This window comes from Lutra lutra, chromosome 6, assembly GCF_902655055.1.
Source record: "Lutra lutra chromosome 6, mLutLut1.2, whole genome shotgun sequence".
NCBI classification, from domain to species: domain Eukaryota; kingdom Metazoa; phylum Chordata; class Mammalia; order Carnivora; family Mustelidae; genus Lutra; species Lutra lutra.
The window spans coordinates 19,361,487-19,433,575 of NC_062283.1; positions in this window are offsets into that span (position 1 = coordinate 19,361,487).

The following is a 72,089-nucleotide window of genomic DNA, read 5'->3' on the forward strand; positions in this document are numbered from 1 at the left end:
GAATAAAAACACGAGCGTGTGCACACGTGTGTGTTGGGAGAAGAGTAACTAATTATAAACTCAAGGTGAATGATTTGGAATCTAGAATTTAAAGGAAGATAGCCGGGGTTGCCGGTTTCTTTCACTCTGGGCCACGTCTGAGTTCCCGTTGATCCCACCTGATTTCCACCGTGGCCGCAAGACAGACGCCCTGACTCATATAAATAGCAATGAGATAGCCAGCAGGCGGGTCACGTGTCTGGAGACTGAGGCTGTCAGATAACTCTAATGATTTCTTTGGCCCTTCAGGGTGAAATATTTACTTCATACTTTTTTTGGTCTATTATTTGCCATTTCCCTTTCCCTGAAGATAACTGTCATTTTTAGATACGTCTGCTGACTTTTCCAAGTTGTCAGCCTCGAAAAAATGTGGGTGCCCCATTCCCCTGGGTCAGAAGGCAGACAGGGGCCAAGCCCAGTGGGGGAGATGGTCTCACTTCCTTCTCGGTGGCCTCGGTGGCTCTTGTGTACCCGAACCTCTCGGATTCACAGCCCCTGCTTTTTGTCTTGGTTGTTCCTTCCAGAAAATCACAGGTCAGGAGGCAGAAGTGAGAAAAACAAGCTTTCTCCTGAGTGACTTCCCTCAATCAAGGACAACTGCAGTCGGCCTATTCGGAACAAGCGTGGACAGTGGTCCAGATGCTGTCTGGAAAGGGCTTGGCTTGGACAAAAGGACAAAATGGGGAGTAAGACTTTAGAAACTTCCAGCACCATCAAAAGAGCTGATTTTATGCCGTTTGTGGATCTGATAAAAAAATATTTGAACTGCCGCTTTGTGGGTCCTTGTCGAATAAACTTTTAAAAATAGATTGTATCGTACAAATTATGGGTCCACAATAAGTTGGGGGGAAAAAAAGTAAACTGGTCCTCAGGAAGTCGTGTCCTAAATTTGATGTCCTTATGCTCAACCTGAAATGTTGTGGTGAAACTGCGACAAGTCAAACCTCTGGGCAGAGTTCTTTCCATTGGCAGACAGGAGCCCAGTAGGACCCTGTTGACCAAAATCTGTTTCCTTTTGCATGATGCTTGCAATCTGTTACTTTGAGCTAAGCATTCCTTATTGGAGTATCTAAGGGGCCAGTGTAGACTCACTGATACCCATATGGAGTCAGAGTTAAACTGATCTTCACTGAGTAGACTAGGCAGACTTTCAAGCTCTGGTGTAAGAAGAAAGAGGTGGGGGGTTTTTTGTTTGTTTGTTTGTTTGTTTTTTAATGTGTTGAGACAGAGTCTTAGTAGAGAATCCAAGAATCTTGGTTCTGAAACAGCTTTCCATGGATCTGACCTCCACATCTCTGCCATGGGGTGCCTCTCTTCATGGTCCTCCCCCACCCCACACTCAACAGGGAGTGATTCTGACCTGCTCTAAAATTTCTTATTCTGATCCAGCTGATGAGAAACTCAGACGACAGCTGAGTTTGCCTCAGTGGGATTACTGGTTCTCAAATCCATTCTTCACTTTCTCCTGTTCAGTGTCACAGGGATGGTTGTTTCCAGAATCCCTTGTCCTCTTGGCTCTCCTTAGGTTTGTTCAATGCAAGGCAAGGGGGAGATGCTGGCAGAAGAATGCAGCTTACTTCTAGATGCTACTCCCAGTGTGGAGACTACACATTCTGAACAGTTCTCAGAAGAACCACAGACAACACCTCCGGGGGACAGCTCATCATTACCCAGTCAAAAGAGCCCAGGGAACAACCATGGTTGGCATTTGTCAACCCAACTCCAAGAACCACAGAAAGAGGCAGGTGTGCAGCCTGGAAAGGGAGCTAATGATATTTCTAAAGAGTCGAATGACAAGAAGAAGATATCATAAACATAAGGGGGCCTGCTCTCATCTCATCAAAGCGAGAGGCTCCCACCAGACTCATGAGCAGCACCAGAGGGCAGACCATGAACCTGAAGATGGCCTTGTGAGGAGACCCTTGAAGAGACACAAAGAGAACTGAGGCTTCTAGAGAGCCACCCACAGCCAAAGGGTCTTTCAATAATAAAGAGCAAATGTTAAAAAATAAAATTCTAAAAGGATTAGGCAAGTCATATGTGACTTTTCTTTGAATTATTCTTAAAAGGGGCTACTTCCTCCAACCCTTACTTAAAGCCACATCTAACATTTGGATTACTATGATAGCTCCTTCACAGTGTCCCTACATCTGCTGTCCTTGTCCCAGCACCTTCCACTCGATGGAGTTAAAGCCTACTTTCCAACATGATACCCAAGAGGGATACCAAGGATTTCCTTCCTTCTTGCTCTACTTCCACAGGCATCTCTAGAAGCAGCTGCATCTGTCCAGGATCCCAGCTCCAACCAGGAGCTCTCCACTATGGTTGTAGAACCAACCAAAAGAGCCAGATTCTGGAGTCTGATAACACCACCTTTCCCCAAGTCCCTCCAGCCCTTCCTCCTGTTGGTAACCTCTGAGTGCCCCCACTGACTTGTCCTTCTCCTTGGTTCTTCTAGGCCTCCTGTAGCCAAACTCCTATGTTAAATTCCCTTTATTTGATATGCCCAAAGGGATAGTTATTCTCTTGACATACATGCTTGACTTGACACACGCGCTTGATTATAGGTAAGTCTGTATAGGCGACTATGTAACTACTATCCAGGCGTAGCTTGGTCCATCAAGATGTCTGATGGAGAGGCGCCTCAGTGGCTCAGAGGGTTAAAGCCTCTGCCTTTAGCTCAGGTCATGATCCCAGGGTCCCGGGATCAAGCCCAGCATCGGGCTCTCTGCTCAGCAGGGAGCCTGCTTCCCCCTCTGTCTCTCTGCCTGCCTCTCTGCCTACTTGTGATCGCTGTCTGTCAAATAAATAAATAATTAAATCTTAAAAAAAAAAAAAGGATGTCTGATGGAGAATAGAGCACACACAGGTTAATAATGACTATAAGCCTCTCACTAGACTAGAAGCTATTGGGGCATCAAGATCTTCTCTTGTTCATTCACTGTATCCCCAGGATCTAATACAGTGCCAACACCTGATTCTCACACAATGACTATCGCTTGACTATATTTAGATGAAGGGTAAGGAACATTTTACCTAAATACATTTTTAAAAGCAGAAAGAATTAACACTTTCATTTTATACTAATGCAAAATTAAGATTGGAGGGCTTCATTTCATGTCGAAACCACAGGATCCTGGTCACACTGGTTCATCTACTGATAATTGGCTCATCCTTTCAGTGATGCAATGAGCCCAAAGGAACTTAATCTTCCAATTAAAAGTAAGTCAATCAGTTTTGCCTTCAAAAAGTAAGAGAAATTGCCGCAGCAGAATTCCTTTCTGAAACCCAAATTTTGCTAGCTAAATTTTACCTGGCAAAGTGTGCTTACTTGTAGGAGGTAAATTATCACATCATAAAACTGTCTGGTAGGATTCTAGCTGTTTGAGGTGTTAAATACCTATGTCGCCTTCAAAGAAAACTACTTTTGACATTTACTTCTTAGAAGAAAGGCAAGAACTAACAGAGGCAGGGCTGGCCTGAGGCAAAATTGGGAAATCTTAGAGATTGTTCTTGGTTGACCTGCCCCCCTTCCTAACCTCACAGATTCCCACACCTCTCTCCAGCCCTCCCTCCTGCTGCCTCCCCATCTCCAAGGGCAGGGTGTGTGCATTTAAAATTGTCACTTCACTAAGCTACAAGAAACTGATAAGAGCTTACAGATCCGTCCCCCTCTGGAATATGTGTATTTTTACAGTAATCAATGAGATTAGTGTTTCTGAAATTCTGGCAACTATCAACATCACTAGGGAAACTATTGCAAAACGGGTTTCTTGGTGTTAACTGAGATCCTCATCAGGGAGTCATGGATGGAACCCTGGGCACAGGCATCTTTAGCAAGTTCCTGAGTGATGCTGAGGCTGCTGTACGGGGGTCACTCTGAGAACTACCAAATTAGTGAAAGATGCCCACTTGTTGCCTGAGGCAGGTTCAGATCCTTATGAGTGCATGAGGCCTACCCATTTCCACATTTCTCAAACACATCTGAGCATCAAAATTTAATAAATACCCAAATGTGTTTTAAAATACAAATTCCCTTGAATTTACCCTCAAGACTCTAACTTAGTAGGGCGTTGGTGGTACTTCGAAATGTATACTAAAAAAAAAGAACTAAGGATTGCGGTTGGGGGTGGAGGTTGGGTAGGGATAAGGTGGCTGAGTTTTGGACATCGGGTAGGGTATGGGCTATGGTGAGTGCTGTGAAGTGTGTAAACCTGGCGATTCACAGACCTGTACCCCTAGGGCAACTAATACATTATATGTTAATTTAAAAAAAAAAAAGGCTCTTCATTTGGCCCTGAGGTTCAGGCCTTTGGGAATCCTTCTCTTGGGAAGTCAGTGTTACAGGAAAAGATGAAAAGCAGATCTGAGTTCAACCTGTCTCACCAGTGGAACTATTGATATATTATTGAATCTCTACAAGCTTCAGCGTTTAATCCATAAAATGGAATCTTTGGCAGCCTTAAATTTGCCCCTTGTCCATCCCCTGCCCTGTCTACTTGAGAAGCAATGCCTAATCCCGGATGCTGTGAGAACAAAAGAAAGAAGGAAAGATAATGCACCTGTTAATGAAAAAATTTTTAATTTGGAGCCCCTGGTCAAACTTTCAGGAATGAGATAGGAGGGAATATACCCATGTTACTCCTTCTTATTAAAAAAAAAAAAAAGCCACTTTGCCAACCAATGGACAATGGCCTCCTTAAAAAGTGTTGTCCACCTGAGTAATCAGCACACACCTTCATGTGGGTTCTTTAACTAGAGCAAAGGTTATGTCCATTGATGACTTCTAACAAGGGGCTTTACTCATGTAATTATCGCCCCCAATTCCTGGCTATTTTTTTTAATTGGGGGAAAACCTATCATCAAAAAACTTAGAAAAAGGAATTGGAGTCATCCTTGTAAACTTGTCAGACTGATTAATAGAGTTTACCTTTTGCCACAAAAAAAATGACATATGACTTATAAATTCACTTAGTTTGTTCAATAGTTTCCAGAGTGCTAGGCACAAGGGCCATGAAGATGAACAAGACCAAGCCCTTCAAAACATTCATGGCCAATGAGAGTTAACAGTCGGGTCAGCCAAGCCCTCACATAAAATGTTGCAGGTGCCTGGACAGAAGCACAAAGAGGGTTCAATGCCTTCCTCTATGTGAGCAGTTAAATCCTATAGGACACAAGGCTAGGTGTGTTTCAGAAATCACTGGCAAGTTTGGGGCACCTGGGTGGCTCAGTCCATTAAGCGTCTGCCTTTGGCTCAGGTCATGATCCAATGTCCTGGAATTGAGCCCAGCGTTGGTCTCCCTGCTCAGTGGAGAGCCTACTTCTCCCTCTCCTGCTGCCTGCTACTCTGCCTACCTGTGCTCTCTCTATCTCTCTGTCAAATAAATAAATAAAATCTTTAAAAACAAAGAAGTCACTAGCAGGTTTACTAAAGGATAAATTAAATAATGTATGCTAGTTGTAGAAACCAGTGAAGACAGTGCCCTCTGATGGGGTGCCTGGATGGCTTAGTTGGTTAATCGTCTGTGTTCAGCTCAGGTCATGATCTCTGGTCTTGGGATGGAGTCAGGCATCTGGCTCCCCACACATCAGGAAGTCTGCCTCTCCCTCCCTCCCACCCACTGTGCTTGTACTCTCTCTCTCTCTCTCTCAGATAAATAAAATCATAAAAAATAATTAAAAAAAATAAAAGATAGTGCTCTCTGAACTTCAGCATGCCTGCAGATCACCTAGAAAGCTTGATTAAAACCGTGTTGCTGAGGGGCGCCTGGGTGGCTCAGTGGGTTAAGCCGCTGCCTTCGGCTCAGGTCATGATCTCAGGGTCCTGGGATCGAGCCCCGCATCGGGCTCTCTGCTCAGCAGGGAGCCTGCTTCCTCCTCTCTCTCTGCCTGCCTCTCTGCCTGCTTATGATCTCTGTCTGTCAAATAAATAAATAAAATAAAATTAAAAAAAAAAACAAAAAAAAAAAACCGTGTTGCTGAGTCCCAGCCCAGACTGCCAACATCCAGGGAAGGCCCAGAGAACGTGTTTCCCTAGAGAGTTCCCAGGTGATGCCCATACTTCCTTGGGAGAATGTTGGCAAAGGGCCAGCCAAATGCACTTAAATGGTTTGCAATACTGCAGTCAGAGCCCAGCAGACAGAACTACCTGGTTGGAGAATGGATGACTTGCAGGGCAAGCATCCAGCGGATCAAAGGCTGAAACACTAGGTGCTGAAGACAACAGGAAAACTGGAGGTTGAGCGCCTAACAGAGAAATGTGCGCTTTCACACTCTCGGCCCCGAGTTCAGAGTGCAGCTCTGCTGCAGCCTGGCGGGATGAGCTGAAGCAGGTTATCCAGGCTCCCAGAGAAAAGCAGCACAAAGCCAAACTCCCAGAGTTTTTATAAAACTAAAAGAGGCAATGCACACAGGGAACTTGGCTCTGGGGCCAGCCCTCGGTTGGCTGGAAATGGCAGCAGGAAGTGGCCCCAGGGCCGCTCTCTCACTGCACAAGGTCTCCCTCAAGGTCAAGACTGATATTAACAAAATTTCGTGCAAGGATGATTACAGTAAATGCTATGGGTGTGGTTGAAAAATAAAATTCGGTGGAGGAACAGATTATTCCTAATGACCACCTCACAAGGATCCTTCAGGATTAAATGACATAAAGCATCAAAAAACCCCAACACGTCCTTCTTATTTATATTAATAGGGACTCGGCGAATTGTTCATTTCTTTCTCCCTCCCTTCTCTTGATTCTAACGGAGGGGATTTCTGGGAGATTCTCATGAAGTGGATGGGGCTTAAACAAAACTTAAATTCTCTTAAATTATGTGCTTGTGTGCTTTTCCCCATGTTTTGAAAAGATGGTATCCTCCAGATGGCCAGACCACCCAGATACCATCCCACTTGCTTCCAGACCCAGTGGATTTCAACTTCCCAGATTGCAAAGCATTGCTATTTCCCTGCTAATAATTCCACTACCACGAAATCACGAAATCACTCCCGTGTCTATGTGATGGAGGGTAAGAGGGAAACCCACCGAAGTGTGACATTGGGGATCAGAAACTTAAAAACTTTTTTTTTTTAAATTCTATCAGAAAGATCATGAGAACTGCTTTGGTCAAATTCACCGCACATGTAAAGGCCTTTTTGAACTTTTTACCTTTTGGTGATGCTTTTGATCTGCAATGCACACGATCTCATTAAAAGCATATTATTTAGCTTAAACTTTGAACACTTGCCATTTTTCCCCAGTAGCCCGGGGCTCAGGGCAATGAAATGTGGTTCATGCAAGCTTTATGTCAAGGGCAGCAAGTCACAAAGTATCTGCCAGGATATTGTTGCAAAGGTATGAGAGACAAAGGGGTGGATTCTGGCTCACATGCTTTGGAGAGCTTTGCAAAGTGAGGTCAGTACCCACCTGCCAGTGAAGTGACTCCTAATTACTCAGGAATGCTCAGCCTGGCCCGGCTGACACACAGGGCAATAAATCTTAGTGGAATCACCAGACACCTGGTCTTCGGATCAGGATGACTTCCTAGGTCCAGTTGCATGAATTATCTTGCTTCTCAATCCTCATACCATCTTTGGAGAGAACTACCCAAATTATAAAACCCGCCATCGATTTGCGGTGTAGTTTTCCTTAGCAAACTGAAGGTGATGGGAGCTTTACTGACCAAAGCCAGCAACTGTCACCGTGAATAGAATGCATATAAAGAACCAGCCCCAGGGCACCTGGGTGGCTCAGTGGGTTAAGACTCTGCCTTCGGCTCAGGTCATGATCTTGGGGTCCTGGGATCAAGCCCCGCATTGGCCTCTCTGCTCGGCGGGGAGCCTGCTTTCCCCTTTCTCTGTCTGCTTGTGATCTCTCTCTATGTCAAATAAATAAGAAAAAAAAAAGAACCATTCCCATTATTTATAATTATATCTAATGGAGTTTACCGCACACGATTCTTTATGTACTCCCATGTTGTGTGTAGAACATAAGTAGAAGACAAAGTCTGCAGGGCACAGAGCTGCATGACTCCCAAGAAACACTTTTAGTCAAGGAAACCGAAAACATCAGATAATCGTTCATTTCCGGGGGTGCTATTTTCCCAGGTAATCTCGCCTTCTATCTGGATGCAAGTCAGCCCTTTTCTGCTTCAATAATGGGATTAACTGCAGGAGTATTTAAAATAATTCCTCTTAATGACACAGCCCAAAGTCAAGAATGGAGGGGACCTGATATAGCCAAATGTTCAGGGGTCTGAGGTTTGGAGTACTTTGTGGACCAGCAAAGTGAAAGACACGGACTCCTTCAATCCTTCCTCCCTGTCATCCCGCTGACTTCACACCTCATGTGGCTTCATCAGATTCCAGTTAGAGGCAGTGACACGTAGGGGAGGCAAAACAGGAAGGGCTGGCATCTGCCGCTGATGTCCGCTTTCTTCAGGAGCCCCCTTCTTGTCTCATTGACCAGAATCAGGACACATGGCACCTGACAGCTGCCACAGAAGCCTGGAAATAGGAGGGCAAGATGATTCTAATTGCTTGGACCATCACGATCCATCCCCAGGAAGTAGACACATTGAAGCCCACAAGAAATCAGGATTCCATTAGCAAGAAAGAAAGGGGAGACTGGTGTTAGGTAATGAGCAGAGTGGGCCCACAGTCCCCATTTTGGGTCAATTAACACTTTTTTATAAAATCAGACATCAGACGTGACGAACTGACTCACTGGGGATATGCAGAATCTTCTAGAACTCTTTATCTTAAGGATTAGGGTTTATTGGGTTTGTGAATGATTCAAGATGTGAGCTTACTATCAGTCACGCCAACAATCCCTCTGGAACCCTCACAAAGGAGACCAAGGCCAGGCTTCTTCCCTGAGCCCCAGCGCAAGGTGCTGTTGGGAAGCGGGTGCTCTGCCAAGCTCCCCGTAAAAGCAAAGGGGCCCTCGTAGCTTTTCATCAGGACTATTTTCTTTCCCTTCCCTTTGTTCTTGACCATCACATTCCCTTCATCCCAACTTCCCAAAAAGTCCCAGTATGAAATGCCCATTGGCTCTCATGAAGAAAACTCTAGAACCAGCTTTGAGGAATAGTGACCTTTGGTCAGAACTACTGGCAATCTTAGCAACTCCTGGGCTTTTATAAACTGGGAAGCAAAATTATTTACATGTCTAAGAACCCATGTGGAAGGAAGGTGCAAAACCCCTGGGCCAAGCCCAGGGCACTCCCTCTAATAAGTTACCTAAAATAAATCCTGGATACCTTCACTATTAAGGCTTGTGTGATAGTCCACGAATAAAGACTCTGAGCTCAACGCCTTGCCCAGTGTAGCACCATTGCTCAGAGCAACAGGAGCCCTGAAAAAGCTTCACAGTATATTAAGTACAATTAGCAGAACAAATATCAACCCTCCCAGCCCAGCAAAGAAGTAATCACTCAGCCTTCATTCCAGCACCCATTAGGACTTGAACCATTTCTCAAACCAGTGATCTTTGTAAGTGATCATTATCATGAACGCCCTCCTAAATTAGGGAATCCTCATTAAGGGGTACCATAATGATATTAAACTTCAGCCTTTGCTGAGAAGTGGAGGTAATAAAGCTTCCCGAGAAGCTAGTCTATTTTTGATCCAAACCATAAAAGTAGCTAAGCGCTTCCTAATGCTTTGATAAGCAAGACTTTTTTAAAGACGCCTTTAAGAAGCATTTCCTAGAATGACAGGCAACTTGGAGCTGGAAGGGACCTTTGAAAGCATATAGTTCCGCTCCCTCATCTAGCAAATGAGAAGACTGAGGCTCAGACACAGCAATTGATTTGTGAAATGGCTTACAGCTAGTTAGTTGCGGACGGGAGCCTAACATATGTAAATGTAGTCAGAAATAAACCGCATTGAGACAGAAGCCTGAAAGCATGCGCACTTCTCCAGCCTCCTCTGCAAGCCACCGGGAGAATCCGCTCAGTTCCAGAGAATGAACTTGACCGTGACAAAGGTACTCTAGAAAGGCTCATTGGATTTAGCACATGAAAACGAGGGCAACCACGCAAACTTGCCTTTCAAAGAACAAGGAGTAACTTTTTAGGGTCAGAGTGTCTTGTGCAATATGGAGATACCCTAAAAAGAAGAGTTGCTTTTGCCCGAAATTGACTTTGAACTGAACATCTTCTCTATATTATCAGACAAGCCCTCTTCAAGCCAAGAAGAAGTAATGAAAAGGGCTAATCCTCTGAAATCCTATTGGGATGTATTAGGCTGCCATAACAAAGTACCACAGGCTGGGCAGCTTTAAGCAACAGATATTTTTTGTCTCCCATTTCTGGAAGCTGGAAGTCTGAGCCCAGGGTGTTGGCAGGGCTGGCTCCTTCTATGGGCTCTGTTCCAGGCTTCTCCCCTGGATTCTGGGGGTTTTCTGGTAATCTTTGGCATTTCTTGGCTTGTAGATACAGCATCCCAGTTTCTGCCTTCATGTTCCTGTGGTGTTTTTCCTCCATGCACGTCTGTACCCAAATTTTCCCTCTCTATAAGGACACCAGTCATGACAGACCAAGCCCACCCTAACCATCTCATCTTAACTTTAATCCTATCTGTACTGACCCTGTCTCCAAACAAGGTCACATTCTGAAATTGTGGGCATAAAGACTTCACCGTGTTCATTCAGGGAGACACTATCCAACCCATACTATATCTTAATGAGAACTACACACGGCCTGTAACACAGTTTTAAGTACAGTAATCTACTTAGGGTTCTCAAGACAGTTCTGGTGTTCTGACAGGACATCACCGTGTCCTCCCCGCTCAGCGCAAGGGAAAGCTCTTCTTCACCTGATTTGACGGGAAATATTTCAAAACTCACCTACGTGCCCTTCTCACTCTTTTTTGTTGTCTGCATGGACCCTTCTTGCTACTCATTAGCAAGCAGGGAACTGCCCTTGACTTTGTGTTTAGGCACTGTCCTTGGGGGTCAGGACTCCACTTGATTTTTAATTCCCTCCAAAGGCTGTTGTTTGCTTTACTTACCAAGAAAGATAAATTCAGAAGGCTGCTACCTTCTGTTTCCCCCTATCTAAGCCTTCATCCTGTACCTGTGTGCCCTTCAGTAGCCTTGTGCCGTCAGACCCCATCAGCCTGGTGAAGAGGAGGACAGAGCGAGGGGCCCATGAATGCCTTGTGTTCGAGATGACTCACCACCTGCTTAAAGTCTGAGCCACAGGTAGACCACAGAATCTGGTACTGGTAATTACTGTTCAATTACTTTATGTCCCAAGTTATTTTATGCTACATATGAGGCCCAGATATGTCGAATGATTTGTTCAATGTCTTACAGGTAGTTACTTGCAGAACTCGATCAATATATAGGAAATCCTGTCAGAAATAAAGCTCTTCTGGGCACCTGGGTGGCTCAGCTGGTTAAGCATCTGCCTTCAGCTCAGGTCATGATCCTGGAGGCCCAGAAGAGAGCCCTGCATAGGGCTCTCTGCTCAGCGGGGAGTCTGCTTCTCCCTCTGCCCCTCCCCCTGCTCATGCTCTCTCTCTCTCTATCTCTCTCTTTCTCAATTAAATTCTTAAAAATCTAAAAATAAATAAATAAATAAAAATTTAAAAAGAAATAAAAGTCTTCTGGAAGAGCAGGGCTCTAAGCTAAATGTTCTTTCTTCTCCACCATGCTGCCTACTACTATTTCCTGAAAAGTCAAGAAAAAAATGCAGGACTTCTGTGACTATGACCTACCACCCAGTGAAGAATGTTCTCTCATCAGTAAGGACTTTGGGCAGTGACTTCTATATCCTTGAATGGATTGCAACATTTCCTTCAAAGATTGCACCAAAAACTGGGGGATGCCACTCACTAGCAGTGTTTCATCATCTGGCTGTATACAAAAAAAAAAAAAAAAGATGAAAGGAAGGACTTATTATGATATAATGTGACATTGTGCCCTTGATATGACATTTCACTAATGCCATTATGTTAGAAATGGAGACAGATTCACAAGATATTGTCTCTTTGACTGAAGATGATTGAGTGACCTCAGAATAAAGGACATCGAAGTTGCAAAATCAGCATGAATCATATTTTCTCTTTCATGTTCTTCCACAAAAGAGAATCATTATTCACAATATTTTTAAGCAATCAGATTAATGCAGTTTTCTCTTTACCTACCAATGTCTTCTTGCTTCATCTTCTACTGAAATAGAATGTAAATGCATGCTGTAACTTCTTGAATTATAACCTATTTAAAAGTCTCCATAACTTGAAGGATCATAAGTGTTAGGACAGGTTAAATAAGAGTGTTATTGTTTTTAGCTAAAGGCTTGTAAAGATACAGTGTGGGGGAAAAAAAAGAGATAAAATTTAGCCTTCAGAAAAAAGTCTAAAAGTTCTGAACGGAACAAAATTTGGATTTTCTCGGCAGTAAGAAAATGTGTAATTTCAAGTTCAATTTCATAAGGCGAACCTTAGAACACTCCATCATGAGGCTGATTTAGCTACGCTGTCTAAAATTCTTTGGGCTCTGATTTTAAAGGCTGTCTTTGAAAAAAGACAAAAGACCGAAAGATATATCCAGGCCTATGATAGTAAATAAATTACCATCTCTGAAATTTTTCTTCAGTGATCCTGATTAGAATTTCCCTGAACACTCATCTAATGAAACTTGACCCAGGGTTTCAGTATACGAAACATAATACAAAGTAGGATAAAATCTTAAAATCCAATACCTAACTCAAATAGATCTGGGGAGCTTGAGTTGTGTAATGGATCAGCTATATACATGTAATGCCCATAACCATAGTCTAGAATATAAAAGTGTATCAGAATCAAGAAAGGTAAGGTTAACTACGGGGAGTAAGATTTTATGATTATCGTTGACTATACTCTACCAAAACAGACAAGATGTACACTGAAAAGGTTGAGTATTAAGCATCTGGTAACACATCAAGCAACAGAAATCAATGCTTATTTGAAAAGTGAACTGGTAGTCCACAGAGATGAAATAATTACTAATATCTTAATACACGATTCCTTATCATTATGTAGCTGGGGATGGCATACTATTTATATACAGTCCTTAGTGATCTCTAAATTTAATTTAATTTAAGTAAATACCTTTATCGGTAGAACTCAAATGGCAAATGGCCATAGGCAGGCATAATTTGAAAAGCACAGTCGAGGCAATTACTTATTTTAATTTTAAAACTTATTTCTTTAAGCAGAATAATAGTATTTTATAAGTACTCTTTAGAGTAAATAAATAAATAAATAAATAAACGTGCCTGAGGAGGAAAGAATTAGTAGTTAAGGAAATGCTGGTATGCTTTGAGTAAGTTAAAATGGAAGTCAAAAAAAAACAAAAACAAAAACAAAAAAACCCTACATGGGAGTCTATCATGCCAATCCATATTCAACCAGCAGGTGACACACTAGTGCCTTCTTTCTTTCCACCATTCAACGGCAGAAAGAAAATACCATTAGAAGAACGCTTTAGTTTTTGTTTGCTGTTTTCTAACCTGAATAACCACCAAAACCAACCTAGCATCATAAAAATATGAATCTACATTGCTTTGCTTTCCCATTAAGCTTGGAGCCAATAGGACATAAACACACTGATGAGCAGAAATACCAATAAAAATAAGTCCACTGATGACTCTAGCCAGAAACAGAAACAACTGGAGAAATAAATTTACTTTTCAGGAGGCTCGCGCAAGGATCGCTGGTAGTTAATATTCTGAACTTGCTCTTCATAATTGCAAAGCCTATGACTAGATTTATAAGCACTACTCGTAAGAGTGAGTATGATCAAGTAAAAGAAATAGATTCCATCTCGTTAGAATTATGAACACTGTAAGGATTTCAGTAGATTTTTCCAACATTTTTTAAATGACTTTATTGCCAAAACAATTAATCGAGATCATCCCAACTTTTTTTTTTTAAAGATTTTATTTATTTATTTGACAGAGAGAGATCACAAGTAGACGGAGAGGCAGGCAGAGAGAGAGAGAGAGAGGGAAGCAGGCTTCTCGCCGAGCAGAGAGCCTGATGCGGGACTCGATCCCAGGACTCTGGGATCATGACCTGAGCCGAAGGCAGCGGCTTAACCAACTGAGCCACCCAGGGGTCCCAAGATCATCCCAACTTTTAAAGTAATTCAAGATAATCCCCCATTGATACTAATTCGGATTCATGGATCATCATAATGCCTTTGAAATAGTCTTTCCTGCCTAAAAGTAACTGTGTCTTCCACTTTAATTTGCTGAAAAAGATGCCCTCCCCCCCCCCTTTTTCTTACTGTGGTAGATCAAACACAATTTGGACTTACCCCAGTCGACTAAGCACTAGGAAGCGGTAAGTTACGTAGCGCTATACCCAGCACTTTTAATGGCCACTGACCAAACAGGCTGCACAAATGGGAATTTTGCTTCCTTCAGTTCTAAAACGATCACGAGGGGCGCCTGGGTGGCTCAGTGGGTTAAGCCGCTGCCTTCGGCTCAGGTCATGGTCTCAGGGTCCTGGGATCGAGTCCCGCATCGGGCTCTCTGCTCAGCAAGAAGCCTGCTTCCCTCTCTCTCTCTCTCTCTGCCTTCCTCTCCGTCTACTTGTGATCTCTCTCTGTCAAATAAATAAATAAAATCTTTAAAACGATCACGATAGAATGAGATGCCACTAACCAGCTGTGTCTCCTTGAGCAAATTATTTAAAGTCTTTCTACCTTCTTTTCTTCAAAAGAAAAATTAAAAGAAGTAGAACATTTCTAAAGCTCCATTTTCCGTTTCACTTACAAAACTACGATTTTAACGATATTCGAATCTAATTACAAACCATAAGAAAGCATTGCAAAGTAATTGAGAAAAACAGGAGAAGCTTGGAAAAACTCGTCATACAATAACCAGCCCTGACAAAGACAAGAGTGTGAAGACGGCCTCCCAGCTTCTGCTTCTCCCATGAGTGCATTCAGGAGCCCTACATATACAAAGGATGAAGAAATGCTTTGGTTTACAATTTGTTTACTTACTCTGGCCACCTGAGAATGGATTCGTTAGGCTCTTGCTCAAGCTGTCTTGCACAGAATTTTCAGTTCTGCATATTTGCTTAACACAAGCCAACTCCTGGAACCCACAATTTAAGCATCCGACAAGAAAGACCCATGGCTTTAGATATATGGGTTATGCCCATTTTAGGTGATTCTGAAGGCATTAAACCCCTTTTCTTCTAACATGTTCCTAAATTACTCCCATAACTTAGAGGTGCATTATATCTTTATATTTAGTTTACAAAAGCAAAAAAAAAAAAAAAGTGAATTCCTCACATGTAAGAATGATTCTATACGTACACATGTTATAGTCAAAATCTACACTGAGCAAACAACAGATCCGTATTTTTACTTGTGGGAGTATTTCTACCTCTTCCATAATAAACTGGATTTACAAATGTGTCCAAGAAACACATTTAATGGACTAACCATAAGAAGGCATGTTTCTTTTCTTTTTTAACATACAAAGGCTCCTTTCTCTCTTCATTGTGCACTTCTGACGGTATTTTAAAGAAGATTTTCATGAGAGATAGGTCCTTAATTAAGACTTTTAAATGAGGGCAATAAATACATTTTATTGGTTATAATACCTTTTTCTTTATTAGAAGGATAACAGACTGCTGGTTAACTGGTCATGAAATATTAATTAAAAAGAAAAATATATGATGGAAGCAATCTCAGTTGGTGCTAACTCATTATTTTCACCAGGAATTTTTTTCTCTGCTGAAAGTTAAAATTTTTTTCCTGCTGAAAGCTGGACTCAGTCATGTCACCCATAGGGACAGGCCACCTGGTCTTATAGCTCTTTCAGGGGAAATCACCCACTGACGGCAAGTTGTGGAGCCTCTCTGCACCCATACTCAGAACCTCGAGAGATTCTTATCTGGACATCAGTCGGAAAACATGCTCAGGACAAAGCATTTACAGCCGAGCCTCCCACAAATGTGTGTATGAACACAGAGGTCACACATGGAACCATTCTGTCCCCACCAAGCAGTGTGAGGCAAGGGGATTCTTTCTGTGCCAGACACCTATCATTGCTAACGAGCACCTTCCCTAACTCGTGGTTAAATCCCACATTTCTCCCAGAGTCTACCCACTCCCCATTACCTCAGCCTGCCCCCCTCAAGTTGGCTAAGAGGATGATTATAACAAACCAATGTTTGCTTGAGGGGATAGGGGTCCAGGGAGTGGAGGTGTGGGGGGTGGGCATGGGGAATATAGGTGAAGGGGAGTGGGAGACACAGGCTTCCAGTTATGGAATAAATAGAAGCCACAGCGCAGGGAATGGAGTCAGTGGTATGACAGCATTGTGGGGGACAAAAGGCAGCTACACTTGCGGGGAGTGTAGCATAATGTATAGACAAGTCGAATCACCCTGTCGTACCTGAAACTAAGATAGCATTGGGTGTCAACTAGAGTCAAATAATTTTTTTTTTAAATTTAAGCGACAAAGCAGATGTTTTAGGATAAACATAAATGGCTTAGGGCGAAGTAATCCTCCAACAGCGCCTGGGATATTTAAAATGGAATTAAGATAAGCTTCTTGGGGCAACTCTGATGTACTCTGGTCCCATGTTGCTGGAAGGAATTCTGGGGAATGCACCCAGCCTCCCCACTGCAGGAGAGGTGTGTGTATGCCGGTGGTCACCCTTAGAGGAAGGATTTTCTTGAGGCCTCTGCAGCAATCTCCATGGCAACCAGAAGCCTCTCACCAGTGGCAAACTTCCACATGAATAGGATTCACCAAGGGTCGTCTTGCCAAAAGGTAGCTTCCGATGCTGCAGGTCTGGAGAAGTGGTCCTCAGACTTTACTGGCAGTAGTGAGAACTTTCTCACCAGGAAGCTTCCAGCTGGGTAGCCTTGGTCCTGCAAATGGAAAAGAGAACAGAGCTTAAGGAAATCCTTTAAGATTTTTTTTTTTATGCAAACCGATTCTTGGTACCTTTTGAAAATCTCATTTTTGTCATGGTTGTTACAATATCATTTGCATAATAACTATAGTTTTTTAAAACTTTAAAAAAAAAAACGTAAACAACTTCTGAAACAATTGACGATCCCAGGGTGCTATTTCCCTTTCCTTTCCAGAATTTTCAATTCATTCACTGGCTTCTCTGTACTTTCAATCTTGAAAAGCACTAGAAGGTTTATTTTTCTCCCTGATTAACAATTTATCTTATTTTTAAAACTGTAACACAACAACGTTGACTTTTTTCCTTTGGTGTACAGGTCTATGAATTTTAACACACTTATAGGTTTGTGTCGACACTACCAGAATCAAGACATAGAAAACAGTTCCACCCCTTACCCTCCAAAAAAAAGGATTTGTAAAATTTTGGTTTCCAAATTTCCATAGCTTTCTCTCTTTCCCTCCCTCTGCTCCCAGATTGGCAGACAACATTATAAGAGTTGTTTTTTTTTTTTTTAAATAAAAGTGACATGAAATTAAGTATTGTTTTGAGAAATTTTCCAGAAAATTCACATACACCTTGAAGTAACAGGAGTCACCAGAGGGTTGAAACTGAGGTTCAGAACCACTGTGATAAAATTACGGAAGTCCTTGAATCTGGACTAGAGCAAACACATCTTCCTGGTCTGGGCTCCCAGCAGGATCCCATTTGGGGTTTCCTCTCTGCTTTGCCCACAGATCCTCCTGAGAATGGGAGATTCTCCTCAATGTTCTCTTTATCGTACTGTCAGAGTCAACCCAGAAGAGGGTGCAGGCTGCCTCCAAGCCCGCAGCCAGCCAGAAATGCTGATCCTCTAGGCTGGAAGGCAAAGCACCCCTCTGCACCGGGAGAACCCCCAAAATAGGTCACTGGCAGAAGGCAGAAATGAGCCAGGTAATTTATTGTTTTAGCTTGTAGGTCAATGAAAACTGTCGAATCTGTACCCAAAAAAAGTTTCAAATCATGGAAAAGATCTCAGATACTTCAATGATTCATATTAACAACTATAGGGAAGAGAATAAACCTTCAGGAGATGGCAGAAGGACTTTAATTTGGGGGCTATTTCCAACCCCTGTATACTTTTAACTCCACTCATGCCACAAAATGGAAGGTCTTATAATACCGCCTTTGATTTATGGAAGGAAAAAAAGATGATATTACTGAAAATACCCATTACTCCTGTGCCTCCTCATGTAGTTCAATGTTAAGTACTCTGCAAAACTGAATCCTTGGTGGAATGCAATTCTGTAATTCAATCGAGAGATCTTGCTAATGTCCCAGTCTGCAAGAACATAGCTTAAGGGTTTTAGGTTTAGCAGGAAACCTCGCAAACCAGAGACGGAATTACAGCCTGCCTCTTCAGTCAGGGATAAGGGAGGGTTGTTGGCAAGGTAATGTTAAATAATTATTAAGATTTTTAATAGGAAGGACAAGAATTATAAGGTTAGGATAGTCTCAAACAGGGATGGGGGCTTAGAAGGTAAAGGATGAAGACAAGACAAGACACCAGATGGATGAAACATTGATAATTGTTGAAATTGGATGTTTAGGAAGTAAACACTGAGTAGATCATTCTATTTCTGTGTATGTTTTTTAAAGTCCATAATAAAAAGTAAAAAAAAAAAAAAAAGATGCCACCCAAATTACTATGATGGAAAAATAAGGCTTTTTGAAATTCAGAGAATTTGTAGATGTTTCTCATCTACATATGTATCTATAGTTACATTTTACTAAATTTTAATATAGATACATACATTTTACTAAATGTAAATATAGATACATATTATGTGATAACTTCTGCAAGATTATAGGTCATTTGAGGGTATATATGGAAACAATGCACACACAGGAATAGGATACCTTCTCTGTATACTAAAGGAGCTCTCTTGTGTGATAAAGTCTATAGAATTGTGTCATTTGTATATTGTTTATATACACACACACACTGTTATATATATAGTCAGACTTCCAAATGCAAAATTAGGATGGTGGGAACAAAAGGGTCATTGCATGATTTCTTTAAACACCAGTGCATATTGAAAATATGGCTCAAGGGGCGCCTGGGTGGCTCAGTGGGTTGAGCCGCTGCCTTCGGCTCAGGTCATGATCTCGGGGTCCTGGGATCGAGTCCCACGTCGGGCTCTCTGCTCAGCAGGGAGCCTGCTTCCCTCTCTCTCTCTCTCTCTCTCTGCCTGCCTCTCCGTCTACTTGTGGTCTCTCTCTGTCAAATAAATAAATAAAAAAAATCTTAAAAAAAAAAAAAGAAAATATGGCTCAAGAACTTCTATTCACCTAACAAACTATTTCTAAACTGTAGCTACAATTATAATTGCTTAGGAAGCATTTGAAAATACTTATTAGCTGGCCCTAATCTCATCAAGATTCATCAAGCTGATTAACCAATTAGTCATATTCTCTAGATTTTTTTTTTATTTGAGGGTACCTCCCTGCTGCTCCCAGGAACACAGCTAAGGCATAAAGTGAGAAAATGTCTTCAAAAACTGTTAAGATAATTCATCAAGATTATTATATTGTTTGGATAACTTCAAAGATCTATGCTAAGTAGAGAAGCATTGCTGTGGAGAGACTAAATTATAGTGGAGGTCATGGTATGCTCAGTGTTGAACAGAATAAAAGGAAATAATGTCCCCAACTGTGGTGGTTGACCAGTTGGCCAGTGGTGGATGGGTGCTCAGGAATGGCTTGGGAATCTGCTAGTACAACAGGCAGACGAGGGAAATAAAGACAGAGTGAAAAGGTCTAGGACCAGGCCATCCTAACAATCATGGGGAAACTCCCCCTCCCCTTCAAACTGTATGTTAGCAATGACTCCAAGCTCTCCTCCCAAGCCTTTTCAAACTTTCGTCTAGGGAATCTCATGCTTTATAAACCTGGGTTTGATGGGATTTGCATAGCTTGTTGGTTTTGTTCATCTTATCTCAGATGGGATAGTCTTTCATTTTCTCTGTGCTCAGCATAAATTCCTATTTGGATGAAAGTGCTTCTTATTCCCAAAGCTGTTTGTTACTAAACCAGCAATCTTGACTACCACACTGCATCAGAAGAGAAGATAAGGCATTCTAGCTTTGGACTAGTTGCAACTAAGGCAAAATAACAACAACAACAACATTAGCTCATCTCGACTCCATGAAGGTTTTCAAGGATCCATTCCTTCCTTAGAATGGGAATGCCTCAAATTCAGAAATGCTCATGTATGTACTATATCATCACAGCTAAATTCAAGAAGTCCCTGCTCAAACACTTTAGCATATAGTAATGTATTTGATCCTGACAAATCCAATTCCTCTGATCCCGTTATACAGGTAGGACATGAATTATCCATATTTTACATATGATCACACTGAGGCTTAAAGAGATCATGGTTTCCTCACTCTCCATTGCCTGTCAGAGTGCAAAGAAACCTGACTTATGATTTCCCAATCTAGTGCCCGTTCCACCAGGTGACAGGTGCCCTCCACAGTCACTAATCGACACATGTGCATTGAGCAAAGCATCAAAATGGATACTATGGGCCAGACAGGAACAAAAGCTCCCTGCCCTACAATGGCTTCAGACCTAATTGGAAGAAGAAGAAGACATTTCATTTTGTGAACAAAATGAAAAAAACAACTCTAATACCAGTATTAAATGTTGGAAAATAGATGAGAAAACACAGCGAAGGCACTAAAAACCACAGGAACAGGTGATTCACACTGAACAAAAGGGAAGGTTCTTTCAAAAAATATTTCTCCACAAATATTTATTGAGCACCTACTATGTGTTGGGCACCTTTGTCCAAGGTCCACGACTCTGCTTTTCTTACCCAGACTCTTGGCTGCATTTGGAGAATCTGGGTGGAAGAGATACTGAAAAACACCCACAAATGACTTTGCAGGGTCTACAGGGGGCAGAAGTGATGGGACCTCCACAAAGAATGAATGGTGCTAGGGCTGGGACCCAGGACGTCACGTCGTTTACACATGGTGAGATGTCCCTTTCATGCCCCTACCCCATCCCTCTCTTGTCAAGCAATCTGTACCTTGATAAAAACCGGTGACAAAACATTCATGGGACCAGATTAGGTTTTAAAATCTACCTAATGTACCATGAAATGTGTAGTGTTGGCTCTGGCAATCAAAGAAGGCATGTAGACCCATTCTGCCCTATTGACCTGTCAAGGTCTGGAGGGATATTTTTCTGGGTTTTCTCCTTTCAAGTTGTGGAGGGACAAGAAATCTCAGTGCAGCTCCTTCTCGCTTGTCTGTCTTCTTGGCTCCCAGGCGCACATCCTTATTTTTCTGTTTTGCTGGGGCGGTTTCTTCTGCATTTCAATCAGAGCCTTTTCCCAACCAGGATAGCTGAGGAGGCAATCCCAGAAAGGACTTGAGTGTACTATTTTTAAGAAGAACTGGGTTTATTTAATAAACATTTTTTGTTTTATCTGTTTCTTAGTGATGATTATTGCTCCAGAGAAAGTTACATGCTTAACCCTGGGCCTCGAGAGTACCTTATGTGGTTTTTCATTGAATTAACTGAAACCAAATTAATTTAACTAATTCATTAATTTAATGAAGCAACTGCTGTCCACCTCCTACGTGCCATGAAGGCATCAGGAAAAAGAACTGACTTTTTTATTCCACAATCATTTTTCACAGTGGTTACTATTCGACCCATTTAAGCAGATTACAAAGACTGAAAGAGGTTGATATTTGATTTGGACACCATTATCCCATTTTATAGTTACCTCCCGCCATCCCAACATAGACCTTCTGTTCAGTCGGGCCAGTCCTTTTGTGCATGACTCCTCATCCTCTGAGTCCTGGGGTCCTTCATCCTGGCTTGGAATGTATGCATACGTGCTTATTCATACCCTGCCTGTCCTTTATGGTCAAGTCAATTCTCAAGTCCTATTCATATTTTCTTGGCCACTCAGTCCTCCAAGTTCTCTCTCTCCTCCAAATTCCCTTCTACAGCAGACATGGGTATAACTTGTCCTGTTTCTTCAAAACGTCATATGTAGAAACCATGATGGGCCATATGCTATATTTCATACCATTCACAGTGTTGTGCACATACTCAGTACTCAATAAAAACTTGACCGAGTGACGGATGGTAAACCAGTCTCCTGTACTGTGAGAGGACCCAGAAAGAAAAAGTGGGTCCTGTCAAGGTATATTGTTCAATAAATCTATTTTTTTATCCTTATGTTAGAAGACAGAAATCCAATCAAATTTGTTTCTTGCATTCTATCCTTCGGCCCACTTTCTTGAAAACTCTCTATTCCAAATTACACTCTTTTCTTTTCTCTGTCCTTCTTCTTACCCCACCAGTAAAAATTTAACGAGTTTCATTTCCTAGACCTGATGCAAAACCTAAACTTGGTAATTCCAATTAATCATATTTCAATTTGGTTGTTCCCCATAACCAAACTAAGGATTCTCCATCCAGAAACTAAAAGCGGACGGAAGTCTTAAAATCCATCTAACAGATCTGCAAGGTCTTAACACAGCCCCATTCCTAGTCCTATCTTAGCTACAATCAGAGCTGAGTTGCCTTTGTTCCCTTAGAAATTACTGGCTGCCCCCATCAGATCGGTTACTGCGTACACAGGGTTAGGTAAACCAGGACCTTGAAAATCTCCTGCTCGCCACTCTGTGTGTAGCATAACCATACATGATTTTAAAGATCTTAACCCATCTCTCCCTCTCCCTGCCCCCCAGAACTAATCTATATGCTAATTTGCACTTGATAATGCCGTCCCCCAATATGGTAATTGCTGTAATGTTTTCCAGGGAGAAAAAAAAAAAAAAAAAAAAAAAAACTAGAAATTGAGCCGTGGCTCCAAGTCTGAAGTCTGAGCATTCATGAGAACCTCCACACAAAGAACAAGTTATAAAGCCTGAGCCCACAGCGGTAGCTTGCCACATTGAGGTCAATGCGAAATCACTCTGATAACGCTGGGAATAGTCTCCTGGGCTACACTATTTTGAAATGATCCCGGGAAGCACGATGTATACCGGTAGGCGGTGAGCTGTAGCCTATTGTAGATGAGTTAAAAATGGTTGCATTCCTTCATCGGAGAGGGCCTCTTGATTTGCAAGAAATCTGAAACCCCAGACTTAACACTTCATCCTCTGAAGGACTGCCAAGGCTTCCAGGCTGCCCGCTTCTCAGCATCACCTGTGTATGCTCGGATTCTTGCCCATTTCCCTCCGTGTGGCCTCCCTCCCATGCTATTAAGATATCAAAAGCAGAAATGACAACAAGAGAGCCCTAATTAAACAGTAGCGGCGAAGGCCCTCGAAGGAACAGCCTGAACCCAAATAAGAGGAGCTCGCAGGCAAGGAGGGAAAAAAGACAATGGGGGCTTCGAAGTCAGCTGGGTTTAGAGACTGGCGTTTGTTGTGTGTATTTAAAGGGCCAGATGACATAAAGGGCTCCCAAGGCTGTCAGGCCAGAGACCACGCTCAGGATTCACCGAGACAGCCGCAGTAATAACACTCCCTGAGTCCTGTGACCAGAATCAAATTGTAATTGGCCTCAGAGATCACTTATGGCAATCAGGGAAGTAATATGCTTCTGAATAATTATGAATAATTAGGCACATTTATGAATAATTACACTGATAATAACTATCTAACTCATTCCATTTTAAAATTGTAATTCAGTCATTATGCATTGGGTAGTCATTCCCTTCAAACTGCTTTCTGCATATTCATGGCCTGATCCATCTGCCAATCTTACGGGGACTCGAGCCCCTCTCTGGGTCGGGACTGCTACAGGAACAGCCAGGTACTGGACTCACCCAGGGACGGGGGACATACTGACACTCAGCGTTGGAGATTCATAGTCTCCTGGCTTGACTCGAGAGGGCTCTGGACAGTAGAAAGCAGCAGAAAGAACCCGATTCAATATTTTCCGAAAAGACCGGTTCTTTGCCAACCTGTGACTCCTTTATCAATATGTAAATGAAGCAAAGTCAAGTCCAGGAGCTCATTGCTCTTTTCTTTTCTTTTTTTTTTTTTTAAGATTTTATTTCTTTATTTGATATATACAGAGAGAGCACAAGTAGGCAGAGAGGCAGGCAGAGGGAGAAGGAGAAGCAGACTCTCCACTGAGCAGGGAGCCTGATGCAGGCAGGGACTCCAACCCGGGACCTTGGGATCATGACCTGAGCCGAAGGCAGACATCACCGACTGAGCCACCCAGGTGCCCCTGAATAGTGGCTTCTGATCACAGTCCCTGGCTGATTAGAAAACCAAAAGTCCCAATTTGAAGATGAGGTCTGAGAATAATATGCACTTCCTCAGGCTTCAAAACAAAATGCATCGTGTCTGACTGTCATATGCTTTTCTTCTCATTCTGTCTTTGCTTTTTCTTCCTTTTTCTCTCTCTCGTCTCTCTCTTTCTCTTTCCCCCCATTACCAACCACCCCATCATCTTTGCATCTCTTTCTGCCCATCATCTTTGCATCTCTTTCTGCTCAAGGCCTAACACTGACAATCATAAAAGCAAGCTTTCTCTGCCCACTCAGAAAATTTGAAAAGTATCAGAAGGAGAAATAAAAAAAGAACTTAAAAAAAAATCAATAATCTCAGCACCTGAGAGAACTAATATTAACTTGATATTCTAAGGCTTTTTTCTATGCATATTGTATACAATTGAGATTATATTACAAAAGCAATTTTGCATCTTGACATTTTTTGCTAACGTTTTCCATATTATTAAAATAATATTTTTTCATATTAGTAAATAATAAGCATTTCCCATATGATTAAATCCACGCTTAAAAGTTGCATGTTTGATATGACCAAATGATAATATATGAAAGTGGACATGATAGTCAGTTCCCAAAATGTGGGGTACCCGTGTTTCCCATTTTGCCATATTATCTAGTGGGGCAGTCTTCTTTTGTTCTTATTTATCACCCTATTATTTCCATATTTCTTTCTCTTCCTTTTAAATTAAGACTTGACCCGAGCATGAGAGGTATGCTGCTCCAGAAACAAATAAGACAGGGGAATAATGTAACTGGGTTAGGGCAGGCTTACAACATACAATCCTTTTAGGTATGAGCAACATAAATATCTTGCAGTTTAATCCTTTTTATGCAGAATTAACCATGCCAGGATCCCATCTTAGACCCAAACCATGGTAGCACAGTAACTGAAATACGTTATGATGCATTCTTTCCTGAGACTTGATTACAGAAAAATGGAGGCACAAATAGCATTTTATTGAGCTGTTGGAGGAATAGTTTCCAAATGACTGCTTCTAATGCATGAGAATTGCCTAGAGACCCTTTTAAAAAATGTGTCTTTCTGGAGTCTGCCAACTGATATTGTGATTTGGCAAAATCTGGAGTAAAGACGAAGCTGGGAAGGAAAGCAGCCCTGGACTTTACTGAAAGCAAGGTGGTTCATGAGCACACAAGTCCCATGGTCAGATGGATATTTTGAGAAAGATGACTCTGACTCCAATGCAAATGAATAGAATAAGTTGAGTGGTTGTAGGATCGGGCATCATAGGGTGCAAAGAGGCCAGACATCACTTGGTGAGGTCAGCTGAAGTGGTTACACAGAAATCTGGTCAACCAGCATATAAGAGCGTGAACTGAGATAGTGCAGTGTGGGTAAGGGAGAGGAGAACTAAACCATATGCTGTAGAATTAATAAGATCGTGTCAGTGCCGGATGTTACAACTGAAAGACAAATCTAGGATGACTCCCAATGATCTAATTTGGAATAACACAGTGTGCAGGGAAGCAGCTGGTGGGTCTGGTGTGGTAGGGTCATGATGAATTCACCTGGAAAAAGTGAGTTATCCAAGGAAAAGGAAAACACTGTCCAAAAATTACCACTTTCAGAAATTGTTGTTTGGATTTTTAATAATCTAAATGAAAGTTTTATCCCCCCCAATAAGAATATTTCTATTATGACTACAGTGCAATAGCATCCCTGTGAATGTAAAACCTCCTCAGGTGGCTGGTCATTCATTCAGAAGCCAATGAAGAGCGGAGCTCTCTTGATGTGGGTCCGTGGCTTCCCCTGTTACTCAATGATCTGGACAGAAGTGTTCAAATAATCCTTTACTTTGTCTCCCCTGCTAACCTGGGGACAGAAAAAGTCACTTATAGATCTTTGTGGTTCTCTCCCCTGGCATGGTCCTTGCATCGGACAGCTTTAAATAGATTTGAAGCCCTGGTCTCTGTGCCCCAGCAAGATCTCCTGTAGGCCTTAGGAAGAGTTACCATCCAGAAGAATTTACCAGCAATCCTAGGAATAAAACTCAAGGAATGTTCCTTGGGATATATTAACCCAAGAGTTGGAGGAATCAAAGGGTTTGCTTAGAGTCTATGGGCAGATTAACTTTCAAAAAGGATGAACCCATTTTTTGTTTTTTGTTTGGGCAAAAGCAAGAGCAGATCCAGGAGGGATTTTTCAATGGAAAAATTGTATCTCAATTCCAGTATCTTTTCTAGGTGGAGTAAGTAGAAGGAATGAAGAAATACATCCTGATATTACAAAGCCATTAAAAATCATGGTTTATGAAAATAATTTAGCAACACAGGAAAAGGTACAAAAACAAACTACATAACTGGATATTCACTACTACCGTGACTGTATTTTTAAAGTGTAAAAGAAAGAATGGAAAGAAATACAGCAAAATACTAACAAGGATTCTGTTACTAACACGACAATACATTCTTTTTTTTTTTTTTAAAGATTTTATTTATGTGACAGAGAGAGAGATCATAAGTAGGCGGAGAGGCAGGCAGAGAGAGAGAGAGAGAGAGGAGGAAGCAGGCTCCCCACTGAGCAGAGAGCCTGATACGGGGCTCGATCCCAGGACCCTGGGATCATGACCTGAGCTGAAGGCAGAGGCTTTAACCCACTGAGCCACCCAGGTGCCCCCAGTACATTCTTTTTTTAATCATACAGTCACATCAAATACACAACACAGCAACAACAACCAGACAAACCAACCAACCACACTCTGGCCACATGAGAAGAACCTAGGAGAAGAGGGGGAAAAAAAAACCTGAGGGGTCAATGTTCTTACCCAAGGTCATTCTGTTAAGTCAGTTGAAAGAGCTAAAAGTAGAGTATATGATTAGTGATGAGAATCACACTCTCTCTCGGTCCAGTGATGAGAAAAATGAAGCCCAACCAGGCCAGAATCAGTGTCCCTAACTTAACTACACCTTGAATAAAGGATTCTGTTTGGAAAAGCAGAAATCTCTGCCCTTTAGGCATCAGCTCCTGAGACTGGCCCTGAGTATGGAGGTCCAGCCATAAGAGCAGAGGGATTTCTCTCCTTAGCAAAGGGGGCTGCCCCCACGGTGTGAGCTGTCACTAAACACCCTCACCATCTTGGAAACAGCTTAAGTTTGATGTCTCGGAGAGCCTCCTCATCCGCCTTCTCTTCCGCTTTCCCCTGCAGAACAAAGAGGCCATTATCTTTTTGTTTTTTCTGAATGAGGTATTTGGATAATGATTCCACTGCCTATCCAGCCTCCTCCCCCACATCCCTGCTGCCAGCTAAATTCCTATGATTGATGGGGGCAATACTCTGAAATTTGGAGATGTGGGGGACTAAAGGGGAGAGGGCAGGGAATGCCATGGAGAGGAGAGAGGCAGGAGGGGGTGCTACTGACACGCTAGGGACATTAGAACATGTCAGGGCTGGTAAATGATTCATTGAGGGAATGATGATAAACATTTGTCTCTGAGCATATATGTGCATTTTACCTAACCATCTCAAGCGTCCATAAGAGAAGAGAGGCTCGGAATGAATCAAATGCACAGGCCCTAAATGGGAATCCCTTAGGAAGGGGATCTGAATTGTAAATGCCTGCCGGAATTTCACACATCAAATTACGATCAACGGAATGATATTTTAAGCAGCTCGGTACTTAAAGGGTGCTATGTGGCGTCCTGAGGGTTTTCTTCCACTTTAAGATTTCTCTGTGTTGGGGCACCTGGGTGACTCAGTGGGTTGGGCCGCTGCCTTCCACTCAGGTCATGATCTCAGGGTTCTGGGATCGAGCCCCTCATGGGGCTCTCTGCTCGGCAGGGAGCCTGCTTCCCTCTCTCTCTCTGCCTGCCTCTCTGCCTACTTGTGATCTCTGTCTGTCAAATAAATAAATAAAATCTCAAAACAAAACAAAAAAAAGTTTTCTCTGTGTTGCTGGTTAGAACTCTGCAAATCTTTCACTCACTGGGTCACTCCCATCCTAAATTTAGCTAAGGAGAGATTTTTCAGCCTGTAAACCGCCTGGGGGGCGAGCTCACTCTCAGTGGTCCAGTCTCCCTGTTGCCCCTGCTTAGTTTCCCTGACGTCAAGTGCCTTCGCTACCCAAGACTTGTATTCCCAGAAAAATTTTTATTGAGGAAGAGTTAATCAAACCAGTCTTGGAGGAATTGGAGGACATACTGAGGACCAGAAACTTTAACTCCAAAGGTTTATTTGAATCAGAACACTTGCTATGGTGCCCACCTTAGTCCCTTAACACATTTCACTTCCACGTTTTTCACTTTGTCTGGTACCTGAGCCTTGGAAAGTATTCACCTGCAGACACTCTCGGGGCAGTAGTCTTAGCGTGTCCCCTGAATTATTAATTGAAATGAGCCAGGTCTGATTCAACTAATACCATAAAATAATAAGATCCTTAGCCAGTTTTAGTCAGTGGGTATCATACTCCCTTGTCATCAGCATCAAACCTGTTAAGGAGAATCCCGGCATAAAGAATAACACTGACCTTCCATATTGTGGTTTTTAGGGTACTAGGAGAGTTACTTTGAGCCCCAGATTCCTCCACTGGCCTCTCATTGTCCCTGAATTTTCCTCATTAGAGATGAATTTCTTTAAATAAAGCATTCTGTAGGGTCGTTACACCCAATAGCACATCAGAACAACCTAGAAAGCTTTCATAAATGATTGCTTTCCAACCCTACATGAGACCTATTTTCTCTCCCAGGATGCAGTCTGAGAAACTCTACTTTTTGAATTCCCAAAGTGACTCCAATGTTTAAACAGCTTTAGGAACTACACTTGACCCAATTCCGTATGCCTAGCTAATGTGCCCAGCACATAGTAGGTTTTCAATAGATGTCTTTAACTTAACTGGGAAAGGAATCATCCATCAACAGCATCATCGACAGTGTATCAGTATCATCCACTTGCTTTCCTCTGAAACAGAGGGAACATGGGCAATATGAGTGCCCTGAGAGACAAGAAGAATGTGGACAGAATAGGCAAAAATGGAAGTCAGTGGTGGTTAGAAGCATGGTTCACTACTTATTTCTAGTTTCCACATCTGATAGGAAAGTGCTTCCTTGACAATTCTACGGTTAGGGATAGACATGTGACTTCCTTAGGCAAACAGAATTGTAGTAAAAGTGACAAGTGGCATTTGTCACTCCTACCTTGGCAATCATTGCTGTATCTGCCAAGATGAAGTCTCAGGCAGTCTGAGTTTTTGAAGTGACCACCAGGAACAGAGCCCCCTGCCCCAGGCCAGCTTCAGGGGCGTGTGACTTAAGCAAGCCCTCTGTTCAGAAGGGCCTCTCGCTAAGTTCAGTGCTCTACAGCTACCATCTTGAAATTCTGAATAATTTTCTTTTTTCTCTAAGCATCACAAATTGCAGAGCCTATCCTATTCCTGCCAAATCATATTGTATGTGAGGTATGAGCAAGATATAAACTTTGGTGTGTTAAACCACTGAGATTTAGGCTTATAATGACCTACCCTTACTGGTGTCAAGACAATATCCCAACTAGCCTGCTAAGAAGTAAATAATTTTGTCAGATTCAAAAATGCCACTTTATAAGGCCAGCTCTCTCTCTCAAAGGCCAAGAAATATAACAGACTAAAAGAAAATTTAGGGATAATCAGTGTGATCCTATCATGTAATTATTATCAATATTTATTGAACATTACTTACTGCTATTATTTGTAGGTTTCACTCACTACCCAGAACTGAAACAACTTCTCTCATTGTCTGTTTGCCTGGTGATACACAGAATATCAGAAACTTAAAATTATTCAGCCTACTCAGGCATTGATTAAATATTCCAGTAAACCAAAGGTCATTGTACATAACACATAAACAATTTGGGGAATCAGAATATGCTATAATATGCATATTACTCAAGCTGTATGGCCCCAAATATAACTTTTCTTTGATAATTCAGAATTTTCCATTACTGTGTGATCATGGTTTTGAATGTCATTTGTTTTAGAGATACTCATCACTTTTCTGTGATAAAGATTTACAGATGGAAAATATTAAAAAACTGAAAGCTTTTCTATGGGGGTAATAATAATCATGATCATGGACATAGCAACCTCAGGTAGTAGTAAGATCACCAAACTATATGTCAAACATATAACTCATTGTCTCCCCACAGTTATCCTAAGGGACAGACTATGATCTCTTTTACATTCAAGTGGCAATTTCAAGCCTGCCTGGGTTAAAGGCAGAAAGAGGAATGTGAACCTTGACCTGTCTACCCCCAAGCTCTTTTACAAAAGCCTCATGAGCTTCCAAGGCAACATTCAACATGCAAAAAACTCAAAAAAGAGAAAAAGAAACATTGTGTTGATAAGCAAGGAAGGAAGGAAATAGCCCATTTTATAAGAGAAAAATCAAAAGGCTGAAACTTGATAAAAAAATTTTTTTCAAAGTAAACCAGCTAAAGAAAACCACATTATAATGGAAATGATGTAATAAAAAGGTACTCTGTTATCTATAATAGATATTATCTATTATATTACAAACATAATATATTATACAGCCTCCTTTAGCTTATATAGAATTTACAACCTTATTTTCTGTTATTAAGTTGGAGTTGAAATCATGGTGAGCACTCTTCAAGTTTATATTTCTAATCTAATGGCTACATTTCATTTTACTGTAACTTTTATCTCCTTATATCCAAAGGCTGAAGGAAAAAGATGAATTAAATGTGAGGGGATTAGTAGAATGTTGAGTAATATCCAATAAAATACCTTATGTGTTGTTTCTGTTTTAATTGGATAGCATCTTATAGACCTTGGTCCCTGCCAGAATGATCAATCTGTCACTTGAGTTATTTGACTATTGATTCATTTTCAGAAATGTGTTGACATAAGTCTTACTGTAAAAAGAAAATCAGCTCCCCTGCCTCCTGCCACCAGGATTCTGAGGCTCATGCCTTTGCCTTTTTGCATGATTAATGTTATTCCGAGAAACCTGGAGAATCAATAAACATTTTCAGAAGCAGAGATATCTACATCCCCAAAGAGGGTTGCCTGTTCAGTTTCCCACTCAATCTACAAAATGCATTACCCTTTGGAGAGGAAGGGGCAGGCCTGGCTGATTGATGAGAGTCAGGAATTTTGTTCAGATTTGTTTATCCTTTTCAGGATGGAAGTCCTAGATAAGGAGTTCACCAAATGGTCTCCCTGGTGGCTGGGGGAGTAATTCCATCCACACAGGTTTACACAAGTCCCTGGATGCCCCAAGTTCATGCTGTTGATATTATGATATCGTCTTCTTAAAAGAACGAAGCTGAGAGAAATCTCTTATATTCTCTCTCTCTCTCTCTCTCTCTCATACACACACACACACACACACACACACACACACACACACCATATAGGATTCTCTGGAACAGACAGCATCAACCACAAGTGCTTAGAAACCCAGCTTGTCCCAGCAAACATGATTCACTTAGACTGAGAAAAATTATCTTCTTTTTTTTTTTAAAGATTTTATTTATTTATTTGACAGAGAGAAATCACAAGTAGGCAGAGAGGCAGGCAGAGAGAGAGGAGGAAGCAGGCTCCCCGCTGAGCAGAAAGCCCGATGTGGGGCTCGAACCCAGGACCTGGGATCATGACCTGAGCCGAAGGCAGCGGCTTAACCCACTGAGCCACCCAGGCGCCTGAAAAATTATCTTCTTTACGGAGGACATACAATTTGACTCTTCTGCCTCCTCAGTGGGGGAAAGGTGTGGCCTTACTGTCTATAAACGCAATGTGTCCAACGGGCAAGATCCCAGGAAAGCGAACAGAACTAACAAAGCTGTAGTCGGAGAAAAGACAAGAGAAGAGGTTCTTCGGAATCCTCTCTTCTTTGGCATCATTACATGAAATTGTTACAAAGACAAAGCAATGACTTCCGATTCTTTTTAAGGTGAGGGCTCCTTTCTAAGTAAAAGGAATGAAATAATTTGGAGGTGAGGTTTAAAGGTATAAAGGGAAAAAGAGAATTCACCACTTGGCTCCCCTTCCCCCCACCCCTACTCTGACCCTGCTCTGTCATCCTCCCTCCTCCCCCCATGCCCAGGAACGTGACTGGAGGAAGGTCAAGCCTTGAGTAATACCCAACACAGAACCCCTGTCTCGCTCCATGTCACTCCAGACCCAGGGAAGGATGAGGAAAAATGGATGACTGAATGCACGGCTGAGCCCTTTGTCTGGTGGAAATGGGATTCTTGTTGTAATTCTGGTCTCCTGAGTTGGGGTTGATTCGAAAAATAAAGCAAGACAAGGGGAACATGATCTGATAAGCCGGGAAATGGCTCTGCCAATTCACTCAGCCCGAATGAGGTCCCTACCGGGACCTTGTCAACACATTGCATTTGAGCTCAAGGGTTGCAAGGAAAATGGCTTTTCCTGCGTGCTCTGTCCTGGGTCACCAGCTCAGAGAGAAAGAACGAGAAGACTAAATTTTCTTAAAGGGGATGCCATGGTTCTGCCTTCCGCACAGCCTTGATTCCAAAATCAGCAAGCTTCTGAGGCTATTTGTGTCACAAGTCTTCAGAGAGAATTCTCTCCGTGCCTGGAAAGAATAAAAATTAGCAGTCCAGCCATGTCATAGAACCAACCTGGGACACTATTTAATATATCTAATTACATGAGAATAATTTCATTAGCACCAGCTTTCATTTGAATATGCTACAAATGCTCCAAAAAATTTATATTTCCTTAGTGGTACACATCCATAATGAGGTTTTTTTTTTTTCTGAAGATTTACTCCAGGTGACAATCACAAGGCACCTCATTTTGAGATAAATGGACACATTAAGCAACCAGGCAGCACTTGTTGGGGTCCCAATCATCTTTATTTACAAAATATTCTTACAGCCACCAGGCGAATGTCGTTAAAGTCCCATGTGCCGTGTTAGGGAGAGGATCTGAGGGATAGACACCTCTGCAGAGGCTAGGTATTCTGGGTTCCTGGCTCCTTATTAACTGCTCATTTCTCCCAAGGTGGAGACGAGCACTGGGATAAGGGAGAGCCTTGTGTAGCCCTCCGGGTCACCTCTCAGGGCAAGGAAGCCCTTGTTCCCTCTTATCAGTGTGCAGTGACGATGGTCTCCTGTTCTGGACTGGCTTCAAATAAAATATGACTGAGAGTGGGAAAGTAAAGGTTTTTCTCCCTCCTTCCTTCTTTCCTTCCTTCCCTCCTCCCTTCCTTCCCTCCTTTCTTCCTTCTCCTTTCCTCCTTCCCTCCATCCTTCTCCTCCTCCTGCTCTCTCTCTCTCTGCCTTTTTTTCTTTCCCTCACTTCTGCTCTCCGTATCGCATTCTCCACTCTCAACACACCAGAGAAAGTAAACATTCAATAACAAAACTTCCTACCTCATGATGAAAACATGCTGATTTTAATTTTAGCGCAGGGCAGAGTCCTGGGATATTTAGCTAAGTGCTATGGATAGGGAGTTTGATCATCCCACGACACTCGAAGACTCCCCAATATATAGGGAAAAAATGCAGGTTGGACAGCTGTGGATCGCTAGCTCAGGAAGGTGTCATTAACATCATTTTCCATTAACTCTCCGTGACTCGCCCAAACTGCCTGCTGCTTCTCCAGACCCTCCTATCACCGGTGACTCTCCGTGCTTTTTTTTTCTGCCGCACCAACTTGAAGCACGCATCTCTGTAAATTGCCACCAAGTCCCCTAATTACTTAACCGTATCCGGTACCCAGTAGCACTGAAATGCCATTCTACTGGAATCAGCAGGAAGGGGACTGCTGTGGCAGATGAAAGCAGGCCACCAATAAAACCTCATTAATACCTACAGCTTTAGAGAAAGAACACAAGCCATGGCCATGCTTCAAAAAAGTCAAGAATACAAAATGACAAAGGGAGCTCCTCCCCACCCCCCAAGCTTACCCCCCAAGAACAGCTTATGTTTTATCCAGACTGAATAAGAGAGAAGGCGTCCCCCAAAAGAGACCCAAACAGGGGGAAAAAATGCGCTAAATTCAGTTCTTTTCTCCTCGCAAGCCTTCTGCCAGCCTAAGCCGGTTCTTCCCGACAGACTCTCCAGCCAAGCGAAAGAAAGAGTGCTTCAGGTGAAAGGTTACCTACATTTATAATGTCAGGCACTGAGCCGGCCGAGGTAAAAGGTAAATGGTAATTTTATCATTAGCATGCCTGACCCCTTGGCCACACCATATCTCACAGGAAACGTTAAGAACAGCTCACCTGTCAAGACGCAAACGCTTAAAGGTCAATGCGCACAGAAATCTTCCTGAGCTTACAACTGAATTGCTGACACCTTTTATTATTGCCGCTTAAATAAATGATTCAAGGGGCAAGACAAGGGAAGACGGGCTGAATGTCGAGATTCCCATGAAGGATTCTGTAGGTTTTTGTTTCAAAACTATCAAAAATAACTTCGCTGCGTTTTGGCATCAAGGAGCAAGCGAAACCTTGAAAATTCATAAATTGTCCCGGACTTGAGGGATTTTTTAGTACCCTGCAAAAGTACACTCTCAGTTGGCCATACAGTTTTGCAAGGAATGTCCCTTCCTGTTTCACTTTTTATGCTACGTCAAGACAATTTCAGCTTACTTTTCTTCCTTTTTATTAGGTGTAGGAGATCAGATAGCAAGAGGGCTTTTCACAGCCTTGAGTGAATGTGACTTCCTTACAAAAAGAAGAGTGATTGATTTGAAAGGTTGCTCCACTTATTATTTTTTCTAAATTAAAATCATAGAGAAAAATGCATTGCTTGAAAGTCAGTAGGGCTGTTTTTCAAAGAGTTAAACATGGAGTTACCACATGAGCAAGCATACACACCACTTCTGGGTATCTAACCAAGAGGATTGAAAGCTGGGACTCAAACAGATGATTGTACACCCAGCATTATTCACAACAGCCAAGACGTAGAGCGGCCCGGGTGTCCACTGACAGATGAACGGATAAACAAGATATGGTACAAACATACAATGGACTATGATCCAGCATTAAGATTCTGACACAGGCCATGATCTTGAAACTTGAAAACATTATACAAAGGGAAGGAAGTCAGATACAACAGGACAAATATTGTATGATTCCACTTATGCAAAATGTCCGGAAGAGGGAAATCTACAGTGACAAGACGTAGATTAGTGGTTACTTGAGGCTAGGGATGGGGAATTTGGGAGGTGACGGATCAAGGGTCCAGAAGACTGCCTTGGGCCAACAAAAATGCTCTAATATTAATTGTGGCAAAGGATACACACCCCTTAAATATAACAAAAATCATGAAATTATGTACTTTGAAATGAGTGACTTGCAGAGTACATCTCAATAAAATTGTCTTTATTTAAAAAGCAGAGATGATGGGGCTCCTGGGTTGCTCAGTTGGTTAGGCAGCTTGATTTTGGCTCAAGTCATGATCTCACACTCCTGGAATCGATCCTCTCAAAGGGCTCTGTGCTTAGTAAGAAGTCTGCTTGAGATTTCTCTTTCTCTCTCTGCTCCTTCCCCCTCAGGCTCACTCTCTCGCTCACTTTCCCTCTCTCTCTAAAATAAACAAATAAGTCTTAAAAAAAAATAAAAAGTAAAGATGATATATTTAGGTGGAAATGTTAACATTACAAATTGGATGAAGGTAGGACTGCCAAATTAAATACTGATATTTTTATTTGTTAAGTCTCACAACTTTAGATAAAAGAGCTCTGCTAAGTGCTGCAAAATATATCCCAAAATTGTTATTATTCACATTATGCCTGTTTGATTCATTCCCCCACATGGATCAGAATTTTCTTCCCTGAACTTTAGAATTTTTCCATTTGTTGTTATAAAAGTACAGAGAATCCTTCTGAATTTGTGTCTACACAGCAATTGTCAACCATGTCAACCATGTAGACAGATCATGGTGATCACAGACCACAAAAGCAAACTGGAGTAACAGACATTTCCAGCTTCCACCAGTAATGGTAAGTTGCAGGATCTGGTTAGGTGTTATCCTTTGGCAAATGTTCCTGCTAAGCCATAAAAAAATGTTGAGGGGCACCTGGGTGGCTCAGTGGTTTAAAGCCTCTGCCTTCAGCTTAGGACATGATCCCAGGGTCCTGGGATGGAGCCCCTCATCGGGCTCTCTGCTTAGTGGGGAGCCTGATTCCTCCTCTCTCTCTCTTTCTACCTGCCTCTCTGCCTACTTGTGATCTCTATCTGTCAAATAAATAAATAAAATATTTTTTTTTAATGTTTAAAAAAAAAGTTGAGGTTTCCAACTTTCTGGAAGTCTTCAGAAAAGTTATCTATCTTTCACTAGCTCCTTACCAGGGGAGGAGGGCAGTCCTGAGCATTTTAACTTCATCCCCTGCCCCCGGGCCATTTCTCAGCCTCACATGCCCACAGCAGATGCACATTCTTCCCCAGGTAGAAAGCAGCCTGCACCTGCCAGGGTGCCTACTGGTCCCCAGGTGCTCAGCATGCTACTGGCTCTTTAAGCCAACCCAATTCTAAGAGGAGAAACTGGAGGACTGTTTCTTACTTCAGTGCTCTCCTATAGCCTCCAATCCAGCTTTGCCAGCAAGAAAGCCAGTAAAGTGGTCCTTATCACACTCCTGTGGGTCAGTTGGTTCAGAGCCCATATGGGATAGAGTAGGACCACGTATCACCTCTCCCATCAGGAGAAATGATCATCGCACTTGGAGTAGCAACTCACCTCGTATTTAAATAAAACCTTAATCTCTTTTGAACTACTTTATCACAGCTACACTGTTGGAGCCCAAGGCCATGCTAAGAAAAAGATCACCAGAATGCCAAAGCGCAAGGTGGGGTGGGTCATTCAGGAGCTTATTTTTTAAGCTTCAAAGGACCATAAAGATGAGCTCAGGGAAATAAAATACGCAGAAGGGAACCATACAAATCATTTTCAATCTGAAGTTATTAAAAATGATTTTTAAGGATGCCAGAAACTCACACCTTCTCATTTTATCTTGAAAAACCAACTTAAACCAAAGGGAAACACCAACCATGAACCTTCCACCTGAGTACCTTTTTGACTATTCCAAAGGAAGGGGCCAGCTTCTAGGAGGATCTGTTGTAGCACCTGTATTCACAGGTATCAGTGGCCACGTCATAATACACTACTTAGAGGCACTACCCCCTGGATGACTGGGGGGGAAGGGTCTGTATGAGTCCTTGAGGGGTGAATGATCCCAACCAGAAAGGTATCAGCCTAAGCCTTCTCAGGGATTTCTCCCAAGAGACCCAAAGTGGGTCTTTGCTCTGATAACTATCTTTCACTCTCATCTATTAGACCATCTCTGGGGTTTTATGGCTGCCTCTGGACCATCCCATTGGCTCTGCTTTCTGTCTGCACACTTCACTCATGTCACGTTCATAACTACACTGAAGACTCTTCCCATCCCCACAAGTACAGGCATTACACAGGATCCAGAGATAGAGTCTCTCTCCTCCAAAGGCAGCTGATACTCTAGGCAGGCCTCATCCTACCCTTCTTCTCCTCTTCTCTCCCTCCACTTCCTCTGTCTCCCCCATTCCTACCCTCTTATTTCTCCCAGTCTTCTCCTCACGCCACTAACCCATACACCAACATTTTTGCATAACTCATGTTGCTCTCTGAGAAACATTTGTTAAAGAATTTACTGGATGGGGGTGCCTGGGTGGCACAGTCAGTTGAGCGTCCAACTTTTGGTTTGGGCTCAGGTCATGATCTTGTGCATCAGTCTCTGTGATTAACATGGAGTCTGCTCGAGATTCTCTCTCTCCTTCTGCCCCTCCCGCTCATTCTCTCTCTCTCTCTCTCTGAGATAAATAAATAAATCTTAAAAAAAAAAAAAAAGAATTTACTGGATGACGCTGACACTTAAGATACTCTGACAACCAGCATTCTATCATAAATTCATACTGTTGTTGAGGTACCAATAGCCTTTGAATAAAATGGGTTTTTTAATGAACCCTCTCAAGATCATGCTTGGTTTATTACCAGTGTAATTGGCCATCAGGCATCAAGAAATGGGAGGCCCATTTTGTAAACATTACTCAAAAGTTTGGACTCTAGTAAAACTGTACAATACCCAAGGCTGTCCTGAAACAACAGGGATGGACTTTCTTTCAAGCTTGCTTTTCTCCCCCATATCCCTGTTATCAGAAGGAAGACAGTGTTAGGACTTCTTTGGGCTGGTGCATGATTGGATCTGTTTGAATATTTTAAAATGTTACAGAGTGGTCTTAAAGGAGTGGTCACATAAGCTCTTTGCTCTCTAGTAAGTTTAGGAGTTACCATTAGAGTCAGGATGAAGAACAACAAGCCATGAGTAAGACAGAGTTGAATCCGAACACCATGGATCCTGAGCAAGGAAGACTTGACTGTGTAGTGTTACGGGGTAGAACACGGCCCCGCTAAACTTTGGTTCTGTTCCCCAACTGTCTGCAAGGGTATCAGGACATTTAGTTAGGTAATTTCTACAGAATATAAATTCAATCAATATATCCAGCCAAGGAGCGCCTGGGTGGCTCAGCGGGTTAAGCCTCTGCCTTCGGCTCAGGTCATGATCTCAGGGTTCTGGGATCGAGTCCCGCATCAGGCTCTCTGCTCAGCAGGGAGTCTGCTTCCCTCTCTCTCTCTCTGCCTGCCTCTCTGCCTACTTGTGATCTGTCTCTGTCAAATAAACAAATAAAATATTTTTAAAAATATATATATCCAGCAAAATTCTGGAGAGCAATATACCAGTTTAGGTTGCTATAAGGCTGCATGCAGATCAGGGAAGAAAGTGCTCAATAGATTTCTTGGCCTAAGTGACTGACAAGGCACTCACTTCCAATGGATGACTTAATTCACCAGCAAGGAGACAGGTGGATTAATCCCACTAAAGGGAAAAAGTACAAAAGAGTGATGTCCTGTCTTGTCTGAATAAAGAAAGTGACTTGGGGTCTCTGGGTATCTCAGTCAGCTAAGTCTGAATCTTGATTTCGGCTCAGGTCAATGGGTGGTGAGATCGAGCCCAGTGTCAGGCCCTACACTCAGCACAGAGTGTGCTTAAAATTCTCTCTCCTTCTCCCTCTGGCCCTTCCCCTGCTCGTGCTCTATAAACAAACAAACAAACAAACAAACAAAATCTTTAAAATGAACCAAAGTTATTGTCACTTGCCTTTTGGACTAGATAAGCTTTCTTATTCACATTTTCCTCTGTGCTGACTGTCTCTGTTGTTTGGTATCATTAAAAAAAAAAAAAAAAAAAAAAAAAAAAAAAAAAAAAAAAAAAACCTCAGAGATGAAATTTGAGGAACGCTTTTCCTCTGAACACAGAGTTAGGAGCTGAATTTTCCAGTTCAACCAACCACTGGTACATTGATCATTCGGGATTTACGGACTAACCATTCACATAAATGAGAAAAAACTCAGTGTAGCTACACTTGACAGTTGCTTTTAAAAGAACTGCTCCCGAATCATAATCATCTCTCAACATTGGTTGTTGGTGTCTGTTTAATGAGAATCTCTTTATAATTTTCTAGCATGTTGTTAATTCACAAGAATTTATATCATTAAGGTCATTAAGCTATGTTATTTGCTATGGGCTATTAAAGAGGATGCTAACAACTTAAACTTACTCCCTGATCCGGAAAAAAAAAAAAAAAAAAAGTGGATGCTGTGTCCCATTTCATTATATCTTCATTCTTGTCTTTTTAAAATAATGAAGCATCCTTATTTTCGACTAATTTTTTTTTTAGTTTTTACATTTTTCTGTATCAAAACTTACCATTTGGTTGGGGGTGGAAAAAAACCTTCAATGTCAGTGAAAAAGTCTCCCAAAACATTAGTAATACTGATTTATGTCAGTCCACTCATTATTTCAAAGGTGATATTTACACTTTCCTCCCCCCTGTGCCGGTGACTGTACGTGGCCTCATAAACACACTTCACAGCAGCAAGTATGTTTATCTGCACCAGGTTCCACTGGTTTCCAGAGAGCCTCAGACAAGGGACATAAAAAAGGGCGACGGTTTCAGAAGCCACTAAAATTTTATACTTGGCTCTGTGACTAGGATTAACTCATCTTAGCAAAAATTCTGTGAGGAATGCCGGCCATTCTGCTGTGTGCATGTCACAGCCATCAAAGCTCCTAACATGTTGGTCTTCCTCATAAACAGTAAGTATATTGTAAAACCGTTTAAAACCCCTATAAAAATATTTTGACTATTTTACCCAACTACCTAAGTAGGACACCTGGTAGTAGTTAAGGGGGAAAAAAAACAAACAATGATTCCCCTTTCCAGATTCCCCCTTTCTAGTCAAGGCTTTTGAATTCGGGGGAGGGTAGAGAAGAGGAAAGTCACTTTTCCGTAAACATAGTAGGCAACACATCTGTTATAATGGCTCGTCAAAACAAAGCCTCTTTTCTTGTCATGGTTTATTTCTAACAGAAGCCTTAACAGACCCCGCTCCTGGCTTCATCTAGGAAAGGCCAAGCATATGATTGGGATGGACTCCAAATTACTATGTATCAAAAAGGAACGCACAAGCCAACAGTCCATATAGGATATTTCCAGAATGTCCTAACCACATCCTGAGCCTTAAAAGTCATCCCTTCTTTCAGGGGATGCAGCCCCCAGGAGCCCCACTCCAGCCCCTACAGCCTGGAACCCTCATGAGAACTGGACATGCCTCAGCCTTACATATCTCCACTCTACACACAGCTCCTCCCCCACTTTTTCTACCTGTCATGCTTGTGTGTTTAACAAATAGACTCTACTCTTAGCGCCAACCAAAACTCCAGAAGCCAGGCCTTAGTTCATGTCTAGGGACTGAGAGCCTGTATATATACAAATGGACAATGGCAAGACCATATATAAAAGTAGAGCTCTGACCCACGACCTGCAAGACCAGCCCAGGAACCCAACCCATTATCTACAATAACCAGCCCAGGAACCCAGCCTGCTATCTAAAAGCCAGACTTAGAAGTATTCAGACTACTATCTGTAGTAACAGTTCAGAACACCAAAGTGTTAATTAACAGACGCTTCCTTAATTTTTGTCCCCACTTCCAACTTAGGACCAACCATGGAAAAGTCAAATATGTACCCCTACCCATACATTTGGATACCCCACTTCTAGTTAGCCTACCTCCAGTATCCCCAGGCCAATGGCCACCAGTCAAGACATACCTGAAGCCTTCTGTTTTCCCCACTATAAAACAGTGTGCCTGCCTGAGATTCCAAAACAGAAGTCAGTGATGGTGATTGGCTCCCTCATTATAGCAAGCTCTGAATAATAAATAGCCTTTGCTTATTCTTCTTGGACTTTATTTACTTCCACAGGACAAAAGAGATTCTCTCCCAATGCCTTCCAACTCTGCTTCAAGTGCAATGCTATTGAGTGAAGAGACTCAATTTACAGAAAGATGTCCTTGAATCCACTGCCAAGTACAGAGTTTACTCCCAAGTTTCTTTGGAATTTTCCCAGAGGTCTACGTGAGTTGACTGACTTGCTACACTGCCCCATGGGTGGATCAAGAGAGGAGGATAAAAGTATAGATTCTATAGGACTGATAGCCAGGGGCTCTTGGCCTAGTGTGACTATTCAAATTCCTCCCAGATTCCAGTACTTATGTCAACATCTATGCCTTCCAAAAAAAAAAAAAAAATCATTCCAAGTTCTCTGGAAAAGGGCCCTCATACTTCCCTCAAAGTACAGCTAGGCTAACTTGGTCCTACCATGCCCCGAATATAAAGGGCATGTTTGTCTCTCCTAGAATGGAAGGAAATGTTTGCCCAATGTTCAAGGCCAAACAAAATGTCACTTCCTCTCTTTCTCTTCTCCTCATCTCCCCAGGCGAAATGATTTGCTACCTCATCTGTACCTACAAAACTGGACATAAAGCATTAAAACAGAACTTGCCATAGGACATCACAGCAATTTGCTTATACGGCCATCTCCGCAGATGGACTGAAACTCTCAAGGGCAGGAACTATATCACTGTCCATCATATCTCTAGATGGAGAGAAATATCCAAAGGAAGGGAGAAAGGGGGGAATGAAAAAAAGAAAAAGAAAGGAAAAAAAGAGAGGGGGGAAGGAAGGAAAAAAGGAAAGAAAGGAGAGAGAGAGAAACAGAGGGCCAGAGGGGAGAGAGGGGGTGAGGGAGGAAGAAGAAAAGGGAGGGAAGGGGGACATGGGGGAAGGTAGACTTTGAGAATTGCTTAACAACATCCAGCCTTTATCTTGTGCTTTCCTATATAAACCCTGCTCTCTTTCCAAGTGCCATTTTTGCTCAGGCATCCCTAATAACATTGCAGTCAGATTGCAGTGTATATAAACTGCTCATAACAGAACGTTACATGTATACCTCTCTGAAGTCAGTGAGACATCAACCCTTTTTCTTAATGCAGTAGCCAGACACAGGGATTTCCTTTGATTCCCAGCCTTCCAAGGGCTCTGGTTCTGCTTCCTACACCCCCTGATCCCTCGCTTTGATATCTCTGACCTGAGAACAGAGACACCAACTCGAGGACCATTTTGTGAAAATAAATGAGACCGGTAGGTCAATCTTCTGGCCCGTAAAAGGCAGACAATATATATTCCTATCTTTCTCCACTTTGACTTTCTGATTTTATTTTTTTTAAAGATGTATTTATTTATTTATTTGAAAGGCAGAGATCACAAGTAGGCAGAGAGGCAGGCGAGGGTGGGGGTGGGGAGCAGGCTCCCCGCGGAACAGAGAGCCCAATGCGGGGCTCAATCCCAGGACCCTGAGATCATGACCTGAGCCGAAGGCAGAGGCCCAACCCACTGAGCCACCCAGGTGCCCCAGAGCTCTGCTTTTATATATGGTCTTGCCATTGTCCATTTGTATATACAGGCTCTCAGTCCCTAGACATGAACTAAGGTCTGGTTTCTGGAGTTTTAGTTGGCACTAAGAGTAGAGTCTATTTGGTAAACACACAAGCATGACCCCGGGATCATGACTGAGCCGAAGGCAGAGGCTTTAACCCCCTGAGCCACCCAGGCGCCCAACTTTTCTGATTTTAATTCAGACATCTAAGATCAGAATTTGGTAGCCCCGGTTGCTTAAGTCCTTGATGGCTTCAAGTACCCAGTGACAGAAGTTCGTAATAATTTTTTTATCAAAAGGAGCCCAACTTTTTAAGCGCTTTACTACTTTTGGTCACCACCTCCAAAACAGGAAGTTACATTTCAAGCCAATCCATCGCTGACGAAATAGGGTCACCGATTGCAGAGATGAGAGCATGCTCAGTGCTTTTGTCTTAGAAAGCCATTTCTCCCTGTGGACTTGGTTGATCCAGCCTTCCTTCCCGCCCCCCTGCTCCCTTCCATGTCAAGAAGACAACCGCTCAGCAGATACAAGCCACCAAAAGAGCTCCACATTCCAGGGAGCTGAGCAGCAAACAGTAAAAACAAAAATATTGCCTGAGGTGAGGATAGAAGCAAAGGGACAGTGGGGCATGAAATAGGCTGTCCGTTTGACTTCAAGCGAGCCCAGCCGTACTCTCAAAGGGCAGCTTCTGTGACCTCTCCCCTCTCCCAGAATACCTGCTGTCTCTCTGGTTTTATTTATAGTGATCATCGTCGTCAAAGCAAAGGGTGAAAAACGGTTTGGGCAGGTTGTGAGGTGGGGGATGGGGAGCATAGGAAGAAGAGAAGGGGGAGGGAGGAATAGTTGAGAGAAAAGGAATTAAGATTGCCTAAAGTCAGAGAGGGGGAAACTATACTAGGGAATTCTTTAAGTGAGGACAATGAAGGGCTCCCAAGAGCAGCCTCAAGTTAGTCTGAGCGGGCCAGGTTCATCCCAGTGCCCTTCCCAAACTCCCTGTTTGCAGTCCTTGTCCGTTGGAATCAGCTCAGCAAAGCAAAGAGAGAGAGAGGTTCTCGGGACGCGTGGCCACAGGTCACACTGAAGGCTGGCAGCAGTCCCCCCAACATCTGCATACCCGGGAGCAGCCTTCTTCACACACTGAACCAGGGAGTGTGAGATCTATCAGCTTCCATCCTCAGGACCGCCTTACTGCCCAGGCTAGGAATTGCGGGCAGCCTCGTGCACAGAGTCCAGCTGGCTCACGTTAAATTGCACTTCATTTTCAGATTTTCCCCAGGAAGCAATGCATACGGAAAGCTCAGGACCTAGGGGAGGATCAGATCATTTGACTTCGGTTCTGAACAATACTTGTCTTTTGAGGATACCCTGCACGAAAAGGGTGGGGTGAGCCTGAAGGTGTCCGTGCAACATGGAACGAAGGCAGGAGACCCACGAACATTCAGAAAACCTTCGGCAAGACCCTGCATCAAATTTGAAGTGTGTCTCGATCCCGACAGAGCAGACTCTCCACCCATCTGTGTTCCCTAACCATGTAATCCACACCCCAATTATATCATTTTAAAAAATAATCTGTACATTTGCATGTCTGCCTGCCCAGTAGATCAGAGACCTCTTAAAGACAAGGAGTACGCTTCATTCAGCTTTTTACCTCTACCTTTTCATACTGTGTCTGGCATATTATAGATATTCAGGAAATGTTCATTGTAAAAATGGATTGAATGAAAAAAATCTAAAAGAAAGAACCTCTTTCTCAGTCAGTCCCAAAAGTGATAGCAGAACAAACAAGTCAATAATTAATCGACTTTTATATCTCTACCTTTCCACTTCTGTTGTACTTATTAAGGGCTACCAATGTAATTTTTTCTTTTCTTTTCTTTTAAAGAGGGAGGAGGGGGAGAGGCAGAGGGAAGGGAGAGAGAGAATCTTAAACAACCTCCTCACTCAGCCCAACTCAGGGCTTGATCTCACAACACTGAGAACATGACCTGAGCCAAAATCAAGAGTCGGACGCTCAACTGACTGAGCCACCCTGTCACCCCTGCCAATATAATTTTTTAAAGTAAACTAATATCAACAACTTTTACAAAATGGGTAGTAAATATTTTCACTCACATTTATTTGCACTCCTCCCCAAAACAGGTGGATTTCCAGAACTTTAATCAAGAATTCCAGTGACAATGTTCAAATACACTAGCCTCGCCCAATTCTCTAAGGCTGGTCTTTAACCTAGACTCCCGGGTGCTGCCCTGCCTCACTGCTTTAGAAGACAGGAGAAGGATTCAGGAATCCATATGTTTTCAACAAGATCTCCGAGTGCTGGGATCCTTCAAACTGAGGCAGTGCTGTCCTTACTGAAAAGAGTTTCACACGGTTGTCTAAGGAAGCTGACTCTGTTTCCTTATCTGTAAAGGAAGGAAAATAATGCCTTCCCTACCAACTTGCAGGGTCATTGTTAGAATCAAATGTAATGCTTTAAGAAAGCACCATTAGTATAATGAACTCGCGTCAACCAACATTATTCAACTTATTGAGAAATGGACCTTCCTCTGGCTCCCAGGCATCAAAACCTCAAAGTGGAGAGTAAATGGGCATTTCAGTGCTGAGCGATATAATCAGGAATGCCCAAAAAACTTGCAAATGAAATGATTTCTCTATAATGTGAGTGACAACCTAGAAACAAGATTACTAATGTACGTAGTCTAAATCTCATTAACACAGAATGAGGACAGCATAAACTAGCAAACAAGAGGTCCTGCCTTTCTAGAACCTTCCAGGGGACTCAAGAGCAACATCTGCCCATCTGGGGAGGGAAGGATGAAAAAATGCAGCGCTGGTGCCCTTCTCCCACATGGGAGATAAGGGAGAGATGCTCTCTGTCTTCTGTTTTCACACACTGGTCATCCTTTACACAGTTCTCACTATGAATCACGCAATTACTTAGGTAATTTCACTTAGTCTTGCTGGGAAAAATGAAAACCAAGGTGCTTATGCTCCTCCCTTTTGGTTTGAATTTAGTTGACAATGTGAAATTGATCTCTCAACCTTTTGCTTCCCTGTGCAGCTCGACAACGGACGTTTCAGTGGCTTGTTCCTAAATTTGCCTGCTTATGCCTGACATCCTAGGAAGCTGAGTGGGGTTTTTGGTAGTGGCACCAGGCATTCTGGTTTTGAGAAGGTTGTTTTGTGGGAAGTCGGAATTGCAGAGTCAACTGGAGGGACAAAGGCAGATCAGCACGGCAAGGGCAGCATCACATAGGACCGGGATGTCACAGGAAGGGACAAACATCGTTTAAACACAATGATTCTAACAAGGTTAGCATGTGAGGAATAATTTCATTGTAATTAGAGTAGCCAGGTTTAGCAAATAAAAAACACAAGACATTCAGTTAAATTTGAATTTCAGATAAACATGTAATGATTGAGCATAGGTATGCTTCAAGCAATATTTGGGACAGACTGATACTTAAAAAAAAAAAAATGTTTGTTGACCATCTGAAATTCACATTTAACTAGGAGTCCTGTATTTTACCTGGCGATTGTGATAGTAGGAGTGTGTTCCCACTACTTCTTTTCCTAGTGATTCTCAGCCTTGGCTGCCCATTAGAATCACCTGAAGAAATTTGAAAACACTTGATCCACATCCCAGGACAATTAAATAAAATCCTTAGGGGTTGGTACCCAGGCTTCTGTATTTTTAAAACCTCCCCTGCAATCCCAAACCTCAGGCAAAGTTGAGAACCACTGTCTGACCTTTATTTTTTAGCTAAAGAAACTGTAAGAGGAATAGATCACTGATACTTGCTTTATCCAAGCTTTCTTTAGTTGGGAAAAAGCTTTGAGCTTTTCATCTAACTCTGTCTTATCATGAAAGTATGAGCTATGAACTCTTCAGTAAATAAACACGGACAAAGTACCATGGGGGTCCCTGGAGAAACAGAAATGGACAAGACAGCATTCCTGCACTCATGGAGTTCATGCTCTGATTTACTTTTATCAAAAATCTTTCCAGGTAAAGACTTTTCTTCCCAAGGAAGAAACAAACTTAGAAGAGCATTTGAAAAGGGAGGCCCCCATGTATTGTGGACTCTTGACCCATGATAGAATGACACTGAGAAACAGGGAGGAAAAGACAGGAGAAAGAGAGAGAGGGAGAGGGAGAAAGGGAGGGAAGGAGGAAGGGAGAAAAGAAGGAAGCGAAGAAGGAAAGGAGGAAGGGAGGGGAGGAAGGGAAGGAAGGAAAAAAATATCTCTGTCTCATATCATGCACAAAAACCCCAAAATTAATCTGAAAGTATTATAGATTAAATGTGAAAGACAAAAATGGAAAGATTTTATAAAATAATACTGGAAGTTGGCTGTTTCCTTTGCTGTGCAGAAGCTTTTGATCTTAATGAAGTCCCCAAAATTCATTTTCGCTTTTGTTTCCTTTGCCTTTGGAGACATAACTTGGAAGAAGTTGCTGTGGCCGATATTGAAGAGGTTACTGCCTATGTTCTCCTCTAGGATTCTGATGGATTTCTGCCTCACATTGAGGTCTTTTATCCATTTCGAGTTTATCTTTGTGTATGGTGTAAGAGAATGGTCGAGTTTCATTCTTCTACATATAGCTGTCCAATTTTCCCAGCACCATTTATTGAAGAGACTTTTTTCCACTGTATATTTTTTCCTGCTTTGTCTACGATTATTTGACCATAGAGTTGAAGGTCCATATCTGGGCTCTCAACTCTGTTCCACTGATCTATGTGTCTGTTTTTATGCCAGTACCATGCTGTCTTGGTGATCACAGCTTTGTAGAAAAGCTTGGAATCAGGCAACGTGATGCTGCCAGTTTTGTGTTTCTTTTTCAACATTTCCTTAGCAATTTGGGGTCTCTTCCGATTCCATACAAATTTTAGTATTGTTTGCTCCAGCTCTTTGAAAAATACCAGTGGAATTTTGATCGGAATGGCATTAAAAGTATAGATTGGTCTAGGCAGTATAGACATTTTAACTATGTTTATTCTTCCAATCCAAGAGCATGGAATGGTCTTCCATCTTTTTGTGTCTTCTTCAGTTTCTTTCATGAGCATTCTGTAGTTCCTCGGGTACAGATCCTTAACCTCTTTGGTTAGGTTTATTTCCAGAGGCAAGCTCTCTGCTGAGCAGGGAGCTCCATGTGGAGCTCGATCCCAGGACCCCAGAGATCATGACCTGAGCCGAAGACAGACACTTAACCAACTGAGCCACCCAGGTGCCCCACAACACATCCATTCTCACTCAGATAGTTCCTGTGGTATTTCCCAGGGAACTATACTCCATATATGCATACATCCCATGTCAGTTTATGACAGGTAAATCTATGCAACTGGATATATCCTGCTAAGAACGTTCTGTGGACACGAACTCTCCTGCTAGCAAATACCACTCAGTTGTTTGCCAGAAGGTCTGTCATTTCCAGGTTTACAAAGAAATTAGACTGAGTTACCTGACTTTTCTTTTTCCTGAGAACATTCCCCTACTGCACTACTTCCTATAGTAAAGGGACCAAATGGATTAAAACCTGCTGCTTCATTCTTATCTTCCCAGATACAAAAGGAACATGGGGTCAGGGTTGCTATGAAGCCATCCCCAGGTTATTTGAAATGAGGAACGGGTCTGGGTTTCTGATTTGGACCTTAGGCTCCTAGCACTACTTCTTTCAGTCTGGCTTGGAATGGCTTCCAGGCCATTCCTTACACCAGTCCCTGCTTTCCAAGGAAAAGGGAAGCAGGGATTGGTGTAAGGAAAAGAGAAGGGAAAGAAATGCCTTCTTCTATCTCTAGGTACAACGAGGCAGGCACAGCTAGACCCAGGGCTCCTTAACTATGAAGCAGGCATTTCTGGAAATGGCCCCAGCTCTTTCCGACACTGGAGTAACCCTTCATGAGTGATTGCTTCTCAGTGCTAACATTGCTCTGAAAAAGGGCAGCTTCCAAAAAGCCCTTGCCTAACCAGGAGCTCATATGTGAATCATGGCCCAGCTCAAGGTACCTGAAGATACACATAGGGCCAGTCTTGGGTTTTGTGTGGCAGCCACTCATGTGAGAGGACCTCAGCAGTTCTAGTCAAGCAAGCCCAAACTCCCAAATACTTCCCTGTGTCCTACCAGAGGCCTCAAGTTAGGCTTCATTGGTTTGGTGTGAGGCTTTGTCCGTTCTGCTCAGGCTTAAATGCCATATTCGAGGGTAACTTTGTTAGCCTAATATTTTGGCCCCAAATTAGCCTAATGTTTAGCCTGTCTTCCCCACCTAGAATCGTGGAGCTGGAAGTGTTCTAGAAATATCGCTCGCCTCGTTCAACCCTTCCATCGTACAAATGAGGACACTGGAGCCCAAAGAGGAGACATGATTCACCTCACATCTACCCCAGGACAAACTGGTAATGAAGCCAGCATCAGCCCCGTGGCCCCTTATTCCCTCTCCAAGGCTGTCGAAGTCTTGGCTTCAGTGTAAATAAATTTAATGAGGTATTTCCTAAGAGCAGAGTGAGAGAAATGGCAAGAAGGTGGGTATTGGATTCTTGAAGTAGGTGGAGGCGCAGAGAGAAAATGAGTAGACCCAATTCACAAATTTTGCCTCGGGCTACACCTTTATACATTTAATATATGATAATAATAATAATAGATCCACTCATTCCTTCTTTTCTTCCGAGGGACTAAATTCACCGGTTCTTTTTGATGGTCAGATAGGAACGATATTTGAGGGCAATGACATTCCATATATATTATGCCCTTGACGTCCCAGGGTGCATCTTCCTTGAGGGTTCTAATTCTTTAGCCGGCTTCTCGTCTACTCCTGGTTCTCACACCAATGACTTACACCCAAGAGTGTATATCTATTATAATTGCTACCTAAAGAGAATAAGAATTACAGATAAGTAATTTTCTTTTTCTAATCTAACCCCCTGGAGGCATTTCAGCAGCTAATACGGGTGATGACAGGCATTTCTGCTATAATTTATACAATTTCATTTTTCTTAATCATGAATTTTAGTTCTCTTACGTCACCTGCTTGAAATGGAAGCAGGCCTTTTTTTTTTTTTTTTTGATCACTGCTATTGCATTTGTAGTCTCTCTTGCAAAGCTCTTAAAACGTCCACACAATTATGAGAAATGTGGATTAGCCTCTTCTCTGAAATAACTTGCCTCTAAATAACTGTAAATCCTTTCAAAACACCAGAAAACATGAATTTAGGTGCTTCAGTGGGACACCACCATTTGAGTATTTAAGAAAGCATGTGAAAAGTTACTAAGTGGATCTCACAGTCCATTTATAAATAGTTATTTGCCTTGGCAGAGAAATTGGTGATGAAGAATGTATATTTAAAATAATCTGTATAGTACAATATGGAAGAGCATTTAAGGCATACCTAGGGTGGATTTGCCTCATTCGTTTTTGTGGTTTTCATATCTAACACAATGCTTGATTCATGGAAAGATGTAGGTAAATATTCATCCATTGCATTTAATATAACTAAGGGGTTATTAAATAGTGTAGTATCCTGGTCACACCCTTAACCTCCCTACTGTTCCTTCAAAGCCAATTTGGTTCAGCCAGATCTGAGGAATCCAAGACAAACTAGTGTTCTCCAACCAAGAGAGTCTAGATATTCTGATATAGTCCAGGATCATCTGAAATTTAGAATTTGTTGGTGGCAACACCATTAACAGGTCACGTGATCGGTTTAGTAGATCACCAAATAGGATTTCGTTGGAGTAGCATGCAATGATATAGAATGGAATGGAACACAGTACACCTCACATGCTAAGAGGAAGTACTGTTTCTGTAAAACTTTTTCAATTCCATGAGGTGCCTGGGTGACTCAGTCAGCTGAGCAGCCAACTCCTAGTTTTGGCTCAGGTCATGGTCTCAGGGTCCTGGGATGGAGCCCCACATCAAGCTCCACACTCAACAAGTCCGCTGGAGATTCTCTCCCTCTGTCCCTCTCCACCCCATACTCATGTGGACACACACTCTCTCTCTCTGTCTCTCTCTCGCTCTCTCTCTCAAAATAAATAAATCTTCAAAATAAAATAAATAAAAATTTTCTTTTCCTGTATACAAGGGAGTTAGGTTATGTTGTAAGATGTATTTCTTCCTGTGGTTCAAAAGCAGTTTGAAGGCTAACTATAGGGGGTGTGTACGTGGTTTAGTCTGTTAAGTGTCTGCCTTCAGCTCAGGTCATGATCCCAGAGTCCTGGGATTTATCCCCACATCAGGCTCCCTGCTCAGCAGAGAGCCTGCTTTTCCCTCTCCTCTCTGTTCATGCTCTCTCACTATCTCTGTGTCTATCTCTCAAATAAATAAATAAAATCTTTTAAAAGATGGAAAAAAAAAAAGAAGAAAGGAAGCTACTGTAGTAGGTTAACTAGAGACTTCCAAAAAGATATGTCCACATCCTCACCCCTAGAACCTGCAAATATTATTTGAGAAAATGGTCTTTGCAAATGTCATTAAGGCAAGGATCTCAAGATGAGGAGATCATTCTAGATTGTGCAGGAGGGCCCCCAAATCTAATGGCCAATGTCCTTATGAGAGAAAGGAGAAGGGAAATTTGAGACAGAATGAAGAGGAGGAAGCAATGTGGCTGTGGAGGCAGAGATTGTAGGATGAGTCCACAAGTCAATAGACACCAGGATCCACCAGCAGAGAAAGGAATGGACTCTTCTCAGAGGCTCAGGAAGGAACACAGCCCTGCCCGCACATTGTTCCAGACTCCTGGCCTCTAGAACTGCGATAGAATAGATTTCCATTGTTCTAAGTTCCCCAGTTATTGGTGATTTGTTACAGCAGCCACAGGAGACTAATACAGTCCTAAAGACAATCTTCAGCCTATTCCTTTCTGAAAAAGAAATTTTATTGAGCTTAACTTTCAGTAGGCATTTTTAAAATTTTCCTAATATAAATTTATAATAATAGCTATGCTTCTTCAAAGAGAAATAATGGATTAGAAAAATCACTATTTTAAACTTCTCCCTAGTTACTAGAGCCAGCCAAAAAGGGGAACTTGGCAAGAATGAGGAAAGATGACTCATTCAATAACAATAAAATTTTCAATTCTTCCTATATTTTTTCCAAGATTGGCCATAAGAAATGTTGTTTCTAGAAATGTCCCCATATCAATCACCATAGGGCATGCTGACCCATTGCTGGTCTTACCCATAGGCCTTTGCAACTGTAAGATATCTAAGCTGTATATCATATACTTTAATTAGAACAGGATAAAATGGAATCATAAGTGCTTATAAGTAACCCATTTTCCTATTTGTATCAGTAGTAATTAGTGCTATGAATTACCAAGTACCTATCACAGTTTTAAGCTTCTGGCTTTCTTTGGCTCTTCTCCAGCTTTACATGAGGACTGCAATGTGCATCATTTCAAGACCAGCACCTATATGAAAAAGGATGCAACACAGTCCAGATCTCATTCATTCACTTAGTAATCATCATCTTCCCCATTTTCATGTAGCGACTCGTTGCACTAGTTTTAAAAACCTTAGTATAATGCTTCGTACATAGTAGTCATTCAATAAATATATCTAACCTAATTGAATTATCTGTTCTGAGAACATAGTGAAAACTAGATGGTAAGGATCATTGCCAAGTAGTGTGTAGTGGGAATTGGAAATAGACAAAGATGTAAAATGAATTATGGCAAAAACTATCAACTAGCCCATTGCATTTCTGACCAGCATGCCTTTTTCCCCTTGTATCGAAAAAAAAATTTAAAAAAATCAAGACCAACACTATTTTCAAACTGGCATAGGCCTCCTTTAATAATATGCCAGTTGAAGTTCAAACCTCTCACCAACCATAACCTCACCATTGCCCAGCAAACCCCATCAAATGAAATTCACAGAGACTCTTGGGCCTGGCAAAGACAAACCACCCTTCATCAAGGACATGTTGGTATTCATGAATTGCTCTCTCCATACTCATGTCTCTGTCTATAAAGGTGATTTGTGCATGTTGGGATGGTTGTAAGAAATGAAATGAGAAGCCCTTAGGAGTGGACTGAGACAAAGAGAAGAGATGCCTGGGAACAGTCAAGGAACTGCCAGAGTTGGTGCAGTCAGGGATGTTCAGGAGAAGCCTACCTCCCCAGATGGCAGAATTGAGTGGAGACATTTTTTTTAATTAATATTCTTTCAGGTTTTTAGGCAAATAGCAAGAGATAGAACAGTACAACACTGTAGAAATAGAGAGTCCTGGATTTGAAGATTGTTCCCTGTTTAATTCTGACCTTGAACAGATGAATTAATAACGTCTCTAAGCCTCAGTTTTCCTTTCTGTGAATTTAAGATAACACCAAACTTCAGGTGGTTATAATTACTCATTGAACCAATGTCTATAATGCGCTTAGCACGGTAATCGAGACACCCAATTAAGCTTTACATATTTTAGATGCAACCCTATTCTAGCTTCCCTGGGTTCACTTAACCAGTAGAATCTAGGGAAAGGTATATTATTAACTTTTCTTTAGACACAAAGTAGCATATTTCTTCATTGAGTATAAAACTAATAAACTGTACTTTCTCCAGCCCAGCCTACACACCACCACCAGCTTTCTAAGCAAAGAGCTCTAATGCTGCCTCTCTTCTGCTCAAAACATCCCCAGAGGCTCCCCACCTGCTGTTTCATTAGAATTTCGTTCAAGACAGCATGGAAATATAGGACAAATGTATGCTTAGGAGTCCATCAGAACTGGGCTTAAGTGCTAGTCCTGCCACTTAGGGAGAGGTGACCTCTAGCAAATTCCTTAATTTCTCTATGCCTCAGATTCCCCATCTGTAGAAAAGCAACAATAACACTTTACAAAAGGAAAAATAACACTTATCAGGGGACAGTTGGTCTAGAGACTAAAAATTATGACATCCTCAAAATGATATATCAGTACCTAATACAAAGTAAGCACTAATTTTAATAATTGCATTATTTTCCAGCTTTGTTCCACATATCCCATCCTTCCATCCCATATCCCATTCAAAATGGAGGTTCCCCTTTAATGCCTGTGTTCCCTCTCTTTGGCTTTGCCTATACACAGCATTCTGCCTGGAGTGCTGTGGTCCCAGCCCTCAGTATTTAAATCTTGCCTATTCTTCAAAACTCAAGTTAGGGATACCTGGGTGGCTCAGTCAGTTTAGTGTCTGACTTGGTTTTGTCCAGGTCCTGATCTCAGGGTCCTGAGATCAAGCCCCACTTCTGATGACTCAGCACCCAGCACAGAGTCTGCTTGTCCCTCTCCCTCTGCTCCTTCCCCCCACCACACGCAAATACACTCTCTCTATCTCATAAACAAAAAAGATCTTTAAAAAAAGAAAAAAAGAAAAAAACCTCAAGTTAAATACTAACCCTCCCACAAACCCTTATTTTTGCCCAGAAGAGATAACTGCCTCTCTGAGTTTCCTGGACCATTGTCTTTCGCCTTCTTATAACCCTTCCATTGTGTTTATAGTTATTGCTCTAAGTTTTATCTCCTCCAAAAAAGTACTATCCCTAAGGGCACAGTCTTCTTCTGCATCTTTTTCCTTACAGACCTGACATAGCTTAATTGCTCAAAAAACATTTGTTGAATGAATGAATCAATAACAAATTATGTTCATTCAAAGAAAAATTATATGAAACATAGGTATCTAAGTTCAAGTAACAAATAAGAAATTTATTTTTTATTATGTTATGTTAGTCACCATACCATACATCATTAGTTTTTGATGTAGTGTTCCATGATTCATAAATAAGAAATTTAAATGAACTATCTGCACTAACCTGAAGATTCTGTCTTTCATTTTACATTGTATGTGCGCATAAAGGAAACTACATATGTTTACAAGCAAGCTTAAGAAGATTCCCAATGCCTGCTTTAAATAGTTCATTTTTATGGTTTCCCAGTTGGGGGAAATTGGAAGGGGAGGTGAACAATGAGAGACTATGGACTCTGAAAAACAATCTGAAGGGTTTGAAGAGGTGGGGGGGGGTGGGAAGTTGGGGGAACCAGGTGGTGGGTATTAGAGAGGGCACGGATTGCATGGAGCACTGGGTGTGGTGGAAAAACAATGAATACTGTTATGTTGAAAATAAATTTTAAAAAATGATTAAAAATTGAAAAAAAAAAAAAGCAAATGGGGAATGATGTCACCAAGATGGCAACATAGATTGTTTCTGACTTTACCCCTTCTCATGAGAAGAACAACTACCAACTATTCAGTAACAAGATACCAGTGAGAAAATTCTAGAACAAAGCAAAGCACCCTTGCACCATAAAGACCAAGACAGACTGCATCAGAAGAGTAAGAGAAGCAGTGGGCCACATTGCTCCTCCCCCAGGCCAGTGTAGCACCACACAGAGAGGTGTCTCCTGAGCCTCCAGTTCTTCTGGTGGGAAAAGACAACCTAGGGGAGACAACTAGACCCCCAGAATTGTGGTCACTTTGTGGGAGCTTCCCTCCGCTCTGATCTCACACCATAGGGACTGCAGGGGAATCTGTGTGGCTCAACCACTGGGAATCTGAGTATGATGGAGAATGGAGGAGGGGCTTGCAACAACCAGCACAGGGATCTTAGCAGAGCAAGTTCATTCCTGCAGTGCCCAAGTAGTAATCCCAACCAGCAGTTCTGTTCATCTGCAGAACCAAGTCAGGAAGGCACTCTGGCCAGGGAACACAGTGGGGTGTAGATCTGCCTGATCTGGAGTTTGTTGGCCCTAGACCCTTGTTTGCCTATGCCCAGGCAAGGAGCTATGTCACAGTCCCTCTGCGGAGAGGACCTTCTGCCACATTTAACCAGAAAGGCTGGAGAAAACTCCTGGAAGATGTCAAAACATACTGATACCAAAAGACATCAAAACACAAAAAACACAACAGGATAAGAAATAAGGAACAAGAATCTACAAAACAAAACAATTAACAAAATGGCAATAGTAAATCCTTACCTGTCAATAATTACTTTAAAAGTAAACAGATTTAACTATTCAATCAAAAGATATAAAATGGCTGAATGTATTAAAAAACAAAACAAAAAGAAAAACCAAGATCCAACAATACGCATACAAAAGATTTGGTTGCCTACAAAAGATTCACCTTAGCCTTGAAGACACATAAAAACTAACAGTGAAGGGATAGAAAAAGACACTCCAAGCAAAGGGTAACCAAATAAAGCAGGAGTAGGTAGCTATCCTAGTTATATCAAACAAAATAAACTTTAAAACTAAAAATGGTAAAAAGAAGCAAAGTCACTATGTAATGATAAAAAAGTCAATACATCAAGAAGATTTCAAAATTGTTAATATTTATGCACTCAACAACAGATCATCTAGATGTATAAAGCAAAATCTAACAGAGCCAAAAGGAGAAATAAATAGTAATGCAATAATACTTGGGGACTTTAGTACTCCACTCAACAATAGATAGGTAATCCAGACAGAGAATCAATAAGGAAACAGTGGATCTGAACAACACTATAGACCAAATGAACCTAACAGACGTATACAGGGCATTTATCTAACAAAAGCAGAATACACATTCTTCTCAAGTACACATGGAACATTTTCTCTGATAAACCATATGTATAGGCCACAAAACAAGTCTTAGCTAATTCAAGAAGACTGAAATCATACCAAGTATCTTCTCTGACCACATGGCATGAAACTATATATCAATAACAAGAGGAAAACTGAATAATTCATGAACACATGAAAATTATACAACACTCTCCTAAACAACCAATGGATCAAAGAAGAAATTAAAAGGGAAATTAAAAAGTTTCTTAAGACTACTGAAAACCAGGGTTTGTAGGATACAACAAAAAGCTCTAAAATGGAAGTTCATAGCACTAAACACCTACATGAAGAAACAAGAAAGGTCCCAAATAAACAACCTAACTCTATGCCTTAAGGAACTGAGAAAAGAGGAAATTGAGCCCAAAATAATCAAAAGAAAGAAAATAATAAAGATTAGAACAGAAATAAGTGAAGTAGAGAAAAGAAAAACAATAGAAAAGCTTAGCCAAACTAAGAGCTGTTTCTTGGAAAAGACAAACAAAACTGGCAAACCCTTAGCTAGACTAAATACGGAAAACAGGAAAAGACCAAATCAACAAAATTACAAGTGAAGAATGAGACATTACAACTGATACCACCAATATCCAAATGATTATAGAAGGCTACTATGAACAACTATATGTCAATAAACTAGACAACCTGGAAGAAATGGGAAAAAAATTGGAAACATACACCTTACCAAGACTAAATCAGGAAGAAATAAAAAAAAATATATGCATACACCAGTTATTGGTAAGGAGATTGGATCATGAACCAAAAATCTCCCAAAGTAAAACGGCCCAGAACCAGAGGTCTTTACTGATGAATTTATAAAACATTTAAAGAATTAATGCTAATCCTCAAACTCTTTCCAAAACCTGAAGAGTAAAAAACACGCCCAAACCCATTTGATAAGGCCAGCGTTACCCTGATACCAAAATCAAAGAAAAGCACTACTAGAAAAACAAAACAAAGCAAAAACTACTGCAGGCTAATCTTTGCAATGATATAGATACAAATTTTCCCAATAAAATACTAGCAAACTGTACTCAGAAGCATGATAAAATGATCAGTCACCATGACCAAGTGAAATTTATCCCTGGCGTGCAAGAGTGATTCAATATACACAAATCAATCAATGTGCTACATCACATTAATAGAATAAAAGAATCATATGATCATCTCAATAGAGGCAGAATAAGCACTTGACAAAATTCACTATCCATTCATGATAAAAAAATATTTTAAATCAGACATAGAAGGAATATATCTCAACATAATAAAGGCCATTTATGACATGCCCATAGTTACATCATACTCAGTGGTGAAAGGTCAAAAGCATTTTTTCTAAGATCAAGAACAAGACAAGTATGTCCACTCTCACTACTCCTATTCAACATAGTATTAGAAATCCTGGCTAAAACAATCAGGAAAGGAAGAAATAAAAGATATCAGAATTGGAAATAAAAAAGTAAACATCTCTATTTTTGGATGACATGCTTTTATATATAGAAAATCCTTAAGACTGGATCAAAAAATCTGTTGGATCTAATCAGTCAATACAGGAAGCAAAAAAAAAAAAAAAATCAAAGCAGCAGGATTCAAAACTGGCATACAAAAACCAGCATTTCTATACATTTACAACAAATTTTCTGAAAAAGAAGAAATCAGTCCCATTTATAATGGCATTAAAAACCATAAAATACTTAGTAATAAATGTAACTAGGAAAGTGAAAGATCTCTATTCCAAAAACTATAAGACATTGATGAAAGAAAGTGTAGAAGATAAAAAATAATAAATGGAAAGGTATCTGGTGTTCCTGGATTAGAAGAATTAATAGTGTTAAAATGTCAACACTGCCAATTAATAGTGTTAAAATGTCAACACTACCAAATGTCAGCACTTCCAAAAGCCATCTATAGATCCAGTGTAATTTCTATCCAGTTCTATTAGCATTTTTTGCAAAAGTAGAGAAAAAAACTCTCCTAAAACTTATATGGAACCACAAAAGACCCCAAATAGAAAAAAAAAAAAAAAAGTCCTGAGAAAGAACAAGGCAGGAGGCATCACAGTTCCTGATTTCAAGCTACACTATAAAACTATAGTCATCAGAACAAATGGTATTGGCATAAAGATGAACAGATCAATGGAACATAACTGAAGCCCAGAAATAAACCCATACATATATAGTCAACAAATATTTGACAAGGGAGCCAAGAATATTCAATGGAGAAAAGGCAGTCTCTACAATAAATAGTGTTGGGATAATGATTCACATGTAAAAGAACGAAACAATACCCATATTCTGTGTCACCCTCAAAAGTTAACTAAAAATGGAATAAAGATTTAAATGGTGGAGGGATGAGAAATTAGGGGAGGTTGGTTAAAAGATACGACCTTCCAGTTATAAGATAAATAATTACCGGAAATGTAATGTACAAGGTGATAGCTAACACTGCTGTATGATATACACAGGAGTTAAGAGAGTAAATTCTAAGAGTTCTCATCACAAGGAGAAATTTCTTCTTTTCCTTTATTCTTTCTTCCTTTCTTTTTTTTTTTTCCTCTATCTGTGTGGGAAGATAGATGTTAGCTGAACTTACTGCAGCAATCACTTCACAATATATGCAAATCAAACCAATGTGCTATATCTCTTACACTTATGTAGTGATGTATATCAATTATTTCTCAATAAAACTAGGGGAAAAGTAAATGAATTTAATTATGTTACTTTATAGCATTTGACAGCTTTGGGGCTTTGTGTAAGAGAAATCAAAGCAGTCAGTTATTTCATTAATTCAATGGTGGAAATGTCAAAATTTCACCTCTTTGTGTACATTAGTGTATTAACTCAATTTTTCTCTTTTAATTTGCTTAGGGGTCACATAAACGACACTTCAAACACAACTGAAATATTCAGTTTTCTGAAAATTCATCTCTATAGATTCTTTAAGTTTTGTTTTACTTAAATTTTTAAAAAATCTTTAACAGTAAAAAAATAATAATAAATGTGAATTTTTTAAGTTGTAAACAGAAAATAATACTTTTCCTTTAGGACAACCAAAGGTCAAGAAACTCAGCCCATGAGCTAATTTCACAGTATAAACAGTAGAAATGCAAGTCCTACCATTGTGTAATTGGAACAAACTTTTTCCACCCCATTGTATTGTCCTGAGTATGAAAGGTAAACTCTCTACTCAGAACAAAGCAAAGAATCAGTCTAGTTATATGCAAGGTCAACACCATCTTACACTTTCACCCCACCTTATATATTTTATCTCTGACAAGAGGCCTTAGGAGCCCACATGTCCCAGTCCTAGTGCATTATTACTTGGCTACCACTTTGCTCAGGATTTAGAGATGACTCATTGATACAGAATCACAAAAGTGTGAGATTTTGACATAAATATGATATATTTTTTATCTATTTTGATTCATTTGTCCTGCTGCTAGGAAGGCTGTCATTGTGTAATGATACACTACCAGCGTGAAATCTAATCCTGTCTTATTCCACAGCCTCTAACAAATCCTTCTTCATGACAGTGCCTCCCTTTTCAAATGCAAAGCACAATATTTCTGCCACATTCTAAGAACATTTTGAAAGCTGATTTTTAAAAATATACAGGATTTAGGGAAAAAGTGCTTTGTTTCACTGACAAACCTCTGAGGTAATGGCCCATATCATTATATTAATACTGTTCTCCCAAATGTTACAATGCATCCAAATCTCTCTTTGTGATCAAAGTGTTTTCTGCTGAACCCATTTAATGATGATGTAGAAGATGATCTGACATGGTAGACTACAGGATGAGACTGCATGCCTAAATCAAGTCTGACCTTGTCACTGGACCTTATCATTCACTGCCATTAAATTGTGAAAGAAGACAGTGACACCAGCAAGTGGCAAACAAAGAAACTCCAGGCCCTTGTTCACCCATGGAAAACAAAAACAAAAATGAAGACAGACTCAAATAACTTAAGAGAAAAACTAGTTAAAGTTGTATCCACTAAGTAAATATTCAGTCCATATTCAAAATAATAGGATATCTGGTAACGTTTTATTCTCCCCTGACCCACATTCTGCCCAGAGCTGCACAATCAGAAAGGAGCAGCAGAATGGAACTTACTGGCAACATGTCTGTTGGCTAAGGGCATAAGTTTCTCTCTTGCTAGAATTACATTTTTCTGATTCTGTACTAATAGGTTGCCTCTCAATCCTCAAAGAAAAACCCAGAAATGAATGGCTTCACTAATGAAGTCTACCAAACACTTAAAGAATTAACACCAATCCTTCTCAAACTCTTTTAAAAAAAAATCAAAGAGAAAAAACATACTTAAAAAACTCATTCTCTGAGGCCAACATTACTCTGATTCCAAATCCAGACAAAGACACTAAAAGAAAAGAAAACAGGCTAATATCCCTAATGAACATTGATACTGAAATCCTAGCAAACAGAATACTAGCAAATAGAATTCAAGAGCACATTAGAAGAACTATACATCATGAACAAACTGGATACGTTCCTGCAATGCAAGGATGGTTCAACATATGAAAATCAATTAATGGAACATGCAACATTTGCAAAATGTAGGAAAAACCCCACATGATCATATCACTTCATGCAGAAAAAACATTTGACAAAATTCAACACTCTTTCATGATAAAAACACTCAACAAACTAGTAACAAAGGGAAACTATGTCAACACAATAAAGGACATATATTAAAAAATCTGTAGTTAATATCATACTCAGTGGTGAAACACTGAAGGCTTTTCCTCTAATATCAGGAACAAGACAAAGATGCTCATTTTTGTCACATCTATTCAACATAGTACTCAAAGTCCTACCCAGAGCAATTAGGCAAGGACAAGATATAAAAGGCACCCAAACTGGAAAAGAAGTAAAAACATTTTTTCTTATATGTAAAAAATCATAAACCCCACCCAAAAAATCCATAAAATATTAAAATAAATGAATTCAGCAAAATTGCAAGGCACAAAAAGTTGTTTTTATACACTACCAGTGAAGAATCCAAAAAGAAAATTAAGAAAACAGTTCCATTCACAATAGCACTGAAAAGAATAAAATATTTAAGAATAAACTTAACCCAGGTGCCTGGGTGGCTCAGTAGGTTAAGCCTCTGCCTTCTGCTCAGGTCATGATCTCAGGGTCCTGGAATCAAGCCCAACATCAGGCTCTCTGCTCAGCAGGGAGCCTGCTTCTCCTCTCTCTCTCTCTCTCTCTGCCTGCCTCTCTGCCTACTTGTGATCTCTCTGTCTGTCAAATAAATAAATAAAATCTTCTAAAAAAGAGAGAGAGAATGAACTTAACTTAGGAGGCCAAAGACTTATACCCTGGATGCCACAAAACATTGCTAAAAGAAATGAAATATAAACAAATAAATGGAAAAACAATTGTTTTGTGTTCAAGAACTGAAAGTCTAAATATTGTGAAGATGTCTCTACTACCCAAAGTGATCTACAAATTCAATACAATTCTCATCAAAATCCTAATGATTTTTCTTTTGCAGAAATAGAAAATGTCATCCTAAATTTCATATGGAATCTCTTGGGACCTCCCAAATAGACCAAATAATCTTGAAAAAGAAGAACAAAGTTGGAAGTCTCACATTTCTTGATTTCAAACATTATTACAAAATTATACTAGTCAAGAGGCACCAGGGTGGTATAGTCAGTTAAGTGTCTGAGTCTTGATTTTGGCTCAGGTTGTGATCTCAGGGTCATGAGATCCAGCCCCATATCAGGCTCTGTGAGTAGAGAGTCTGCTTCTCTCCCTCTCACTTTGCCCCTGCTTCTCTCTCTAAAATAAATAAATAAGTCTTTCAAAAAGAAAATTACACTAGTCGAAAACAGTGTGTGGTACCAATATAAGACATATATAGGCCAATGGAATAAAAAGCCCATTCATATATCCTTACATATACGGTCAAATAATTTTTGACAAGGGAGCCAAGACCTTGCAATGGAAAAATGACTTTTTTTTTTTTTCAACAAATGATGCTGGGAAAACTGGATATCCACAGCAAAAGAATGAAGTTGGACTCTTACATCATACACAAAAATTAACTCAAAAATCAACCAAAGGCCTAAACTAACAGCCAAAACTATAAAATGCTTAGAAGAAAACAGACGGAAGCCTTCATAACGTTGGCTATGGCAATGATTTCTTGGATATGACACTGAAAGTGCAGCAACAAAGGTAAAAGTAGATAAACTGAGCTTCATCAGAATTTTAAAACTTTTGTATATCTAAGGACATAATCAACAGAGTGAAAAGGCAACCTATGGATTAGGAGAAAATATTTACAAATTGTATATCTGATAAGGGATTAATATCTAGAATATGTAAAGATCTTCTACAACTTAATAATAATAAAAAAAAAACTCAACTGAAAAATGGGAAAGCGCTTGAATGGACATTTCTCCAAGGAAGATATACAAATGGCCAATGAGCACATAAAAAGATGTTCAACCTCACAAGCACTGGAGAAATGCAAATCAAAATTGCAATGAGATACCTCTTAATATCCATTTGGATGTTTATTATATATTTTTTTAAAAATCTTAAAATAACAACTGTTCATTAGCCATTGGGAAGATTCAAATCAAAACCACATTGAAATATCACCTTACACCAGTTAGAATGGCCCAAATCAACAAGACAGTAAACAACAAGTGTTGGAGAGGATGTGGAGAAAGGGGAAGCCTCTTACACTGTTGGTGGGAATGCAAGTTGGTGCAGCCACTTTGGAAAACAGTGTGGGGATTCCTTAAGAAATTAAAAATAGAGCTTCCCTATGACCCTGCAATTGCACTACTGGGTATTTACCCCACAGATACAGATGTAGTGAAAAGAAGGGCCATCCATACCCCAATGTTCATAGCAATGGCCACAGTCGCCAAACTGGAAAGAACCAAGATGCCCTTCAACAGACGAATGGATAAAGAAGATATGCTCCATATAAACAATGGAGTACTATGCTTCCATCAGAAAGGATGAATACCCAACTTTTGTATCAACATGGGCGGGACCGGAGGAGATTATGCTGAGTGAAATAAGTCAAGCAGAGAGACTCAATTATCATATGGTTTCACTTATTTGTGGAGCATAAGGAATAACATGGAAGAAATTCGGAGATGGAGAGGAGAAGTGGGTGGAGGAAATAGGAGGGGGAGACAAACCATGAGAGACTATGGACTCTGAGAAACCAACTGAGGGTTTTGGAGGGGAAAGGGAGTGGGGGGTTGGGTGAGCCTGGTGACGGGTATTAAGGAGGGCATATATTGCATGGAGCACTGGGTGTGGTGCATAAACAATGAATTCTGGAACACTGAAAATAAATTTAATTTAATTTAATTTAAAAAATAAAAAACAACAAGTGTTGGTGAGGATGTAGAAAAAAAATGGAACTTTGTGCATTGCTGATGGAAATGTAAAATGGTACAATTGGTGTGGAAAATGGTGTGGTGTTTCCTCAAAAAATCAAATGTAGAATTACCATATAATCCAGCAATTTCACTTCTGAGTATACACCCAAAAGAACTGAAAGCAGGTATGTATACAACTATGTTCATAGTAGCATTACTCATAGTGGCCAAAAGTTTGACACAACCCAAGCGCCTCTCAACAGTTGAGTGGATAAACAAAACATACATACAATGGAATATGATGCAGCCCTAAAAAGGGCATTCTGACACAGGCTACAACATGGATGAACCTTGAAGACATTATGCTCAGTGAAACAAGCTAGACACAAAGGGACAAATACTGTATGATTCCCTGATTTGAGAATCCTAAAGTAGTCAAATCATAGAAACAGAGTAGAAGGGGGTTGGCTGGAGGGTATGGGGGCAAGCAGTATGGGCAGTTACTGTTTAATGGGTGCAGAGTTTCAGTTTGGGAAGATGAAAACATTCCATGAATGAATGGTGGTAATGGTTCCACAAGGTGAATGTCACATGACATCCCCAAACTATATGCTTGGAAATGGTTAAATTAAAAAGAAAAACAAAACAAAAAAAAAAAAAAAAAAAGAAAGAAAGAAAAAATAATAAAAAAGATCTGAATCCTTTGCACATTATCAAAAATACTAAACGTGTGATATTAACTGATGAAAGAAAGTTTGTGTTCTAAATATGAAAAACTCCTCAAAAGATGAATGGATACAGCTTATCCTACACACAATGGTGTGTACCATTCCTGGCTGACAGTATCTTGCCAAGTTCAAACAATGGCCAGACCTCCATGTTTCATATCTCCATCCTTCTTTTCTCCTGTTTTCAAACATCTTTTACTAACATTGCCCTGGAGAAAAAAATAAATAAATAAATAAAAAACAAAAAACAAAACAAAACAAAACTCTACCCTTAAGAGCTAGTTAGCATTGAATTATTAAGATCAGAGTGAATTTGCAGAATGTGTAATTCTGTAATCAAGTGGGATCATGGGAATTCAGCCCTAAAACAGTCAAAATTGGCAGACCATTCTGCAAAGAAAAGATAGATCCAAGTTTTAAAGAACATGATGGTAATGGAGCAGCATGTGGGAATTTGGAAGGTTATAGAAATGGTTTTCATGTGCTCATGGTTGCACAAATCTCAGCCTATGTTAAAATTTATACAACAGAAAGGAGTCAGTATAAATGTTTTCTGACAGCATAAATTCCCGTGTTCAATTTAATCTTTTCTGTGTTTTGCAATTTCTCCCAGTCAGGGAATCCGCATCCTAGGCCTCTCCATTGGCCACAAGAGCATTCTTTTACTTCTAGAAGATAAGTGAGAATAGCTAATAACCACCCTCAATACTACACAAACACTCCATGATCTCTTGAAGAAATCAAAAGAAAGTTAATCTGAATTAAGCATACAATATGACATTCCACTCCTGGTCTCTCCTCGTTCCTGATCTCTCTGAAGCTTCAGTGTGCACCCCATAAATATTAACCACCAGACTTCAGCCAACATCTCCCTGTTCCAGAATATGCCTCTTGTCAGCTCTCCTTAGGATGTAATCAGACCTACATTTAATATACTTGTAACAATAGCAAAGCGCCTCTGGGATATGATGTGAAAAGTATAAGTCAGAAATCATTTTTGCTTTATTTATTATGCTGTCATTTACTGTCATGTGGTAAAGGCCAAAGAATCTAATTCCCTTCACTCCTAGGATTCCAGCAGCTGTCTCTATGCAGATTTCGTATTGGACCGATGCTTAACCGGGCTTGCATTGTTACCTGATGCTGCTGATCCTGTCTTCCCACTGCCTAGTTCTTACACTGGGAAAAGTGAATTCAGCCGGAGTCGTCTTGCTGTACCTCGTCATCTCTTCTGGTGTCTGCCTGAGACAAAACTGAAATATAATATTTTTATGTGAATATATTTTTAGCCATACCCTTCATTATATGCATTTTTAAACTTTGCCATTTCGTTCAGATGTTGGCAGGAGTGCCATGCCAGACCTCATTGAAGGAAAGGGAAAAATTGGTAATACTGAATCTGTGTTTAAAATTTTGATATTTTGGGGTGCCTGGGTGGCTCAGTCAGTGAAGCATCTGCCTTCAGGTCAGGTCATGATCCCAGGGTCATGGGATCAAGCCCCTCATTGGGGCTCCCTGCTCAGCAGGGAGTCTGCTTCTCCCTCTTGCTCTCCCTCTGTGCTCTTTCTCAAATAAAAATATAAAATCTTTAAAAAAATAAATAAAATAAAATTCTGAGATTTTGTCCATCATGGCTTTCTTACATTAGTTTTAATTTTTTAAAAAATATTGCCTCGGGGTGCCTGGGTGGCTCAGTGTGTTAAGCCTCTGCCTTTGGCTCAGGTCATGATCCCTGAGAACGATCCCTGGGATCGAGCCCCACATCGGGCTCTCTGCTCAGCAGGGAGCCTGCTTCCCCCTCTCTCTCTGTCTGCTGCTCTGCCTACTTGTGATCTGTTTGTCAAATAAATAAATAAAATCTTTAAAAAAAAAAATTGCCTCGGAATGCTCCTTACCTTCCTTGTTGAGTTGTTGGCAGACAAGGAGAATGCCTTGCTCCCCTCCTGGTCCCAGATGGCAGTACAAAAAATTTAAATGGAAAGTCATAGAATTTTCTTAAGAAAAAACGCAAAAGACTGAGAAACATAGCTTCTTGATCGGCCATTCAGAAATGTGTTTTACCAACTGTATTCATTTCCTAGGGCTGCCGTTACAAAGAAGCACAAACCAAGTGGCTTAAAACACCATAAATTTATTTTCTTATGACTTTGGAGGCCAGAAGTTTGAAATTAAGATGTCATCGGGGCCTGGTTCCCTCTAAAAACTTTCTAGAGAGACTCCTTCCTTGTCTCTTGACAGCTTCAAGTGGTGGCGGGAAACCTTTGTCTTTCCCTGGCTTGCAACTACATCACTCTGTGTTTCGCCTCTCCCATCACAAGGCCATCTCTCTATGTGTCTTCATGTCTCTTACAAGGACACCAGAGGTATTGGACTAAGGTGCCATCATCCTCCAGTCTGACCTCATCTTAACTAATTACATCTGCAATGACCTTATTTCCGAATGAGGTCCGCTTCTGAGGTACTGGATGTTAGGACTTCCACATGTCTTCTTGGAGGACACAACTCAGCCCATAACTCCCACCAACACAGCTGATAATTCTTATGTAACTGCTTGTTCAACCCACTAGCACATGAAGTTGCTTGGTGGGATTTGTGTGGGATGTGGCAGTGTGTTGGTGGCCAGAGAAGGTCTCCTCAGCTGCCTGATGGTCCCACTCTGTTTTCTCAATCACCAAATACACTCCCTTCACACCCCTCCCCCGCTCTCCTTTTCCTCCTCGCCCCCTCTGCTCCAACCTGCCGCCTGTTACCACCTACCCTCATTCACTCTCTTCTGACCCGCAGCCCAACTCCCTAATGTCTTCTCTCTTCCCAGGGCCACACAGGTGCAGAGCCTATAGCCTAAACAGTCCATCATTCTCTGCTCAGCTGCTTCCTGCTCTCATTCAATTGACCTGAGTCTCCTACTCAGCTCAGGTACCTAAACTTTGCTCGAGCTGGGTTGGACAGATCTCATGTGAGGTCATTCTTGTGCATGCTATCTACTTTCTAATGACTTCTTTTCCTCACTACATGGGGAGAGTCTCCCCAACTCCTCATATGAGCCCCCATCAGATTCAAGATTCCGTGAGGGTTAGGGGGAGCAGGAAAAGAGAGAGAGCTAAGACTTAGAAATGCAACATTTGTCTATCAGCCCCTCGCACTGGTTTTTCTATTCTTCTTGGACGGCCACCACCTAAGAGCAGTAAACCATTTGTTTAATCACTTTGCTTTTCCCCGACTGCTAGTAATGAAATGCTGCCCTCTCTAAAATAATTTCCTGACTATTTGCTAAGATTCATCTCTGACATTTCATTAAATATGATCATTTAACTGTACAAGTACAAATGCATTTTTAATTTAGCTTACTGCAGATATTACAGATGTGGGGAAATGAATTCGTATTGCTCTAGGACAAATATATCATTCACATATGCATGCAACAAAAGAACAAATTATTAAAAATTACTGAAACTTCCATGAAGATTTATATTTAACTTTTCCATTTTCAATCTCTATGTCATTGTGAAAACATATAGCATGTCACTTTGTCAGCCATGATTCTATGAAGAATGTGGGGGGATTCCATAAGGATCTTGATCAATAGCCTGCATCTCTCTCCTTGACACAGTGTGGCATTAAAAGAGATGGGGACCAGTTTCAAGGGTGAAGTGATGAGGTTAGCAGTCTTATCACTAAAGCAGTGGGTTGGTTGCCTTCCCTGAAAAAGAAAACAGCAAGAGGAAGTGTGTCTCCTGTCCCGTGGACTGTAAATCCAACCATCATATATATATGCTAAATGAAAGTACTCAAAATGTAAGCTGACATGCTTTGGGTGCCTGGCTGGCTCAGTCTGTAGTCTCATGCAACTCTTGATCTCAGAGTTGTGGGTTCAAGTTCCAGATCCGACTTAAAAAAAAAATGTGAACTGACATTCTTTTTTTTTTTAAAGATTTTATTTATTTGACAGACAGAGATCACAAGTAGGCAGAGAGGCAGGCAGAGAGCCCGATGTGGGGCTCGACCCCAGGACCCTGAGATCATGACCTGAACCAAAGGTAGAGGCTTTAACCCACTGAGCCACCCAGGCGCCCCTGAACTGACATTCTTGAATGTCTTCTTGGTGTCTCTTGTCACTGGACTCAAAACTGACCAATGGAAAGCATAGATTGGGTTTTTTAGCTTTGAGCTACAAAATCTAGCACTTACTAGTCATGAGCTAACAATTATCCTACAGGGTGTCAAGTCTTCCCACAGAATGTACTTTTATTACTGTGGAATAAGTAATAAGCTTATTTTCAAAAATCATTATGGCATATTTTAGACAGAGGATGAAAACAAAATAATAGAGGTTTGAGGTAGAAGAAAATTCTTTCCAAGGTGGGAGTTAGAAGCTTATCATTTCCAGATATCAAAAAGCTAAAGGGACTCAAATAATCCTTCACACCTAAGACACCAACAAATTAAAAATAGTTTCCAAATCATCTACAAATTTCAAGATTTGAGGTTGGGAAGGGACTTTTGAGATCATGTAAATTATGCCTGACTTGGTTGTTTTATAAATAACAACAATGAGGCTCAAATCATTTGCATGGACACCCAAGAAGGGGGTGGTCAAACTCAAATGAAAAGCCAGGGCACTCAATTCCTAGTCAGTACATGATCCTCAAGGAATCCCCAAAGTCCACACAGGCAGGGAATGTAAGCCCCACTTTGTGTATGAGGACAGAAAACTCTAAAATCAAAGGACCAGTATTCAGCTGAGCGATTAGCCATCAACTGAGTGACCTGTGGCTCACCCACCCACATTGGCAGGGGTAAGGAGGGTTGTGTGATAACAGGGAGTTAGAAGAAATTGCCTCCTCAGCCTAGTGAAAAAAAACCTAATCTCATAGACCTCCCAATGCTCAGTTTAGTACTTTGTTAGTTGTTGCCTGTGATTGTTAAGTTTATGTGTCAGTTTGACTTTGTGTATCAACCACGCCATTCTGGTTGTGTCTATAAGTGTGTTTCTGGATGGGATTAACATTTGCATAAGTAGACTAAGTAAAGCAATTTCCTTTCCCTAATGTGGGTGGGCCTCATCCAGTCAGTTGAAGGACTGACAAGACCCAAAGGGCTGACCTTCCCTGGAGTGATGGAGAATTCCTCCCATCTGACTGTCTTTGAACCAGGACATTGGTTCTTCCCTGCCTTCAGACTAAAACTGAAACAGCAGCTCTTCCATCAGGTTCTATAACATTAGCTCTCCTGAGTCTCTGGCTTGCCAACTGTAGACCTTGGGGTTTATCAGCCTCTATAATCACATGAGCCAATTTCGTACAATAAATCTCTTTCTCCATATATATGCTTCCTATTGATTTTGTTTCTCTGGAGAACCCTGCTATAATATCCCTGGCATCTTTCTTTTTTAGAGAAAGAAAGAGAGAGACAATGCAAGCGAGGTGGGGGGATGGGCCAAGGGAGAGGGATTTTTAAGCAAGCTCTATGCTCAGGGCTCAATGCGGAGCCCCATGGGGGTCGATCTCATGACCCTGAGATCATGACGTGAGCCAAAAATCAAGAGTTGGCTGCTTAACTGCCTGAGCCATCCAGGCATCCCTCCCTGGCACCTTTCAATTTCACACTATCTATTTATAATTGTATTCTTTTTTAATTTCCAATACTCCATTCAGAAGAAACTTCAACTCAGGCAAACACTGTAGCAACCCAATGCCCAAAAGAGTTTGCAGAAATACAAAAACTTGCATACCAGGGCGATTAGATTATAGTTCTATAATGGATACCATGTAAATATCACATGTAAAAATTCTGTGTGACCATGAGAACACTGTCATTCTCCTGCCTCTGTTGAGGGTGAAAGTGATCAACCCAATCATCTTCTTTTGCCAACAGAGGAGGTTTGCAATATCACAATGAGTGATCACACTACCTGTAAGATTACTGATACTGTTTCAGTCACTCACATTCGATTTTGTTTTTCCTCTCTTCTAATGAACAAAGTATCTTTCTCCCTCACCAAGCTGTGAAGAGGGATGTTTCCAGGCACAGTGTGTTAAAACACAAGTTCTCTGGCTTTTAGTGGTACCATAGGATCCCCTTGTTATGTGATGAAGCACTTAGACCCGCCAGTAAGACCCTTAATTCACACGCTCCAGTACCACCATTCACAAGTGTTATTTTTCTGCTTCTGTTACGAGTGATAGCATTGAATGAGACTGTGTGCCTGTGAGGGCTTTTCTCATCACCAACGAGGGGGAACGAGGGGCGTAGAAGCAACCCAAAGTGATAAAGTTGAAGTGAGATAATCCTTGACAAAGATTTTTCTTAACACAGGAACAACTGTGTCAGTTTTCCAAAGCTGAACCACAATCTGCTAATTCAAACAGATTTTTGACTGTGATGTGTCAATACATGAAGAGAAGAAGTCTGTCTCTTTGAGACTGAGCAAACAGCTGGACCCAAGATAGAAGTGAAAAACTCTCTTGCCATAAGTATTTGTTTTCAAATACTCGCAGCGTGTAAGGTGGCTGCTGAGTGTCGCATGCATAATAGTAAGGGCTCGTATGTGTATGTAATGTAAAAAGCCTGGTGGCGGTCTCTTTTGTCTTTGGTGAGAACAATAGCATTGTTTCCATTACTTATAATATGCACAAGGAAACTGAATCCTCTGCTAGCACAAACAGAAATTTTCCTTTTTATGATGAGTGGTAAGGAAGGAGCGGCGGTATTCTCATGGAAGTAGGATCCGCTCACCTGAAAAGAGACACAGCTGGAGCCCCCTACAGAGGTAACCAAAGGGGATGTACCAGTCGGCTTATCTTGACTGCATTTCCATCTTCTCTTCCTAAGAATTTGGAGTGCCAAGCAAAGCTGTAAATGGGACGGACAGCTTGACCCCATCACCAACCCCATTCAGCAGCTCAGCATCCCAACCCTGATGCAGTTTGGTCCAGAATGGCCACGTCTCTTCAATTTGATCCCATACCTATCCTGACTGTTACAGATTTCTACTCATTTGCCAGTCTTGGCTCTGGCGCCCTCTCTCTGTTCCAAGTTGGATGTTCAAAATTGTTACCCACAACCCCAACACTTTGAATCTGACCTCTTCTGTCCCCGTATCATGAACTGATAAGACTGATGATCACCCCACTGTTGAGAATCAACTCTCCCACCTGAGTACTGCACTTGCTGGTAGCTCCTTTTAGAAATGAGTCACCCTTTGGACGCATGTGGGTGGTCATACAGTGGAGGGCGGTGGCCTCTTGGACGATAGAAATTGAGCTTCCTATTCAAACATAAATCCACACTAGGTTTCCCTACCCATTTAAGCAGGTCATCCCAACCTGGAAAATATACAACTTCAGCAAAGTTCACC